We start from the raw sequence: 55,452 nt of genomic DNA on the forward strand, positions 1-55,452 counted from the left end.
TCTCTCCTCCACTTTAATTAAAAGAGCTCTTTGAATCTCTCATTTCTCTCTCTCTCTCTCTCTCTCTCTCTCTCTCTCTCTCTCTCTCTCTCTGTCTCCTCCCCTACCTCTCTCTCATGTGTGGAGAGGCAGAATCAAGTTATTTATCTCACGTTGAACTTAAGCCCTGTCCCATATATTTGTCTGGCGATTGCTATTGCTTTCTCTCTCTCTCTCTCTCTCTCTCTCTCTCTCTCTCTCTCTCTCTCTCTCTCTCTCTCTCTCTCTCTCTCTCTCTCTCTCCCTTTCTTTCTCTCACTCTCTCTCTCAATCTCTCTTTTCTATGTCATTGAGGTGACATAATTCAGGGAAAGAGAGAGATGATGTTTGATAGAATGTCAGACCTTTAGAATAAACATTGGGTGGGATAGCCTATCGGGATGCTATAGAGGTGTGGAGAGCGAGAGGGTGGGGGAGAGGGTTGGGGTGGGATATGGGAGTATTGGGAAAGATGGGAGGAAGGGTCCATACAGAAACAAATGGAAGATGCCCTTTTGAAAGTAGTGTTACCTCACCTGAATGACAGTGTGCAGTAGTTCACGAAAACATTCATAGATGTTTGTAGGTGTTTTCTGTATTTAGCAAAGTATTTAGCGAATTAGAGGTTTGAGTTGAGGTAAAAATGTGCGTGATGATGTTGGGCGTGCTAGTTACTACTGTTCCTGTCGAAGAATGCTTCATGACAGCACTCTAAATCTAAATGCCTCACTGTGTGCATACTGTATTTTTTGCATATATACGTTTTTACGGGGAACAGTAGTCTGGCTACAGCGAGGGGTTGTCTGGTGAGGTTTTGCAGCAAATGACAGAAAAAGTTTATCCAGCTCAATTTAGTGGCCCCTCACCCTACAAAGTCACTCCTCCCCTCATCCCTCCTCTGCCCCTCCTGTGTGCCCCTCTCTAGCCCGAGGGCAGGTAGGGCATCTCGTTGTGGTAGTTGTAGTCCGGGCAGACCTTCTGGACCAGGCGGTAGTCTGTACTGTAGAAGGAGATGTAGATACAGATTACCTTGAAGGGCTTGGAACAGATCCAGGAGACATGGCTCTGTGTCTGCTCCTGGAAGCAGGTCTTGGACGGGTCGTAGTTGCACAGTGACGTGCGCTTGCTGCGGTCCACCTTCTCATAGTCCACGCGGCAGTTGAAGATCTTGGAGTCCTTGGGGTAGACCACGCTCTGGCGCTCCAGGTCGAACTCCACCGCCTTGACCGGCGGCACCAGGCTGACTGAGATGTTGCCCTGGCCCGTGGAGTTGTGGCGGAAGTAGACGCTGAACGTTCCGTTGCCGTGGTCTACGATCTTGCCGGTGATCAGCAGGTTGAGGCGCACCGTCTTGATGTTAGAGTAAAAGTCTCCCCAGCCAAACATCTTCTTGAACTTGCCCGTCTTGACAATGGGCCGGCGTTTGACGCGGGAGGAAGAGGAGGTGTCTGGCTTCATCAGGTCACTACCCAGCATCTCCCAGAACTCCTGCTTGGAGAAGGGAATGGGTGAGCGGTAGGGCAGCTCCAGGGAGGTGGCATTGGCTGCCCGGCTTTTACTCTGGAGCATCCAGCGACTCAGGGGGGAAAGGGGAGTCTGGCTCCCCAGGAGACCCACCGTCTTAGAGGACGACCCGTCTGCTGAGGAGCTCTTGGGGCTTGGAGAGTCATCTTCTTGACCCAGGGCCAGCTGGAGATAAAGAGGGATAGAGAATGGGAGAGAGCGAGAGAGAGAATGAGAGAGAGAAGGAAAGATAGCGAGAGGGGGAGAGGGTGAGAGACAGAGAAAGAGAGATGGAGAGCGAGCGAGCGAGAAAGAGAGGGGGAGAGGGTGTGTGTGAGAGAGAAAGAGAGTAAGAGAGTGAACGAAAGACAGAGGGAGAGAAGAGGGAGGGAGAGAGAGAGAGAGAGAAAAAAGAGAGATGGAAAGAGGAGAAAAAATAGGAAAAGGGAGTTATTAGCAAGGGAGTTAGAAAACAGAAAAGGAATTCAAGATTTAATCGATACTTAATTTAGCTCCTGACACTATAGGTAGCAACTGTGACATTCTATCAATGTTGTAATAATAATAATAATAATATGCCATTTAGCAGACGCTTTTATCCAAAGCGACTTACAGTCACTCGTATAAATGAATGTTTGAGTATGCAGGTATATATACACTGCTCAAAAAAATAAAGGGAACACTTAAACAATACAATGTAACGCCAAGTCAATCACACTTCTGTGAAATCAAACTGTTCACTTAGGAAGCAACACCGATTGACAATACATTTCACATGCTGTTGTGCAAATGGAATAGACAACAGGTGGAAATTATAGGCAATTAGCAAGACACCCCCAATAAAGGACTGGTTTTGCAGTTGGTGACCACAGACCACTTCTCAGTTCCTATGCTTCCTGGCTGATGTTTTGGTCACTTTTGAATGCTGGCAGTGCTTTCACTCTAGTGGTAGCATGAGACGGAGTCTACAACCCACACAAGTGGCTCAGGTAGTGCAGCTCATCCAGGATGGCACATCAATGCGAGCTGTGGCAAGAAGGTTTGCTGTGTCTGTCAGCGTAGTGTCCAGAGCATGGAGGCGCTACCAGGAGACAGGCCAGTACATCAGGAGACGTGGAGGAGGCCGTAGGAGGGCAACAACCCAGCAGCAGGACTGCTACCTCCGCTTTTGTGCAAGGAGGAGCAGGAGGAGCACTGCCAGAGCCCTGCAAAATGACCTCCAGCAGGCCACAAATGTGCATGTGTCTGCTCAAACGGTCAGAAACAGACTCCATGAGGCTTACAGCCCAACACCGTGCAGGACGTTTGGCATTTGCCAGAGAACACCAAGATTGGCAAATTCGCCACTGGCGCCCTGTGCTCTTCACAGATGAAAGCAGGTTCACACTGAGCACGTGACAGACGTGACAGAGTCTGGAGACGCCGTGGAGAACGTTATCCTCCAGCATGACCGGTTTGACGGTGGGTCAGTCATGGTGTGGGGTGGCATTTCTTTGGGGGGCCGCACAGCCCTCCATGTGCTCGCCAGAGGTAGCCTGACTGCCATTAGGTACCGAGATGAGATCCTCAGACCCCTTGTGAGACCATATGCTGGTGCGGTTGGCCCTGGGTTCCTCCTAATGCAAGACAATGCTAGACCTCATGTGGCTGGAGTGTGTCAGCAGTTCCTGCAAGAGGAAGGCATTGATGCTATGGACTGGCCCGCCTGTTCCCCAGACCTGAATCCAATTGAGCACATCTGGGACATCATGTCTCGCTCCATCCACCAACGCCACGTTGCACCACAGACTGTCCAGGAGTTGGAGGATGCTTTAGTCCAGGTCTGGGAGGAGATCCCTCAGGAGACCATCCGCCACCTCATCAGGAGCATGCCCAGGCATTGTAGGGAGGTCATACAGGCACGTGGAGGCCACACACACTACTAAGCCTCATTTTGACTTGTTTTAAGGACATTACATCAAAGTTGGATCAGCCTGTAGTGTGGTTTTCCACTTTAATTTTGAGGGTGACTCCAAATCCAGACCTCCATGGGTTGATACATTTGATTTCCATTGATAATTTTTGCGTGATTTTGTTGTCAGCACATTCAACTATGTAAAGAAAAAAGTATTTCATAAGATTATTTCATTCATTCAGATCTAGGATGTGTTATTTTAGTGTTCCCTTTATTTTTTTGAGCAGTGTATATATATATATATATATATATATATATATATATATATATATATATTTCTGCTGTTACATTCTTGTGTCTATTCAAGTTGAGAGCAGATATACCTTTATGTCTGGTTTTCAGAGAAGCTACAGTGGGGAAAAAAAGTATTTAGTCAGCCACCAATTGTGCAAGTTCTCCCACTTAAAAAGATGAGAGAGGCCTGTAATTTTCATCATAGGTACACGTCAACTATGACAGACAAAAGGAGGAAAAAAAATCCAGAAAATCACATTGTAGGATTTTTTATGAATTTATTTGCAAATTATGGTGGAAAATAAGTATTTCGTCAATAACAAAAGTTTCTCAATACTTTGTTATATACCCTTTGTTGGCAATGACACAGGTCAAACGTTTTCTGTAAGTCTTCACAAGGTTTTCACACACTGTTGCTGGTATTTTGGCCCATTCCTCCATGCAGATCTCCTCTAGAGCAGTGATGTTTTGGGGCTGTCGCTGGGCAACACAGACTTTCAACTCCCTCCAAAGATTTTCTATGGGGTTGAGATCTGGAGACTGGCTAGGCCACTCCAGGACCTTGAAATGCTTCTTACGAAGCCACTCTTTCGTTGCCCGGGCGGTGTGTTTGGGATCATTGTCATGCTGAAAGACCCAGCCACATTTCATCTTCAATGCCCTTGCTGATGGAAGGAGGTTTTCACTCAAAATCTCACGATACATGGCCCCATTCATTCTTTCCTTTACACGGATCAGTCGTCCTGGTCCCTTTGCAGAAAAACAGCCCCAAAGCATGATGTTTCCAGATTCAGTCTTCCCAGCCTGGTGCAGGTCTACAATTTTGTTTCTGGTGTCCTTTGACAGCTCTTTGGTCTTGGCCATAGTGGAGTTTGGAGTGTGACTGTTTGAGGTTGTGGACAGGTGTCTTTTATACTGATAACAAGTTCAAACAGGTGCCATTAATACAGGTAACGAGTGGAGGACAGAGGGTCCTCTTAAAGAAGAAGTTACAGGTCTGTGAGAGCCAGAAATCTTGCTTGTTTGTAGGTGACCAAATACTTATTTTCCACTATAATTTGCAAATAAAATTATAAAAAATCCTACAATGTGATTTTCTGGAGAAAAAAAATCTCAATTTGTCTGTCATAGTTGACGTGTACCTATGATGAAAATTACAGGCCTCTCTCATCTTTTTAAGTGGGAGAACATGCACAATTGGTGGCTGACTAAATACTTTTTTCCCCCACTGTATATTGCTCCCCAAGCAGCAGATGAAATAGAAATAGACTCCTATACCTTCAGCTACTTGAGAGGCCTTGGGGGGATGAAGGTAGAAACAATTATTGCTTTGGTGTGGAGGTGGAGGAGGGGTAGGCGAATAAACCTTGATGTGCAATTAAGGCACACACATCTGTATTGGCACACACACAAAGCTGTCAGATGTTAACAGTGAGTGAGGAGAAAGGAGAAAGGAGAGAGAGATAAGATAGTCGTGCTCGGCTCAGCTATGGCTTTGTGGAGTGTGTCAGTGTGTGTGAGAGCAGGCTGTAATGGGTAATTATTAGATGGTAATGATCTAATAACAGGTAGGTGCTGTCGGAGAGCCCGGAGTGCTCTTCTGTCCTTGTGATCTAACTGTGGAGAGGATGTGAGTCTGTTTGTGTCGCCGTTTCTTTGTTTGTGTTAGTGTCATTATACAATGGATGGTTGCCGAAATGTGTGTGGACAGTACCCTATTAGCGATTGTGTGTGGGTGTGTGTATTTGTGTGTGTGTGTTTGTGTGCATGGTCTCTCTCTCTCTCTCTGCCAGATAGAGCAGGGTTTTTCCCAGTGATCCCACTGTTATACAGTGATACATAATGCATGCTGCTCTGTCTGTGCTCTGATCCATCCACTGTCTTGACTATCAAGGCTTCCTTATACCGGCTTAGTCAGGATTATTAAGTCTTACTCATTCTTACTCCATTTTATACAGATTTCTACAGGCTCACTCAGATTTGTTCTCTTGCATTTCAGACAGTCTTGTAATATTGATTTTCTGTCACTCTAAGACATGTATTTCCCTTCGTAACAACTTGCATCGCATTGTAGCAGTCTGTAGAGGATTCCCACTGATGTGGTTGTGTTGTGGTCTAGCTATGGACTCAGACTCTGGAGCAGATGAGGAGTCTCCAGACCTCAGCCTTTCTGTCTGGTCCCTGTAGGGCTGTTTGAGTTACCTGGGCTGGGCCACAGTCAACACTACACACTCCTGGTCTGGTTACCTGGGCTGGGCCACAGTCAACACTACACACCCCTGGTCTGGTTAGCTGGGCTGGGCCACAGTCAACACTACACACCCCTGGTCTGGTTAGCTGGGCTGGGCCACAGTCAACACTACACACCCCTGGTCTGGTTAGCTGGGCTGGGCCACAGTCAACACTACACACCCCTGGTCTGGTTAGCTGGGCTGGGCCACAGTCAACACTACACACCCCTGGTCTGGTTACCTGGGCTGGGCCACAGTCAACACTACACACCCCTGGTCTGGTTACCTGGGCTGGGCCACAGTCAACACTACACACCCCTGGTCTGGTTACCTGGGCTGGGCCACAGTCAACACTGTCCCCCATGTTTCCCACAGGGACTGGAGCTGACTCTCATTCAGACACAAACACATCAGCCTGACAAGGAACCCTGCCGGCTAAAATGTGATATTATTTGACATTTCTGATAGCGTCCCTGAGAATTCCTCCTTGGCTTCATTAATAATGAATAAAAAACAGGGAGCAGTAGACATATTGATTTTAATCTATTCAGACGCCTTCTCTTGCCTCGAGTGCGTGCCAGGCGCTGTGACTGTGATGACAAATACACTATTCCCCCTTGTCCCTGAATGATGTGCCACTTTGGGTTTGACTCCTTTCCCTTCATGGGATGATGTTTGGTGGGCAAAGAGCAGCACGCTGCCTGCCTGCCTGCCAGGCTCCATAGGTGGCACTGCAGAGTCTCAGTGGTGGCCATCACAGTGCCCTCCAGGGTTGTGTGGAATATACCACTGTATGAATCCTTATGATACTCTATGTCTCATACGTTTACATTGAGCTAATTTCCCAGACACTCAGTGATTCAGTGACTCAGACAGTCAGTGCCGGCAAGGAGAAGAGCTGAACAACAAACACATTGTCCCCTCTATAATACAATCTCACTGAGCCATAACTTGCATGAGATGTGTTCGTTTAAGGAGCTGAATATGTGAACAGAGCATTCAGGGTGAGACAGAACAGGACGTGTGTGTTAGTTAGAGGTTAGGGAAGACATAGTGCTGCTGTGGAACAAACTATTGAAGCCTTTCTAACTGCTGGAGGTGTCAGAGGTGTCATTGAGCTCACAGCATCAGTGTGGGAGACATGTTAGAACGGGCTTAACGGATGATTACTGGGGTAATAAAACAATGAGGATGAGATCCCCTCGCTTTAGAGCAGATGGTTAACGGCTTGAAGGAACACTTCTGTAGAGTGAGTCACCGTGCTGAAGGTTATACACTGGACTGCTTATGTTGACTGATGTCTGAAGTGAAAGATGGAAAATGATATGAGGCTGAATAGTGCTGTATAAGACGGACATAGCATGGCACAGCAGTTTGAAGAAGCTGAATAGACCTGTTAAACAGCAGCTGTATTAGGCTGAGTTGTAATCCGAGGTACAATGTTGGTGTTAGGTTTCAAAGTACTTTATGAAGCTTCATAAAGAGCACTTATCAGCTGATCTGAGCTACATGAAGTTGAAATGCGGGCGAAGGTGCAATCAGGTCAGAGTCTAGGGTTGTTGGCGGGGGGTGATTTTGTTGTCTGTCTGTCATGTGTGCAGCTGTGTGAGTCAGTGAAATGGTTGGAGGGAATGTGGGGGGTCTGCAGGCTCCATCGCTGTGGTAATTGTGACGCATTAAGCGTTAGTGAGTACAGGCCTGGGGCCTTCCTCGCGGCAGGGGGTAGAGGAACGGGAGAGGATGAGAGGGAGGAAATGATCAACAAGAGCCGCCAGCTCCACAGGAAATATTCAGACTGTTAAAGTAACAGGTACACCATTTTACCCTCCCTTTCCCCTGGCGTCACCGGCACACAGTTGCTAAAATACAGAACAGAGATTAGGGAGAAAGTCAGCTCAAATCTCTGAACTAACTGTTCTGTTCTGTCACAGTGCTCAGGTGGTGATGAGAGGCCATAGTGTCAACTAGAGAAATACTGCTACTGAAAATAGATTTTTTGAGAGTTTCACCTATTCAGATGTGTCTTCTCATCAATATCCACATCTACAGAGACGTTGTATATGGTATTTGGTCATATAGAGCCACAAAGCAGGTGCTTATTAAAGCACATCCTTCTCCTGGGCAGCAGATGGCTTCAATAAGCTCTCCATTTTCCTCTGGCTGTTTAGTTGAAATCTTCATCTCCAATATGACATACATTTTTAATTAAAGGCTCGAGCGCCTGCTCAGATTTCCAAAGTGTTCACCGATGCTTTGTGGTTTTTTTTCCCTCCCACCAAACTCCAGACCTAATGTGCTCACTGTAGGAATATTCTCCTTCTGTTACATGATTAAAATCAGAGAGCGTCTGTGCCCTTATAACTAATTATTCCAATGGCTAGCGTGGAGGGGAGGGCCGGGGGAGGGAAAGGTAATTTCACAAGAAACAAGGCGTTTGACTCTTAATTAATAATTTACGTCGGCTTCAAGGGGGTCACCGGAGCTTAGCTCTGCGCTGGGTGGATGAATTCACTACGTTCAGCCTCTTTCTCTCTTTTTTGAGCTCCTTACTCATTTTGGACAAGTTCAGTTCTACCATCCCACTGGACCTGCAGCTTAATTTAGTATGCTGAGGGAGAGACCTTGCTCTGAATTGGCTATCGAATTTTTACATTATAAGATATCGACAAGGCGGCTGAGTGGAGAGCGGTGCTGGAGCAGGATAGCAGGAGGAGAGAGAGAGCAGGGGTTGATGGGATAGAACTGATTAAAGCAGAGTTCTGCTACTGTATATGCCCACCTGTCTGAGAGGACCTGAGAGGGGACTGGACTCTCTCTCTCCCTCTCCCTCTTCCTCTCCCTCTCCCTCGCTCTCTCCCTCCCCCTCGCTCTCTCCCTCTCTCTCCATCTCTAACTCTCTCTCTCTCTGTGGTGATGCACTGTGTAATACTGGGCTTAACTTTCATTCGAGGTCATATCAGTGGACAGAGATCAATCTGGGAGTATTAACTATCTGGCTTTTGTGTCTGGTTATAGTACCAACACAAACATCAACAGTGTGTGGACATCGCCATTGACATTGTCATGGCTCCAACCTACATCTTACATCTCCTTTAAGCTACAGTACAAACTCAGTCTGTTCTAGTACAGTAAACAGAAAACCCTTCCAGAGCAGAGCACTAGCCCTGGAGACATACACTACTCGAGTCCTTCAGATCACTTCAACATCTCGGGACCACACACTGGAGGCCCCTAAGTCAGCTGGTTGATGGAGTGAGTAGATACTTGTTTGTCTTTTCTCCCCCCTACTCTGCACCAAACAGCCCGCCCATCACCCCCTGATGATGTCACCAGGAGCCCCCGTCACAGCCTGGTGGGGTCAGCATGGGACCCATAGCCCACTGCATCATCAGGAGGACATCACTAGTGGTCTCTCTGTAGTAACAGATGGTGACAGATGTCCCCTCTTCAAATAAACCTGCTTATATTTACAGTAAAAAGGAGTTCCGCCTCTGTCCGCTCTCTAAAGCTGTTTGTTCTTGAGATAACTTTTTATTTACATAAATACAAGTCTATTCAGCACAAATAGGAGGAAGCTCTCAAGTGGCTAGCATTCTCAGAGGAATACAATTGTGTGACGCTTCCTTCCTATTACTGGTTGAAATAATCAAAGGTGAAATTACTTCTAATTCTATGGATGCAACACTGACTTACAGCCAATTTATGCTTGATCTGAAAATGTGGTCAGAGGCTTTGTATGGAGGGTGTGACGCAATTGCAGAGCCTCTGGAGGCATGCAGAGGCCAAATCAAGCTCTATACCGCATCGCCATGTACCTCTCAAATGTTGTTACAATGAGGAGGGCTCTGTATAGCTCCGCACTGACATGATTGGTTGACAGTAGGTGGGGGCGGGAGGTCCTGTATAAACACAAACTCACTTCCTTGACAACTTCCTTCACAACAGCTCTGCTCTGCTCTGCCGAAGCGCAAAACGTATGTTTGCTCTGACTTCTGCGGAGGCCGCATCGCATTAAATGCTGTATTGACCATTGCAGAGCCTTTTACAACCTTTGTATATCATTGTTGTGTGGTTCAAACAATTCCTGACAGACACATACTGTAACATATTCTCTAGCACAACAGACCAACATAAATTTATCCAAGGCCCTTTCTTTCTATGTGTCCCAGTGTTTCAGAGGGGAATGCCACAGCTGGGTGGGCAGGATAAAGGTGCACCTCTAGGGTCATCCATGCCACACAATGTCGCCGGAGTGGATGGCTGCCGTTTTACGGGATCCTAACCAATTGTGCTATTTTTTTTTTATTTCTTTTTACCATTGTTTGTAACTTATTTTGTACATAATGTTTCTGCTACAGTCTTTTATCACTGAAAAGAGCTTCTGGATATCAAAACAGCGATTACTCACCTCGAACTGGATGACATTTTTTTCTTTAATGACTCTGACGCAAAGGATATACTGCTGCTTCATTCGCATGAAGAGGAGACAGAGATACAGGGGCAGCAGATCCGGGTGCCTTGTGAGAATTCGTAGGCGAGTGGGTAAGCCGCCTCTACCATCTGTCCTATTGGCCAACGTGCAATCACTGGAGAAAAAACTGGATGAGCTCTGTTCGAGACTATCCTACCAATGGGACATTAAAAACGGTAATATGTTATGTTTCACCGAGTCGTGGCTGAACGACGACATGGATAATATACAGTCGCAAAGACGGAACAGTTACCTCCTGTAAGACGAGCGGTGGTGGTCTGTGTCTATTTGTCAATAACAGCTGGTGCTCAATCTCTAATATTAAGGAATTCTCTAGTTTTTGCTCTCCTGAGGTAGAGTACCTCATGATAAGCTCTACCAAAAGAGTTTTAATCTATATTTTTCGTAGCTGTCTATTTACCACCACAAACCGATGCTGGCACAAAGACCGCACTCAACAAGCTGTATAAGGCCATAAGAAAACAAGAAAATGCTCATCCAGAAGCGGCGCTCCTAGTGGCCGGGGACTTTAATGCAGGAAAACTTAAATCCGTTTTACCTCATTTCTACCAGCATGTCACATGTGCAACCAGAGGAAAAAAAAAACTCTAGACCACCTTTACTCCACACACAAAGATGCGTACAAAGCTCTCCCTCGACCCTAAATTTGGCAAATATGACCATAATTATATCCTCCTGATTCCTGCTTACAAGCAAAAACTAAAGCAGGAAGTACCAGTGACTCGCTCAATACGGAAGTGGTCAGATGACGCGGATGCTAAGCTACAAGACTGTTTCGCTAGCACAGACTGGAATATGTTCCGGGATTCATCCGATGGCATTGAGGAATATACCACCTCAGTCACAGGCTTCATCAATAAGTGCATCGATGATGTCGTCCCCACATTGACCGTATGTACATATCCCAAACAGAAGCCATGGATTACAGGTAACTTCTGCACTGAGCTAAAGGCTAAAGCTGCCGCTTTCAAGGAGCGGGACACTAATCCGGACGCTTATAAGAAATCCCGCTATGCCCTCAGATGAACCATCAAACAGGCAAAGAGTCAATACAGGACTAAGATTGAATCCTACTACACCGGCTCTGATGCTCGTCGGACGTGGCAGGGCTTGCAAACTATTACGGACTACAAAGGGAAACCCAGCCGAGAGCTGGCCAGTGACGCGAGCCTAACAGACAGGCTAAATGTTATGCTCACTTTGAGGCAAGCAACACTGAAGCTTGCATGAGAGCACCAGCAGTTCCGGATGACTGTGTGATCACGCTCTCAGTAGCCGATGTGAGTAAGAACATTAAACAGGTCAACATTCACAAGACTGCGAGGCCAGACGGATTACCAGGACGTGTACTCGGAGCATGCGCGGACCAACTGGCAAGTGTCTTTTTCAACCTCTCCCTGACAGAGTCTGTAATACCTACATGTTTCAAGCAGACCACCATAGTCCCTGTGCCCAAGAACACCAAGGTAACCTGCCTAAATGACTACCGCCCCGTAGCACTCACGTCTGTAGCCATGAAGTGCTTTGAAAGGCTGGTCATTGCTCACATCAACACCATCATCCCAGAAACCCTAGAACACTGGAAACCCTAGACCCAATTCGCATACTGCCCCAACAGATCCACAGATGACGCAATCTCAATTGCACTCCACACTGCCCTTTCCCACCTGGACAAAAGGAACACCTATGTGAGAATGCTGTTCATTGACTACAGCTCAGTGTTCAACACCATAGTGCCCACAAAGTTCATCACTAAGCTAAGGACCCTGGGACTAAACACCTCCCTCTGCAACTGGATCTTGGACTTCCTGACGGGCCGCCCCCAGGTGGTAAGGGTAGGCAACAACACATCTGCCACACTGATCCTCAACACGGGGGCCCCTCAAGGGTGCATGCTTAGTCCCTTCATGTACTCCCTGTTCACCCATGACTGCGTGGCCAAGCATGACTCCAACACCATCATTAAGTTTGCTGACGACACAACAATGATAGGCATGATTACTGACAACGATGAGACAGCCTATAGGGAGGAGGTCAGAGACCTGGCAGTGTGGTGCCAGGACAACAACCTCTCCCTCAACGTGAGCAAGACAAAGGAGCTGATCGTGGATCGAGAGCTTCAAGTTCCTTGGTGTCCACATCACCAACAAACTATCATGGTCCAAACACACCAAGACAGTCGTGAAGAGGGCATGACAACGCCTATTCCCCCTCAAAAGATTTGGCATGGGTCCCCAGATCCTCAAAAAGTTATACAGCTGCACCATCGAGAGCATCCTGACCGGTTGCATCACCGCCTGGTATGGCAACTGCTAGGCATCCGACCGTAAGGCGCTACAGAGGGTAGTGCATACGGCCCAGTACATCACTGGGGCCAAGCTTCCTGCCATCCAGGACCTCTATACTAGGCGGTGTCAGAGGAAGGCCCTAAAAATTGTCAAAGACTCCAGCCACCCAAGTCATAGACTATTCTCTCTGCTACCGCACGGCAAGCGGTACCTGAGAGCCAAGTCTAGGTCCAAAAGGCTCCTTAACAGCTTCTACCCTCAAGCCATAAGACTGCTGAACAATTAATCAAATAGCCTTTTCATTATCTATGCATAGTCACTTTACTTCTACCTACATGTACATAAATTATTACCTCAATTACCTCGACTAACCTGTACCTCCACACATTGACTAGGTACCAGTACCCCCTGTATTGTTATTTTATTGTGTTACTTTTTTAAAAACTTTAGTTTATTTAATCAATATTATTTTCTAAAAACTGCATTGTTGGTTAAGGGCTTGTAAGTAAGCATTTCACGTAAGGTCTACACCTGTTGTATTCGGCACGTGACAAATAAAATGTGATTTGATTTGACAAATTGCGCTATCTTCAGAAAAGTGTTTTCTGTCTGTGGACAGGCAGCTCTGTGGGTCAGTACTATGAACGCCTGCCTGTCTGGTGATGTGTCACAGAACACAATTTCCCTCTACCCATCATGCCTCTCTCTGCTGCTGTATGTCAGGCAGGCAGCAGGGGATACTGAGGGCCTGGGGGGCTGAGAGGGGCCTGAGGCCCAGCGCTGGGGTACTCGCTTGGTGGTCATGAGAAAGGCGCACCTCTAGGGTCATCCATGCCATGCCCGCGCATAACTCAAGTTGTTTTATAACCCGAGCAGGAAGTAACAGCCTGTCCATAATAACACCACTGACCCTTTTCTCTGCCTCTTCTCTAAAGCTCCTCTCATTCACCGTAGTGTGTCTGTCTACCTCTAGACTGTTGGAGGAATTATTGAAGTACAGTAAGAGTCCATTGAGTCAACAGGGAGGTGTTTTAATGTCTGTAACCTCTTGTTACACCATGACCCTGCCTGCCTGCTCTTGTCTTGGACCTGGTCCGTCTTGTAAAAGAGTTTTGATCTCAATGAAACCTGGATAGATAAAGGTTAAACAAAACAATCAATAAAGAAAGTAGGAGACAGAGATATGGCAATACGGGGTACCAGAGTGTTTGTGTCTCAGGTAAAGAGGGTGGAGCTGATCTCCATCACCTAGGACTTGACATAGATTAAATAGATTAATCAAATCTCACATTGTTGTCAATTTTTGCTCAATCTTGCATGCTTTCTCAAACAGCTGTAACTGTTTATGCATTCTTAAATCAGGTCCTTTCTTGAGTTGGGCTCTGAGATTTACATTTTTTTTTTTACATTTTACGTCATTTAGCAGACGCTCTTATCCAGAGCGACTTACAGTTAGTGCATACATTATTCTTTTTTTATTTTCATACTGGCCCCCCGTGGGAATCGAACCCACAACCCTGGCGTTGCAAACGCCATGCTCTACCAACTGAGCTACCTCCCTGCCGGCCATTCCCTCCCCTACCCTGGACGAATTGTGCGCCGCACCATTGGTCTCCCGGTTGCGGCCGGCTACAGCAGAGCCTGGATTCGAACCAGGATCTCTAGTGGCACAGCTAGCACTGCGATGCAGTGCCTTAGACCACTGCGCCACTCGGGAGACTGAGATGTAACAGCCATTGAGCATCTGATCTTATGATTGATTGTGGAGGAAAGGGGTTGAGTGTGTTAGAGTATGTGCGTGTATGTTTATCCCACATCTGTTGCAAGGGGGTAAGGATGCTAGGGAGAATATAGGATGAACCACAATAATTGTTTGCTAAAATAATAATTGCTTGACAAAAATGTAATGTAATACAATGGCAATCCAGGTTATAGGTTAAAATCCTACGCATGAACTGCAGACATTTTACGCATATTAATCAAAAATGATGGAAAATAAGATATGCAAGATATTTTAATGGATATATATTTTTAAATGGCTATATATATATATATATATATATATATATATATATATATATATATATATATATATATATATATATATATATATATATATATTGAGGTGAGAGCATTGGAAATGCTTTTGGCGGTTGACCTGCTTCTGTTTTGTGGGTGGCACTGTGTGCTGTTTTCGATGGATGGGTCCTGGCCTCTCAGGGGCCTAGGGATTCGGGGGGACGGGGGTGGTATGCTGAACACTGGGATGACGGCCCAACTTGGGATGGGGAGGGGCTTTAGCGGGGGAATTAGTGGAGAACAATTGGAGGGTTACTTAGTAGCAATGCAAATATCATGGTACAGCTATATGGACAGTCAATCGCTATGGTATTTTTTATTGGTAAATTTACAAACATATATAATGATAAATAGATTTGAAACTTGTATCCCATTGTGGTATGTGGTGAAATAAGTATAGCCAGTTATAATTGTAATGGCTTAGCAGATAATAACAAAAGAAGAACAATATTTACATGGCTCCAAGAGAAGGAATATAATATATATTGTTTACAGGAAACTCATTCAACAATTCTAGATGAAGTTGCGTGGTAAAAGGAATGTGCAAATTGTCCAAACAGATACGCAAGGTAGATGGATTATTTTAAATATGTTATTGGACCATAAACAGATATGGCTCATTAACCTTTACGGACCAAATAATGATGATCCACACTTCTTTGACAATATATATAATAAATTATCAACTCTGCAAGCAATTCAAGACTCTATTATTATGGTGGGAGATTATAATACCGTTTTAAATAGCTCAATGGACTGTAAAGGAAATCACACTACAAACAATCACCCTCATGCTCTTAAGGAAATCGTGAAAGTCATGCATACATTAGAACTAGTAGATATATGGAGGCTTAAATATCCTGATCTAGTGAGATATACAGTGGGGGAAAAAAGTATTTAGTCAGCCACCAATTGTGCAAGTTCTCCCACTTAAAAAGATAAGAGAGGCCTGTAATTTTCACCATAATTTGCAAATAAATTCATTAAAAATCCTACAATGTGATTTTCTGGATTTTTTTTCTCATTTTGTCTATCATAGTTGACGTGTACCTATGATGAAAATTACAGGCCTCTCTCATCTTTTTAAGTGGGAGAACTTGCACAATTGGTGGCTGACTAAATACTTTTTTTCCCCACTGTACATGACGGAGACTCAATCAAGCTAGTCGTCTTGACTTCTTTCTTATGTCATTTTCGTTGGCACCACAAGTTAAAAAAGTGTTGATAGGGGACAGAATGCGGTCGGACCATCATATAATTGGCATATACAGTGGGGAGAACAAGTATTTGATACACTGCCGATTTTGCAGGTTTTCCTACTTACAAACCATGTAGAGGTCTGTAATTTTTATCATAGGTACACTTCAACTGTGAGAGACGGAATCTAAAACAAAAATCCAGAAAATCACATTGTATGATTTTTAAGTAATTAATTTGCATTTTATTGCTTGACATAAGTATTTGATCAGAAAAGCAGAACTTAATATTTGGTACAGAAACCTTTGTTTGCAATTACAGAGATCATACGTTTCCTGTAGGTCTTGACCAGGTTTGCACACACTGCAGCAGGGATTTTGGCCCACTCCTCCATACAGGCCTTCTCCAGATCCTTCAGGTTTCGGGGCTGTCGCTGGGCAATACGGACTTTCAGCTCCCTCCAAAGATTTTCTATTGGGTTCAGGTCTGGAGACTGGCTAGGCCACTCCAGGACCTTGAGATGCTTCTTACGGAGCCACTCCTTAGTTGCCCTGGCTGTGTGTTTCGGGTCGTTGTCATGCTGGAAGACCCAGCCACGACCCATCTTCAATGCTCTTACTGAGGGAAGGAGGTTGTTGGCCAAGATCTCGCGATACATGGCCCCATCCATCCTCCCCTCAATACGGTGCAGTCGTCCTGTCCCCTTTGCAGAAAAGCATCCCCAAAGAATGATGTTTCCACCTCCATGCTTCACGGTTGGGATGGTGTTCTTAGGGTTGTACTCATCCTTCTTCTTCCTCCAAACACGGCGAGTGGAGTTTAGACCAAAAAGCTATATTTTTGTCTCATCAGACCACATGACCTTCTCCCATTCCTCCTCTGGATCATCCAGATGGTCATTGGCAAACTTCAGATGGGCCTGGACATGCGCTGGCTTGAGCAGAGGGACCTTGCGTGCGCTGCAGGATTTTAATCCTTGACGGCGTAGTGTGTTACTAATACTTTTCTTTGAGACTGTGGTCCCAGCTCTCTTCAGGTCATTGACCAGGTCCTGCCGTGTAGTTCTGGGCTGATCCCTCACCTTCCTCATGATCATTGATGCCCCACGAGGTGAGATCTTGCATGGAGCCCCAGACCAAGGGTGATTGACCGTCATCTTGAACTTCTTCCATTTTCTAATAATTGCGCCAACAGTTGTTGCCTTCTCACCAAGCTGCTTACCTATTGTCCTGTAGCCCATCCCAGCCTTGTGCAGGTCTACAATTGTATCCCTGATGTCCTTACACAGCTCTCTGGTCTTGGCCATTGTGGAGAGGTTGGAGTCTGTTTGATTGAGTGTGTGGACAGGTGTCTTTTATACAGGTAACGAGTTCAAACAGGTGCAGTTAATACAGGTAATGAGTGGAGAACAGGAGGGCTTCTTAAAGAAAAACTAACAGGTCTGTGAGAGCCGGAATTCTTACTGGTTGGTAGGTGATCAAATACTTATGTCATGCAATAAAATGCAAATTAATTACTTAAAAATCATACAATGTGATTTTCTGGATTTTTGTTTTAGATTCCGTCTCTCACAGTTGAAGTGTACCTAGGATAAAAATTACAGACCTCTACATGCTTTGTAAGTAGGAAAACCTGCAAAATCGGCAGTGTATCAAATACTTGTTCTCCCCACTGTACATTACTCTTACTGAATTTCCACGTGGGCAAGGATATTGGAAATGTAATCAAAGCCTATTGGATGATAACTTGTTTTTAACCAGGACAGAGGAATTTATAACTGATTTTTTTCCGACATAACATAGGTACAGCAAATCCCCTTTTTGTATGGGACACCTTTAAATGTGCCTTTAGAGGCCATGCAATTCAGTGCTAATCTCGAAAACAAAAGCAATTTAGGTCAGGAGTCCACACTAACAAAGGAAATAGAAGGTTTAACAGAACAGATAGATAGCAATAAAAACTGTAACATAGAGGCTCAGAATAAATTAGAGGAAAAACAAAAAGAAATGGAGAATCTTATTCAAGAAAGATCAAGTGTAATACATTATAAAAATAAAGAAAACTGGATGGAATATGGGGAAAAATGCACCAAATAATTTTTTTTATCTTCAACATAGGAATGCTACCAAAAATAATTTATTGAAACTGGTTACAAATGACGGAGTCACCCATGATTCACCAAATAATATTTTGAAGGAGGAAACAAAGTACTTTAAGCATATGTTTTTGTTTCAGTCGCCTCCATCTCCTCTAACTGAAGCAAATTGTACACTACATTACCATGTAGTTTACCAATACAATGGTCTGATGGTGATGTGGATATACTCTGAATACATATCCCAAATGAAATAAATGATCTCACTCCAATAAATTTTAATTGAAAGTTTGCAAAAATCGATAAGATCTTGCTACCATGGAAAGGTAAATACCTGTCAATTTGTGGAAAAATCACCCTGATTAACTCTTTAGTATTATCCCAGTTTACCTATTTGCTTATGGTCTTGCCTACACCTAGCGAACAGTTTTTTAGATTATATGAGAAAAAAATATTCCATTTTATTTGGAACGGCAAGCCAGACAAAATTAAACAGGCCTATTTACAGTGAGGGAAAAAAGTATTTGATCCCCTGCTGATTTTGTACGTTTGCCCACTGACAAAGAAATGATCAGTCTATAATTTTAATGGTAGGTATATTTGAACAGTGAGAGACAGAATAACAACAAAATAATCCAGAAAAACGCATGTAAAAAATTTTATAAATTGATTTGCATTTTAATGAGGGAAATAAGTATTTGACCTCCTCTCAATCAGAAAGATTTCTGGCTCCCAGGTGTCTTTTATACAGATAACGAGCTGAGATTAGGAGCATACTCTTAAAGGGAGTGTTCCTAATCTCATCTTGTTACCTGTATAAAAGACACCTGTCCACAGAAGCAATCAATCAATCAGATTCCAAACTCTCCACCATGGCCAAGACCAAAGAGCTCTCCAAGGATGTCAGGGACAAGATTGTAGACCTACACAAGGCTGGAATGGGCTACAAGACCATCGCCAAGCAGCTTGGTGAGAAGGTGACAACAGTTGGTGCGATTATTCGCAAATGGAAGAAACACAAAAGACCTGTCAATCTCCCTTGGCCTGGGGCTCCATGCAAGATCTCACCTCGTGGAGTTGCAATGATCATGAGAACGGTGAGGAATCAGCCCAGAACTACACAGGAGGATCTTGTCAATGATCTCAAGGCAGCTGGGACCATAGTCACCAAGAAAACAATTGGTAACACACTACACCGTGAAGGACTGAAATCCTGCAGCGCCCGCAAGGTCCCCCTGCTCAAGAAAGCACATATACAGGCCCGTCTGAAGTTTGCCAATGAACATCTGAATGATTCAGAGGAGAACTGGGTGAAAGTGTTGTGGTCAGATGAGACCAAAATGGAGCTCTTTGGCATCAACTCAACTCGCCGTGTTTGGAGGAGGAGGAATGATGCCTATGACCCCAAGAACACCATCCCCACCGTCAAACATGGAGGTGGAAACATTATGCTTTGGGGGTGTTTTTCTGCTAAGGGGACAGGACAACTTCACCGCTACAAAGGGACGATGGACGGGGCCATGTACCGTGAAATCTTGGGTGAGAACCTCCTTCCCTCAGCCAGGGCATTGAAAATGGGTCGTGGATGGGTATTCCAGCATGACAATGACCCAAAACACACGGCCAAGGCAACAAAGGAGTGGCTCAAGAAGGAGCACATTAAGGTCCTGGAGTGGCCTAGCCAGTCTCCAGACCTTAATCCCATAGAAAATCTGTGGAGGGAGCTGAAGGTTCGAGTTGCCAAACGTCAGCCTCGAAACCTTAATGACTTGGAGAAGATCTGCAAAGAGGAGTGGGACAAAATCCCTCCTGAGATGTGTGCAAACCTGGTGGCCAACTACAAGAAACGTCTGACCTCTGTGATTGCCAACAAGGGTTTTGCCACCAAGTACTAAGTCATGTTTTGCAGAGGGGTCAAATACTTATTTCCCTCATAAAAATGCAAATCAATTTATAACATTTTTGACATGTGTTTTTCTGGATTTTTTTGTTGTTATTCTGTCTCTCACTGTTCAAATAAATAAACCATTACAATTATAGACTGATCATGTCTTTGTCAGTGGGCAAACGTACAAGATCAGCAGGGGATCAAATACTTTTTTCCCTCACTGTACAGTATTGTCTTAGCTCTACCAGTACAGTTCACTTCTTATCACTGACATTGTAGAATGATGGCGCCGGAGAAGATGGCTGCCGTTTTACAGCCCTCTAACCAATTGTACTATTATGTGTGTTTTTCCGCGTTATTTGTAATTTATTTTGTACATAATGTTTCTGCCATCGTCTCTAATAACCAAAAAGAGCTTCTGGATATCAGGACAGCGATTACTCACCTCGTATTGGACGAAGATTTTTTCTTCAACGAGGCGGCCGCGAAGGATATCCTACAGACACCCGACAAGGCCCAAATCCCTGTCATTCGCATGAGGAAGAGACAGAGATATCGTGGACGTAGGTCGGGGTGCCTTGTAAGGATCCGACGGCGAGCGAGTAAACTGCCGCTCCCATCAATCCTATTAGCCAATCTTCAATCATTGGAGAATAAATTGGATGACCTAAGATTACGGTTATCCTACCAACGGGACATTAAAAACTGTAATATCTTATGTTTCACCGAGTCGTGGCTGAACGACGACATGGATAACATACAGCTAGCGGGCTATACGCTACATCGGCAGGATGGAACGGCTGACGTGGGTAAGACAAGGGGTGGCGGTCTGTGTATATTTGTAAACAACAGCTGGTGCACAAAATCAAATACTAAGGCTGTCTCAAGGTTTTGCTCGCCTGAGTATCTTATGATAAGCTGTAGACCACACTATTTACCAAGAGAGTTTTAATCTATATTTTTCATAGCTATCTATTTACCACCACAAACCAATGCTGGCATTAAGATTGCACTGAATGAGCTGTATAAGGCCATAAGTCAACAGGAAAACGCTCATCCAGAGGCAGCGCTCCTAGTGGCCGGGGACTTTAATGCAGGGAAACTTAAATCCGTTCTACCAAATTTCTACCAGCATGTTAAATGTGCAACCAGAGGAAAAAAACTCTAGACCACCTTTACTCCACACACAGAGACGCATACAAAGCTCTCCTTCGCCCTCCATTTGGCAAATCTGACCATAACTCTATCCTCCTGATTCCTGCTTATAAGCAAAAACTAAAGCAGGAAGCACCAGTGACTCGGTTATAGAAAAGTGGTCAGATGACGCAGATGCTAAGCTACAGGACTGTTTTGCTAGCACAGACTGGAACATGTTCCGGGATTCTTCAGATAGCATTGAGGAGTACACGACATCAGTCACTGGCTTCATCAATAAGTGCATTGATGATGTCGTCCCCACAGTGACCGTACGTACATACCCAAACCAGAAGCCGTGGATTACAGGAAACATCCGCAATGAGCTAAAGGGTAGAGCTGCCGCTTTCAAGGAGCGGGACTCTAACCCGGACGCTTATAAGAAATCCCGCTATGCCCTCCGACGAACCATCAAACAGGCAAAGAGTCAATACAGGATTAAGATTGAATCGTACTACACCGGCTCTGACGCTAGTCGGATGTGGCAGGGCTTGAAAACTATTACAGACTACAAAGGGTAGCACAGCCGCGAGCTGCCCAGTGACACAAGACTTCCAGACAAGCTAAACCACTTCTATGCTCGCTTCGAGGCAAGCAACACTGAAGCATGCATGAGAGCACCAGCTGTTCCGGATGACTATGTGATCACGCTCTCTGTAGCCGATGTGAGTAAGACTTTTAAGCAGGTCAACATTCACAAGGACGCAGGGCCAGATGGATTACCAGGACGTGTACTCTGAGCATGTGCTGACCAACTGGCAAGTGTCTTCACTGACATTTTCAACATGTCCCTGACTGAGTCTGTAATACCAACATGTTTCAAGCAGACCACCATTGTCCCCGTGCCCAAGGACTCTAAGATAACCTGCCTAAATGACTACCGACCCGTAGCACTGACGTCTGTAGCCATGAAGTGCTTTGAAAGGCTGGTCATGGCTCCCATCAACACCATTATCCCAGAAACCCTAAACCCACTCCAATTTGCATATTGCTCCTAAACAGATCCACAGATGATGCAATCTCTATTGCACTCCACACTGCCCTTTCCCACCTGGACAAGAGGAACATCTACGTGAGAATGCTATTCATTGACTACAGCTCAGCATTCAACACCATAGTGCCCTCAAAGCTCATCACTAAGCTAAGGATCCTGGGACTAAACACCTCCCTCTGCAACTGGATCCTGGACTTCCTGACGGGCCGCCCCCAGGTGGTAAGGATAGGTAACAACACATCTGCCACACTGATCCTCAACACGGGGGCCCCTCAGGGGTGCGTGCTCAGTCCCCTCCTGTACTCCCTGTTCACCCATGACTGCATGGCCAGGCACGACTCCAACACCATCATTAAGTTTGCCGACGACACAACAGTGGTAGGCCTGATCACCGACAACGATGAGACAGCCTATAGGGAGGAGGTCAGAGACCTGGCCGTGTGGTGCCAGGATAACAACCTCTCCCTCAACGTGACCAAGACAAAGGAGATGATTTTGGACTACAGGGAAAAAAAGAGGACTGAGCACGCCCCCATTCTCATCGACGGTGCTGTAGTGAAACAGGTTGAGAGCTTCAAGTTCCTTGGTGTCCACATCACCAACAAACTATTATGGTCCAAACACACCAAGACAGTCATGAAGAGGGCACGACAAAGCCTATTCCCCCTCAGGAGACTGAAAAGATTTGGCATGGATCCTCAGATCCTCAAAAAATTCTACAGCTGCACCATCGAGAGCATCCTGACTGGTTGCATCACCGCCTGGTATGGCAACTGCTTGGCCTCCGACCGCAAGGCACTACAGAGGGTAGTGCGTACGGCCAGTACATCACTGGGGCCAAGCTTCCTGCCATCCAGGACCTCTATACTAGGCGGTGTCAGAGGAAGGCCCTCAAAATTGTCAAAGACTCCAGCCACCCTAGTCATAGACTGTTCTCTCTGCTACCGCACGGCAAGTGGTACCGGAGTGCCAAGTCTAGGTCCAAAATACTTCTCAACAGCTTCTACCCCCAAGCCATAAGACTCTTTTTACGCTGCTGCTACTCTGTTAATTACTCACTTTAACTCTACCCACATGTACATATTACTTCAACTACCTCAACTAGCCGGTGCCCCCGCACATTGACTCTGCACCGGTACCCCCCTGTATATAGCGCCTCCCTACTGTTATTTTATTTTACTTCTGCTCTTTTTTTCTCAACACTTTTTTGTTGTTTTATTCTACTTTTTTATTAAAAATAAATGCACTGTTGGTTAAGGGCTGTAAGTAAGCATTTCACTGTAATGTCTGCACCTGTTGTATTCGGCGCATGTGGCCAATACAATTTGATTTGATTTGATTATATTGCACCGAAACCCTCATCCATGCCTTCACTGTCCTCACTGGTATCCCCACCAAACTCACCAACAGATTCCAGCTGGTCCAGAACTATGCTGCCAGAATCCTCACCTGCAGCAGATCAACTGAACACATCATACTATTCCTCATCAATCTACACTGTCTCCCTTTGCAATCCTGTACTAACTTTAAGCCTCCCGAGTGGCGCAGTGGTCTAAGGCACTGCATCGCAGTGCTAGCTGTGCCACTAGAGATCCTGGCTCTGTCGTAGCCGGCCGCGACCGGGAGACCCATGGGGCGGCGCACAATTGGCCCAGCGTCGTCCAGGGTAGGGGAGGGAATGGCCGGCAGGGATGTAGCTCAGTTGGTAGAGCATGGCGTTTGCAACGCCAGGGTTGTGGGTTCGATTCCCATGGGGGGCCAGTATGAAAAAATAAATAATAATGTATGCACTCTGGATAAGAGTGTCTGCTAAATGACTAAAATGTAAGACACTCCTCTTCACCTACCTCCTGGCATCCACCTACCTCTCTGACCTTTTCCCAGTCTATGCCCCCTCCCATTCCCTCCGCTCCTGCTCTGCTGGTCTCCTTGTCAACCCCTCATTCTGCCTCTCCACCATGGGTGCCCGGGCCTTCAGCTGCTCGGCACCCAGGCTCTGGAATGCTCTCCGCCCACACATGCAACATGCAGCCACAGTCATCTCATTCAAAAACCTCCTCAAAACACACCTCTTCATAGGAAGCCTATAACCTGTAGCCTGTGGTCTATGATTGACTCTGTCCTACCTCTCCCTTCTGTGTCTTCTCAGTATCCCCCAAACCCTAACCCTTACCCTTCCCTTTCCCTATTCCCAACCCTACCCCCTAAACCCTTACCCTAAACTGGGACTGTATCCTCTACCCAACCCCTCCCTCCCTCTTTTTATTTGTCCTGTTTCGTCTAGTCCTTTGATTTTAAATTGCACTTTGATTGTTACACTTGATTTTATGATTTTATGTCCTGCACTTGATTTTATGTAGACCTACTGTTAATGGAAGATGTCCTTGAGTGTCCTGAAAGGCGTCCGACAAATAAAATGTATTATTATTATTATTACTACTGTTACTCCTCCATCTATTCTACGCTCTATCCATTCCAATCCCTCTCTCCTTCCCTCCATATGTCTCTCCCCCACCTCTTTCATTTCATTCTGTCTCTCTCCATCCTCTCTGTTCTCATTGTATACTGTTCTACACATTTCTCTCCTTGTCTTTTTCTATCCTATTTACATTAGGCTGTCCCTCACCCTGTAGTTGACTGCTAACTCTCCCTTTCTGCACTCTCTTCCTTATTCAGCCCTTTTGTAACCCCGGTCATTATGACCATGGGCACACAGTACACAGTGGATATGCTAGGAGCCAGACTCCCCTCACCTGTCTCTCTCTCTCTGTCTTTCTCTTTCTCTCTCTCGATCTCTCTGTGTGTGTGTGTGTGTGTGTGTGTGTGTGTGTGTGTATGTGTGTGTGTGTGTGTGTGTGTGTGTGTGTGTGTGTGTGTGTGTGTGTGTGTGTGTGTTTGTGTTTGTGTGTGTGTGTGTGAACCTGTAGAAAGTAGAAAGTATGATTTTATTTCTCACCACAATAACCCCTGACATTGTCTGTCTAACTGTAAGGACCTAATGATATTGCTATAAGACTAGTGATGGATTAATAGCCCTAATATAAACATTTAACAAACAAATTAGTTGTAATAGGCTCTTGACTGTATGACACTGAATGCTCAAGCCATTTAGTCCATTAAAAACAAATGAATCCAATCTCTGAGCTGCATGTCATAGAATGAAAAATTGCTAAACCCTCGCCAAAAACGTACTATAATTTCTTAGCATAGCAGTCAATTACAAAGCACTCTGACTGAGACTGTTTATATTATTCATCTCAACCAATGCATGGCATATTAATTAACATTTGAGACGCTAAATCCATCACATTATTGTTGCTTTCTTCGTGTTGATAGTGTTTTAATAACCTTATTTCCATCCAGACAGAGTGGGTTTATACACCCTAGAGAGTAAAGCTACACACTAATATTGAGTGGGGCGGTACAATAGGAAATCAGCTGAATTTGAATATAAATGCATGGTCTATGATTATTAATCCCAGCTCTATTGTGTAATAAATTGGATAATTTATTAATTGCTCTATAATTTATCAATGTCATGCTGCTAATGAATTACCCACGATTCCCTGCTGAGAGACGTAGTGCGCCATGGTTTTTAGATAAGCAACATGGTAGAATATTGATAGAAAGCGCAATCCTGCTGCGTTTGAGAGTATGTGGCAAGCATGTGTGAACATACACCTTGAAGTGTAAACATGCTCTCCGACTCCAAAAATCTCTCTCTTAGATTAGAGGAAATGGAAGGGGAACATTTATTCAATTTGTCAAGTAATAGGGCCAATGTCATACAACCTAAATCCTTTGTAAGACCTGCAAATGTTCAATCAATGAAGAAAAATAGTTTTAAGACGGTGGTACATTTGGCCTAATGATGACACCTGACTGGTCAATGTTATTATTCTGAGTTATTTTGAATTATCCATAACCTCATTTTTATTTCACGTAGGCTAAACAGTGGCCTATGACTTTATTTAAAATAGGTTACCTACTTTAAGATGCACTCTCAAACGTTTGTATAATTTCAGCCAGTAGTTTTGAAAGTGGTGCTCAAGAGCCAAAAGTTGTCCCCGTTTTTTGTGTACTATGTCATCAAATTGTGTACCAAGTCATCCATTTCGTATAATATGTTACATCAAAGACAGTACAGTATGAAGATAGGCAGAAACTGCTTCTCCGATAGAAATCCCTAATCACACTTATAGGCGATGTCATGGTGATGTTGGCTAGTTAAGCTCATTTGCTGAATCAAGTCACTGGGCCTAATGGGAATGGCCATATGCTGGCAGTCAAATCAAAGGCACTCCTTCAATGTAAAGCTGTTTTTGACTAAAAATTAAAACGTGTCAGTTTGTCACTTTCACGAGGTTGGAGTAATAACGTTCAACTACTTAAGACGTTGGCTCGAATTTAGGTTGTGCCTTTAGACTTCAAGAAAATTAACAACTAAGGAAAATAATGTAACTTGTCTCATTGACTTCTCAAACCCCAAACCCCCAGCCTGATCTGCTTGAACTTGTGATGTTGCACCTCTGGGTTTAGAAACTCTGTGGTTACATCCTGCAATTATTATTTTTTATTTTTTGCAATTCTTATATGTTAAAAATCAAATTCTTACTATTTTTTTATGATTTTGCTGTGCTTACGATCCTGGAGTGCATCTTTAATTAGGCCTAGGCAACTACCCACTGGGCAAAAACTGGTTTAATCATCTTGTTTCCAAGCCATTTCAATGAAATAAATCTATGTGATGACATTGAAACGTGGAAAACTGATTGGGTTTGAAAAAAGTATTCAACATAAGGGGATTTCGTCTTTTTTCACCAAACTTTTAACCTAAATTGTTGTTGATTTCACGTTGAATTTACATTAGTTGTCAACTCAACCATTAGTGCCCAGTGGGTAATAACTCTTTGAATACTTTATTATAGCCTACAATTCACATGTACGCTACAGTCTTTGTTCAGTTAGAAGCGCCCAAGGTTATTTACAGTGTGCGTGCCTTTACAAAGCCACAAGGTCGGCGGCTCTGACACAAAGGTGTCACAACAGAACAGAACACAACACATCAAAGAAGCAACCTTCCGACAACACTTGAATTTAGCCTACCTCATTCCGTTTTTGTTCTTGACGCTATAATTTGCTCTACATATAGATCTAAATGTAAAGCATGATGACGTAATGTTGTTTAGAGAATTAAAGTTTAGGCTAAAATAGTGCACACAACATGGTCAATAAACATGCCCAATAAGGCACTTAGTTTCATGTTGATGTTAGTCATGTTTATCTCATTAAAAACGTGTAATTTACCAGGACTCATGTGGTTATTGAAGATCATTAATCACAACATCATTTTGATTGAGTACATCAGGTTTAACAGTGTGGTACCTGAAATGCCATAGGCTATAGTGCACGAACATCGAATTGTGTAGCCTGCGAAAGAGGCTATGATATAGGCCTATAATAATCAGATAGTGGTCAATATAAAAATCTAAATTCTTTTTTTTTTTACTCAATGTTGCACAATGAAACATTAAAACATTGACCAGACATGAGCACCTGTATGGGGGACACGTTGCGCTGTGTCTCATGCCAGGTAGCCTATTCTTCTCACCTTTGTACAGTTATTAAGTTATCTTTCAATTGTTTCAAAATAACATATAGTAATGATCGGTCAAGGAGAGTCTCCTTTCGTTGTTCATCAACACATAACTTCAGCAATGGATAGAATACGCTTCAACCGTGGAACTCCAATATGGAGATTCGAGGCACACTTAATGCAAGGGACCGTCGTCCGTGGCGCAGCATGCTATCCATGGCAACCGCTCACAGCATACTCACTCACGAGGGTCTCTGCCCTGGGAGAGGGAACCTTGTCGGGTCTGGTAGCTCGTGCGACACAGTATGCACGGTTATTTCCCTTCACTTTTCGCCAAACAAATGAGTGGCACATGTCTGAATGAAGAGATAGCCTAGTAACGACGGGGGTGAATGCTATGGAGACAGACACACATATGACTGGTGTAACTTTTTTACACTGCTGGGCACTGCCGCCCCTTCTTGCTTACCAAGCACGCTGTTCCGTTTAGGAGAAGCAAGATAAAGCCGTGGTTGGAATGCATTTTTCTGGCGCCCCCCGTGTCTCAGCTTCCCGCTTCAGCCCGAAGTCAGCTTTCCTTCAGGAAGACGCTATTCCTTCGGCACTGTATCCCCAAAAGCTAAGATACCGTCCCATGTCCAACGCAGGCTCAACTGCTACACCTGGGCACCTTCAACACCCGCCTGTCCCTTTACCTTTCCCGGGTTTGAGTCCAATCGCTAGAACATTGGAAATCCATAGATGGGTTCATGAGAATGTACCGCATTACCATCCACGAAAAAGAGTGTATGAAATTCCTGCTCAACCTGCAACAGTGTGAGTGAGAATGAAGTAGATCATATCTGGTCGGCTGTATCAGTGTATATCCACCGGGATGAAGCCTAGTTGATGAATGGAATTCTTGGCGTTGCTCATGTCAGCGCGTGTAGCAAGGAATCATATACTTGCATTGACGTTTAAACTCTCTCTCTCTCTCTCTCTCTCTCTCTCTCTCTCTCTCTCTCTCTCCCTCTCTCTCTCTCCCTCTCTCGCTCTCCCCCTCTCTTTTGCTCTCCCTCATGCGTGTACCCCCAACTATCTCTCTCATCCCCTCACACTATTTCTCAGCAGCAGTCAAGCAGAATAGAGTCAAATCCACTGTGGTTCTACTAAAGTAATTGACTGGTTTGCACTTTTGCACACATTATATCAGTGGAACCAAGCATGTCATTATGTATGATAATGATGTTTGTTGTTTGGAAACCCATTTAATCCATTTAGGGAATTAAGCTATTGATGCAAATTATTGGAATCAACTTTTCTAGCATCTTCTGTAGACTAACAGACTGTCCCTGACCAGTGTGGTTCACCTGCTGTGTGCAACAGGTGGTGATCATGACTATGTCACAGTCACATTTCAGTGTTAACCAATGACAACACACATGGGGCATACATAACGTTTTCCTCGTTGACATCTGAAGGACAGGAACTTTCCTTTTTGGTTTGGGCCGGTTCTGACTTTGTGATGCCAGTGCCACATATTTTGTACCAAAGCTGAATTGATCCCTTTTCATTCTGATCGACACATGAACGCTGTGAGCAGCTTGTTTGGCCCTGATGGAGTTTCCCGCAGGGTGTCTAGTCAATCTACAGCCTTGTTTAAGCTTATTGATGTACACAGTGAGCCTGGAGAGCACACATGCGTCACCCCGGCGCTGTGTGATTAATAAAAACATTTCCTATAACACAGTTCATTAGGAGCAGGCTAATGGGCCGGACTACTGGATATCTGGCCACTTCAGCATGTACTGCTGCTGCTCACTGCTCAGCTCTATTTCCACTTCATTAGATAGAAAGATAAAGTTCTGTCTGTCTGTCTGGTTCAGTCGGTCCGGTTCAGTCTGTCTGTCTGTCTGTCTGTCTATCCGTCTACCTTTTAAAAAATCCGATAGATGATAGATTTTCCTCAGCTTCCGGTTCTCCTCTGGATCTCTAATGCTAGTTTACCCTTTGACCTTCGTGAACTTTGGGGTTATCTGTATCTGCTAATACAGCTTGTTTGGCTATCTATTAAGGCGATGTTACGGGGTTAATTGATCTCAGTTCAGGGGTTAATTAGCTATACATTGTGTGATGGCCAGAGACTCTACCCTCGTACAACACTGAGGTCAGAGGTGAGAGGTCACTGGAGGATAAGGCCTCTGTGGAGTGTGTCGATCAGCCATATGACTGAGACATCAAACGGAAGGAGGTCTCTGACATGTGCTCTCCTCTATCCATCTGACACACATCTGACACACACACACACACACACACACACACACACACACACACACACACACACACACACACACACACACACACACAATAGTCCCCCTTTCTATTCTCATAATGCATCACTAAATGCTGATGAAGGTTAAGAATGAGATCCCAGGTTCAGGAGGGCTCTAGATGTCTGTTAGATTATTTTAGACTCTATAAACGTCCCTCTTTTTAATTGTATTCTGCCTCAGAGGCAGCTCTGTGTACCAAAGAGGGTCATGGAAGAAGCAACAACCCGTCTATAAAGGGAGATCAGCTCCCCAATCCACTATCTAGTGGAACACCAGCCATAATAAAGTGTCTTTAAATCAGCACTGTTTCATTTATACACATGCATTCACCAGCACACATTATTATAGGCTCATAACTCACAGTATGTCATCTCAAGGGAGGAGCCAACCAAGCAGTTTCTTTACTCACTCAAGATAAGCAGAGGCTGAATGCTAAAATAAGTAATCATGCTACACCAGGGAATAGCATGTGTAAGAATATATTCTCCCAGTCTAGTTTTATTCAAGACTTGAATCAGAATGCCAGACAGGAATGTGTGTTTGTGTAATATGTACTGAGTCTACTTTTCTGCCAGACTCCAACAATAGTGCTCTATCATGTAATCCTATTTTACTGTATAATTCAATTTGAATGAGGCGCTGCAGGCGACAGCCAGGCAGAGAGAGGAGCATGGTGAGAGCTGTCTGGGGACTACTGGTGTGATCAGTGAGGTGTGGGCGCCCTCTAGTGTCCAGGTCTGGACACACCCTGCTGACATAGTGGCTTAACGGTCAAACTCAAGCTCTCAGATGCATTTTTTATCAATGGAGCAAGAACCTAGAATAGAAGATAAATTGTTCAATACTAATGTTTTGGTTGATACTATATACTGAAACATTTATCATTTTAACTGAATGTTCTCCTTACTAAGTAAATTAGTGTCTTAGTTTAGTCCAGTCCACACTCTCTAGAAAATAGTTGCCATTTGATCAATTGACACTAGGGGGAGCTATTGTAGCATGTGAATCTATCAGGCATTGAACGGCAGTGAGGCTGAGGTAGGTACATGTAACTGCCAAAATAATGGAAACACTTGAGTAAATGAGGGACACAAAGTATATTGAAAGCAGGTGCTTCCACACAAGTGTCGTTCCTGAGTTAATTAAGCAATTAACATCCCATCATGCTTAGGGTCATGTATAAAAATGTATGCACTCACTAACTGTAAGTCGCTCTGGATAAGAGCGTCTGCTAAATGACTAAAATGTAAAATGTAAATGTAAAAATGTTGGGCAAGCCATTATTTTGGCTACCATGCCTATGCCCCCATAGGATGACAATACCCCCATTCACAGGGCATGAGTGGTCACTGAATGATTTGATGAGTATGAAAATGATGTAAACCATATGCCATGGCCGTCTCAGTCACCAGATCTCAACCCAATTGAACACTTATGGGAGATTCTGGAGCGGTGCCGGAGACAGCGTTTTCAACCACCATCAACAAAACACCAAATTATGGAATTTATTGTGGAAGAATGGTGTTGCATCCCTCCAATATAATTCTAGACACTTGTAGAATCTATGCCATGGTGAATTGAAGCTGTTCTGGTTCATGGTGGCCCAACGCCCTATTAAGACACTTTATGTTGGTGTTTCTTTGGTTTGGCACTTACTTGTATGGAAGTATAGTGTGTATGTGCAGTGTGTATCTGACATGGGATAATTTAATCTGTTACATGAACAAGGTAATACGTCTGTGTATGTTCTGTCTAACAGTATCTCCTGCTGTGAGAAACACATAAATTGAAATAGTAGGAGAGCATTTCTTTTTGGCTGGGCCTTGGGTCGTTGGTTGGGATGTATCAAACTTCAAGAGTCCCTGCCAAATCTTCCAGCTAAGTGCTTCCCTCACCGAGAGTCTGTTTCATCTGCCTTCTTCAATCTACAAGTCGATTTTTTTATGAAAGGAAAATGCTGAGGAGAAACAGAATATAGCGGCAGTAGAGCGGAAGGTGGTCTAGTTGTCATCAGCAGCAGTAGCAGAGTTACACCTGGGTCTCTCTCTCTTTATCTCTATCTCTCGTTCTCTCCCTTACTTCCAGTCTCTGACAATCTCCTGGGATTTCACAACTATATAATCCACTTTAAGTACATCACTGACAATGAGTTCTTATGAGTTGTTCTGTAATAACACAGTAGTTCATCCTGCCCTGTGTTATTCCACGTGTGTCTGACTTTAAAGGAGAGGACAAGGGCGGCAGGTAGCCTGGCGGTTAAGAGCATTGGGCCAGTTACTGAAAGGTCGCTGGTTCGATTCCCTGAGCCGACTAGATGAAAATCTGTCAATGTGCCCTTGAGCAAGGCACTTCACCCTAATTGCTCCTCCTGTAAGTTGTTCTGGATAAGAGCATCTGCGAAATGACTAAAATAGAAATGTAAAAGCGGGGAAAAAGAAGAGTGGGGAGATGGAATTTAGAGGATGGAAGGAGGTCTAAATCTCCAGCTCTGTTGAGGCTCAGGCTCCATTAATCCTGATAGATCCCTCCTTTATTTATGTTCCGTTTCCTCCTCTCTTCCTCTGAGAGAACAAGGGAAAGGAAACCCACCAGCCGTGGTTCCGCCTTTACTCTCTCTTTCACTTTCCCATAACCACCGCTGGTCCCTGCTCTGACAGCCTTCCGTCTTTCTATGTGGTTTATGAGCGATTGTGTCTGTGCATTGAGTGCCTGTGTGTGTTTTCTTTGTGTTTCCCTCAGAGGTCTATTTTTCCGAAGCTGTCCCATGTTGAGTATCAGCCCCCTGTCTCCCCTTTGCTCTGCCTGCAGATCTAATCGAAAATTGATGTTGGGTAAGTGGACCATGGTGGGTTAATTGAGTCTAATAGAAGGTTCATGTTGGGTAAGTGGACCACGGTGGGTTAATTGAGTCTAATAGAAAGTTAATGTTGGGTAAGTGGACCACGGTGGGTTAATTGAGTCTAATAGAAAGTTAATGTTGGGTAAGTGGACCACGGAGGGTTAATTTAATCTAATAAAAAGTTAATGTTGGGTAAGTGGACCTCAGTAGGTTAATTGAGTCTAATAGAAAGTTAATGTTGGGTAAGTGGACCACGGTGGGTTAATTGAGTCTAATAGAAAGTTAATGTTGGGTAAGTGGACCACGGTGGGTTAATTGAGTCTAATAGAAGGTTCATGTTGGGTAAGTGGACCACGGTGGGTTAATTGAGTCTAATAGAAAGTTAATGTTGGGTAAGTGGACCACGGTGGGTTAATTGAGTCTAATAGAAAGTTAATGTTGGGTAAGTGGACCACGCAGGGTTAATTGAGTCTAATAGAAAGTTAATGTTGGGTAAGTGGACCACGGGGGGTTAATTGAGTCACAACAGGGAGGACAGAGGATTTTGGGGGATTGTCAGCTTTTTTTCCTCTCATTTTGTCTTAGGAGTGGATTACTTCCATTCACACTGACACAGTCCGACCCAGTGCACTGTGTGAAATGGCTCCTTTAATTTAATACAGTTTTAGTTTTCTCTTGTTCTATGAAATCTATAGTCCAGATAGAGCTGTTACTGTGTGTGGCGGAGCGAGAAGAAGTGAAAGGGAGGCATATAGAGAGAAAGATGGAGAGACAGAGAAGAAGTTAATACTCTCATCCCCATGTGCTTCTGATCAACACCCTGTCCTTGCTCATAATACCTCAGTCTGGTGTTTAGCGTCTGGTTTTAGTGTCTGGTGTTAGTATCTCATAGCGTCTCAGCGTCGCGTTGGTGTTTGTTTGGGTTTACACACTATGGGAGAGAGAGGGGCTCAGTCTTAACACTAGAGGGTTATTTTTATTCCACCTCTGCACAGCCTAAACCATTTAACCTCCCTCTAATACCAACAACAAACATCTACTGGAGGAGAGCTAGCTTTCCATTTGCCCCTGAGGGTTTGCTGCTGAGGTTCATTCAAACTCCGTTATGTCTCTATTGAGTGACACGGCTTAAACCAATCTAGCATTTTCACGACCTTTAACCCTAAACATGGGAACTACTCGGCTCACAAGCATTTCCTGGTTGGTTACTAAGACCATGCATCACAGTGGTGCCACTCAGGGGCGTATACTCAGTCCATTTGTATTTTTGTCACAGGCTCTTCTATGGGAAATCCATTTGACTGGGTAGCATGCTAATCAACGTGACTGATTTTCCTCGTAAGTAATTAAGGATAATTCAGTCCCATGCCCTTCTCTCAGATAATAACTATGTGTGACAAGGTTGCAATGCTAGTTTTCTAGTCCCTGTGGTGATTTTGAGTGGTAATAACCCCTCTCTATTTAAAAGAGATAGAATTACAGTCTGTTCATAATAGAGATCTGTCAGCATCACCCCTCTCCTTGTGGAGGATCATCCTCACTCAGCCCTTCCCTCACCACATCCCTCTGACATGCACAATCATAAACCACAGAACAGGTGAACCCTTGTTCTAATGGCCTAGTCATTGTGCTTCGGGCTTTTGTCAACACCTGATATCCATTAAAAAGCCATGGTCTACAAAATGTCTTATGCTGTTTGGTCAAGTTCATTCCATGATCCATATGCTCATCTTATCTAAGTTAGTGCTCAGTTCTATGGCATCAATGAAGTTACCATAGTTCCCATCAGTTCAAAGTATGGCCCTGCTCAGCTGGGTTGCTCTGTGCCTCACAGACAGTGAAGGTCTTAGGGACCATGGTGTGGAGGTGTCAGACTTCAAGGTCTGTCTGAGCGCTCTGTGTCACCTGGCATTGTGGTCCAGACAGGGGGGCTGGAGAGGGGAATGGAGGGAGATGCAGCAGGGTGTCCTCAGGGGGTGGACTGGCACCCTTTGAAGAGGGTTGGTTTGAGATGCTGTGGCTGTATGGCCTCCATAGAACCGCTACCCTGCTTCCAAATTTGATCCCAGAGTAACATGAGAGGTTGTGTAGCAGCCAGTCAACGACGGACAGACTCGCCTGATTGGTCGGAACAGGAAGCAACCGTGAACCAGGGGTCAGACACAGAACACTTTTCTTAGAGCGGTGACTATTGGATTAGTGTTTTATGTAGACCAGAAAGCCAGAGGAGCGTAGATAAACAAACACACAGTCAGCACGCACGCACGCACGCACGCACGCACGCACGCACGCACACACACACACACACACACACACACACACACACACACACACACACACACACACACACACACACACACACACACACAGTTTTCTCCCCCTGCTGTGCCTGTGAAGTTTACTCTCAGCTTGCTCTCATACACGGTCACAGGTTAATGCAACTTAATGCAACACATAAAATATGGCAGTGACATTTTCATGTTTATTTCATGGTCAGGGCATATGCGTATAAATGAAAATGGAAATGTGAAGTACACTTATCGCTCGTTGAGTCACACTGTCGACCATATTGCCCTTTCTATATTTCGATGCATTTATTTTTTGGGACTTTTTTTTGTGCACAGTCTACCAAAGCGAGACGTATCCACCTTAGAGGGAGATGCATAGAAACATCTGGGTTTATTGCGCTCTGTCTCTTTACCTCTCTCCCCCCTCACTCTATCTTTCCACAGATGAGCGTCCAGCTCACATGGAGCAGGTCAATGTCACTGCAGGTTTTTTGCCATCAAGTCAAAGCAGGACAGTCTGTGTGTGTGTCCATGTGCGTGTGCTTGTCCATGTGCACGTACGCATGCATGCCGTCTGGCCCCAGGAGCAGCGGCGAGAGCATCCACTAACATCAGTCAGGGCAGAGCAGAGCGGAGCAGAGAGCCAGCACAGCTCTAATGGCTGCCATAATTAAAAAAGCTTTTAGAGCAGGGTGTGCCTCTGGGAGAGGAGGCAGGCTGCAGGGTGGGGGGGCTGAGTGATCAAAGCAGGACAATTTCAGATAAAAAACACAGACTCATCTATGGACAGGACGGGAGGGGTAGAGGAGAACTAGAGGATAGCTTCAGACTTGGTCTAAGTGACTTGATCTGTTTTTATACAGATATTGGCGTGGGGTCATAGTGATGTCTCTAATAATGTCCACCACTAGAGGGAGTACTAGTCTCTGCCCCATGAGAACACTGCAGTTGCTTCATTCCGTAACATACAGTATCAATCCCATGACGTAATCACTAGCATGTTGATTATAGGCCCAGACCCATTGCCACCGGGGCCCCAATCAAACCCTTCATGTTTGCATGTCCAAAAAACATTTATTTTGCTGGCAAGCCACTGTAAATATTGTGTGATGAGCTTAGACATGGTTCCTCAGCCTTTGAAGTTGTCTCCAGCCAATGATAACGGCACCACAGTCTAATGCAAACATGGTCAATAAATATGAATCAGGACCAGAAGAGAAAAGACGCTGTGCTAGACAGTGTGGAAATGGATTTCTGAATGAGGTACAGTATGTTTGTATGAGGTTGGTAGGTACTAGCTATGAGTCATGATGGGGAAATATGTATTAGACTGCAAGCCTGTGGTGCATATACACACCGGTATATGAATGCATGATCATATTGGCACTGGATGGGAATGTGCATTTGAATGAATCAAATTCCATTTTATCAACCTCTTTTGAGTTGTGAACTGGATCAGAATGGTTTTATAATGATGTGATCTGTTTGATTGTAGTTTGAGATAGTGAGTGTGTCTCTGCGTTAGTCTGTCAGATTAGACTTGGCCTTGTGGTTGTGATTAGTGGGTTATAAACTCTAACTCTCACAGGCTGGAAAAACATTTGAAAACACTTTTAATTTCCTCAGGTTGAAAGGAAAGCATCTTCACATGCACACACACACACACACACACACACACACTGTCCAAAAGTTTCCTGAAGACCCCTAAGACACCTCAGTGACTTGCCCCCAGGGTCACACGTGAGGTCATATGGCTAAACATCATAGAACCCGGTTGGTGTATACAGTATCCAATCGTCTCTCCAGTGGACCTCCACTATCCAATATCACCATAGCAAAACATCTCCCTCTGTTTACTGTTACTGGGGGGCTGGTGTGAGTTTTAGGTCTGGGTTTGGAGTGAGCTTAGGGTCAGAAACTATAGGTTGCTCTATATCTCCTCTGCGCCGTAGTATCAGCCCCGGTCGATGAAACTGCCTCAACTCTATTTGACATATTGGGGTTTTGATGCAAGCTCCATGGGATGGATGTGGCAGTAGACCCCCTGCCTGGATCCAGGAACAGGAGAGGAGTAGGGGACAGGGAGAGGTGTTAAATCTAGGCTCTCCTTTCCTCCGGCACGGGGTGTGGTGACCCCACTCTGCTGCAGGACTCCATGGCTGGTCCTCATGTTCAGGAAGAGAGGGGGGTGGGGTACAGGATCTGAGCAATTACACTATTTGGGTTCCAGGGGAGCTATTTATTTGTGCGTTTTGACATGTTTCTGTCGTCTGGGGGGTCAGAGCGGCACGGAAAACCGATATCACTGAAGTGTATTTATTTGCACTGGAGGCAAGGCAACCAAACAGAACAAGCTTAGGGAGAGGAGGTGGAAGTGAGAGAGAGAGTGAGAGAAATAAAGGAGAGAGAGCGAGAGAGAGAGAGAGAGAGAGAGAGAGAGAGAGAGAGAGAGAGAGAGAGAGAGAGAGAGAGAGAGAGAGAGAGAGAGAGAGAGAGAGAGAGAGAGAGAGAGAGAGAGAGAGAGAGAGAGAGAGAGAGAGGGAGAGTGAGGGTATGGGAGGTAGTGAATGTGTCTGAAGGGTATATCTTATCCTTAATGTTGCTCCTGTAAATAGATGTGATCCTCCTCCTCTAACTGATCTTGTCCCAGCATGCAGTGCTCCTGTGGTGGTGCTGATGGGAGTGATGACCGATCTGTCCATCTGTCTGTCTGTCTGTCAGCTATGACCCTCAGAGACAGCCTGACTCTTAGACCTGGCCCCAGACCAAAGGACAGGAAGGGCACCACTGACTCATGGGCCAGCACAAATGGAGGACAGTATCACTCTTTTTCATCTGTCCAACTAACATTCTCTACACTCCTCCCATCCCCGTTCCTACTCCCTCTCTCGCCCCCTCTCTCTGTATTCCCCCCTCTCTGCCTCTCTGATAGTGCTAATGTTGTCCATGTGTATCCATCCACCAGTTATTTTAAACCTCAAACCTTTTCTCTCAAACAGTACTCAGACCAGACCTTTATAAACACAGCTAATCCAATACAGCAATGAATACAGATACTGAAGAGGAGAGTGGGGGAACGTGACTAGTGCCTGCACTACAGATGTAGGATCTTAATTTGAGCAAGTTTGCTACAGCAAGAAAAGAATCCTGCAACAACAGGAAATGTGAATTATTATGTGGATTATAATTAATGGACATTTTTGTAAGAGTTGATAGACTTTTCATAAGGGAAAATCAAGTCTGAAATTTTAAAGTAGAAATTACAAACTTCAGAAGCCTTTTTAATTCTCAAATACACTACAAGTTTGTATGTCCCTGCATTGCAGGAAAGTTCTCCTGCAACAGGGTGATCAAATTTGAAAATAATGTGTTATTTTGTTAGATCCTAAATGCATTAACAGACTGACAAAAAACTGACAAAAAGCCCAGGGCACATTTCCTTATGAGAATTAGTTATTTCTCATTGGCGCAGTGGTCTGGTCTTGGTGAGTGAGAGGCATGAAACTGGTTTGGAGGATAAATCAGACCGTGATGGTCGACCACATGAAGATCCCAGTTATCCTGTCAGAGATGCCCTGAAGATGCCTCCCAGAGCTAGATTACCTGTAGATTACCTGCAGATTACGTGCAGATTACAAGTGGATTACTGCAGAGCACCACCAAAAAAAACAGGATATGAAACGCTTTGCTCTGTTCTGCCCATAATATACTCACACACACCATACATACACTCAGTCATTCCAGGAATAGTTTCCATTTATATACAGTCACTTTCTCCGTGTTTATGAAAATGTCTGTTTATTGGGAGAAAAGTGACTTTGAGGAGGAACAGAGCAGACTGACATAGTCCCTCTCTGTGGTCCTTCTGGTCTCTCTGAGCTGCTGTGTGTACATACAGGCCTGTGGTGCTGCTGATTAGACCAGGACAGCATAGTGACTGACTGATACCAGGGAGGGAGGGAGTGAGGGAGAGAGTTGGTCAGTCTGATTGATGGGAGTTAGAGTAGGTTGTGGTAGTGCTCTGTCTAATTCTGATTTTTTTGACCTACAACAGAAACAAAATACATGACAAACAAGAGGGCGAGACGGAGGATGTTAAGAAATAGGACCCGGCAGCCTATTTAGTTGGTTGTGGAACAACAACTGTTGAGACAGTCAGAGGTTCAGGTGCAAAAATAGATGGTATTTATTTACAATGCAGGCAGTGATGAAGAAGACTGGATCCAGAATTGAGAGTTCTGTTTACAAAATGTACAGATGGCAAAAATGATTAAAATAGTTGATAAACTTACTTGGCCAAGGCAAAAACGCCCTAGAATTGACAGTGTCAATAGCAAACGCCCACAGCTGAGTAATAGCAAAGCTTCTAGCAACATGTGGAGAGATTGGGCATCCTTAAAGGATCTGCCCTAACTTGGCATAAACCATTCACACCTTTAAACAGGTAGACTACATTTTTTATGAACAGTAATAATACACTTTAATGGCAATACTATTGGACACTTAACATTACAATGGTCAATAACTAACTCCTTAATGAAAACAAAGGCATACTTTGCATAAACATTCAAGTTTCTAAGAAACTATGAAAACACCCCTTAAACGTAAGAAACCGAAATAACGAGAGAGGTGCAACCTGTGGCTAACGGTACCTCTTAATGGAACACGATAGGGGGCGATGAAACATCGGAAGCCATTCGCTTTCAAGGAAGGGAAGCGAAGTGGCAGGGGGACTGTTGGGCGATGCGAGCATGGGCGAGGAAGCATGAACAGGGCAGGACCAAAGTAGGGAAAGCTGAACTTTATGCAAATACTCTGCGACATCGCGGCGCTATTGACCAATCGAAGCTCACTATAGCTTCCAGCCTCTACTGGATTGGCTGTTGATACCTAGCGCTACCTAGTATGCTTGCTACTGTAGCACCCACATGAGGGCGAAGATATCGTGGTTATCCACATTTTTGCTGAAAGTTAACATGAACTGTAATGCTGTGAACTAGATCAGCTTGCGCTCATCTAGGAAGCCTGGGCCTAGTACAGGCTAGTGATACCAAACAACAATGCTTAACATTTTGTGAATAATGGTAAACAAACGCTGGCGTTTTCTGTTCACTATATATAAAGCACAATGTTTGATGTGACTAGCGATAGCGCAGTTAATTTAGCAAGCAATGTTTGTACCAAAAAATCAGTAGGCCTACGTTTGTGTTGGGAGAATTGGAGGGAAATGTCCCACTTCATGTGACACATCAGCAGGGTTGTACATGTAATCAGTTACGTTACCAGCAAAAATATTGTAATCAGATTGCAGATACCTTTGAAAAACTAGATGATTACTTCTTGGATTACTTTTAAATTCAGAAAGAATGTTTGCGAAAAAAAACACGAAAAACTGTTTGTTCCACCTGAGCGAGTCTGACCACAAGTCAGAGACCACTTTGATGACACACCGAATGTGTTTGATGGATCCTTTTTGTCTTCCTCTAATGCCTCTTAAGGTGAAAGTCATCCACAAGTAATGGAAAGTAATCAGATTATGTTACTGAGTTTGGTAATCCAAAAATTACTTTACTGATTACAATTTTGGCCAGGTAACTAGTAACTGTAATGGATTACATTTAGAATGTAACCTACCCAACCATGCGCATCGCCACAAAGAGTGATGTACAAAAACTGTTGAGGAATTGGAAGGTCAAAGGGCCTTAGTTCAGACCTCAGACCATTTGTTAAGTGATCATTCAGCTCTGATAGTATAAGGATCAGATGTCCCTGATTACACCAACCTTCTGTCAACACATTCCAGAGATGACTCCCTCACATCCACTCTGTCCCCCCCACCCAGACTCACCCACTCGGACTCATGTCCAACCACCCTTCAGGCATCCATCTCTTATGGGGGGACAGCCTAGGGGTATGAAGGAACCCTGGCTCTGAGGCCCACACGACAGACAGGTCAGACCCATGCTGCTGCTGCTTACAATAACCAACTGGAGGAGGTGGTGACACCATTAACCCAGTCAGCTAGTTGGCCAGGCAGCCACTGACTGATGAGCTGAGTGACTGACTGAGTAGGTGAGAGAACGTTTGGTCGGTGGAGGTTTATTTCCAGAGTGGAGCGAGCAGCTCCTTTTGTTTTTTACCATGTTATAGTTGAGCACATTCATCACTGTGATTAATACTCCTTCAGAGAGGGAGAGGAGGGGGGTTATGAGTCTCTCCACCTGGTCTTTGAACTCACTCCTGGACCTGTGGTCACGGAGGGCCAGGGAGGGCTAGAGACTCTGCCCTGCTCTGCCAGCCTCTGTCCTGTCCAATGATGGATAGTGGTGGTGCTCTGGTTTGTAATGCAGTAGCACACAGCCTTGTAATGCAGCACCACGCAGCCTGATCCTGTCTCTACCTGGGAAGAGAGAAAGCTCCTGTTCCTCTGGCGCCAGCGGTTCTTTCCGTTGCGGTGCTATAATGCTGTACATTAGCCCTGCTCTTTGATATCCATAGGCAAGGTGTAATGTGAACTGGCATTACTTGCAATACTTTAATTATTTCATGTTTAAACCTAGAATGATTAATGGCTGTGAGCGTTGAGAGTTTCATGACGAAGCATGAAATGCTGCCAGAACATCAAGCAAACACATCAAACCAGTGTTCTGACAAGGCAAGTAATGTCTCCTCCGGCCATTTATTTTCACACCCCCAAACGTTGTCGGCCATCGTGTGTTTTTCCATCACTTCAAATGGCCTTGACTGCACCATGTTGGCCTAATCACTGCCCATGTAGCAGACAGAATAAAAGGGAGAGAGAGAGAGAGAGACTGATCTGTGCATGGTGGAACCCGGGTGGGCGAGAATAAAGATGAAGAACATGAGGACTTTGTGTTTACAAAGGGGGGAGAGAGTTAATGTTGCTATAGTGAAGCACAGAGGCTAATTTGTCTGGTTAATGCTCTAATCTCGCTCTTGGTGCTGGTCTGGGATGTGTCTCCTCCTGCCTCCTGTAATGCCTTCCAGGCGACTGTCAGAATGAAGGGGTATTATTTTAATTAATGTGTTTATAAAGGCAGAGGAGGCACCGCTAGAAAAGATAGCAATCTGACTGAATGATGATCAGTGAGAGACAATGGGGTTAGGACACACATCATCCATCTCTCTCGCTCTCTCTCTCTGTCTCTGTCTCTGTCTCTGTCTCTCTCTCTCTCTCTCTCTCTCTCTCTCTCTCTCTCTCTCTCTCTCTCTCTCTCTCTCTCCAGTACCTATCTCATGGATGCATACACAGACACACACATGCAGATGTGGCAAATTCCTCATATCAACACTCGATCATAAATCGTCATTTGAGACGTGAATGAAATTATTCTCCCTAGTGGAAAAATACTTTGGATTAGTTCCATGTCATCCCATTGTTTAGGAAAAATACTCAGCTTGTGTTATGACCGCCTGTTTCTATTTAAGTATTGTTCTGAACGCGCTCCAAGACCCAGCAGATCAGATGGCATACAAGCTGGCAGCTCCATTTGTATTTATTCAACTTTATGAAAACGTAACTCTGTGTATTTTTCCTTCCTGGTAATCCCTCATGTTATAAACCTATATTAGACAATGTTATAACTTCACACCTGCTGCAGCATAAGGCCAGTATGCCTTTGACCTCTGTAAAGCTTTTCTAAGAGTTCCTGCCTTTGAACCTCATCTCAGGGTTGAGCTTGTTGAAGTACTGGTCTGTGTTCAGTTGGAAATAAGGTTGACACTGTTATGGCTGGGTTGGTTTATTGACTGGGCCAGAATAAGAAACTGGGCTGGAATAACCGTGACTGTGTCTATCAGTCTATTGGCCTGGTGTAATAGTGAAGGGACTGTTTTCAGTCTGTGTACATTGAAATGATAAGAATATGTATTTCATTTGCTCTGCGACCTCCACGCTTCCGCTCCCTCCTTCACTTCTGCTTTAACTCTTGCTCACAGGATGAGATTTACTGCCAAACACATTCCAACAGCCCTCCCTGAATTCAGACTAATCTGTCCCAACAGTCTATTCTTGTATTTCTCTCTCTCTCTCTCTCTCTCTCTCTCTCTCTCTCTCTCTCTCTCTCTCTCTCTCTCTCTCTCTCTCTCTCCCTCCCACAAAGCGCAAACCAGATGGGATGGCGTATCGCTGCAGAATGCTGTGGTAGCCATGCTGGTTAAGTGTGCCTTGAATTCTAAATAAATCACTGTCAGTGTCACCAGCAAAGCACCCCCATAACATCACACCTCCTCCTCCGTGCTTCATGGTGGGAACCGCACATGCGGAGATCATCCGTTCACCTACTCTGCGTCTCACAAAGACTCTGCGGTTGTAACCAAAAATCTCAAATTTGGACTCATCAGACCAAAGGACAGACTTCCACCGGTCTAATGTCCATTGCTCGTGTTTCTTGGCCCAAGAAAGTCTCTTCTTCTTATTGGTGTCCTTTAGTAGTGGTTTATTTGCAGCAATTCGACCATGAAGGCCTGATTCAAGCAGTCTCCTCTGAACAGTTGATGTTGAGATGTGCCTGTTACTTGAACTCTGTGAAGCATTTATTTGGGCTGCAATCTGAGGTGCAGTTAACTCTAATGAACTTATCCTCTGCAGCAGAGGTAACTCTGAGTCTTCCTTTCCTGTGGCGGTCCTCATGAGAGCCAGTTTCATCATAGCGCTTGATGGTTTTTGCGACTGCACTTGAAGAAACTTTCAAAGTTCTTGACATTTTCCGGATTGACTGACCTTCATGTCTTAAAGTAAGGATGGACTGTCATTTCTCTTTGCTTATATGAGCTGTTCTTGCCATAATATGGACTTGGTCTTTTACCAAATAGGATTATCTTTTGAATACCCCCTCTATCTTGTCACAACACAACTGATTGGCTCAAACGCATTAAGAAGGAAAGAAATTCCACTTTTAACAAGGCATACCTGTTAATAGAAATGTATAAAATATATTTTGATTTGTTTAACACTTTTTTGGTTACTACATGATTCCATATGTGTTATTTAATAGTTTTGATGTCTTAACTATTATTATACAATGTAGAAAATAGTAAAAACAAAGAAAAACCCTTGAATGAGTAGGTGTGTCCAAACTTTTGACTGGTACTGTATAGGCTGCGGGTCATTAACATATGGCAGATATGCACTGTAGACTAGACATAAGCTATGTACACCATACCATATGCATCTTACATGGGGCACTCTGACTACGTACACAGCCATTTCCATTTACACATGTGGACTGTCACAACAGCCAATCCTCCAGCCTGAACACATGTGGATCATACAGTATGGTGGCGGGTGGTCGTGTGGGCGGGTATGTAAACAGTTGTCACACCCAGTTTTAACTGATCTCCCACAACCCCCATGGCTGCTGATGTGAAAGTTGCACACAGGAATGCCAAACCACAGTGCATGGATACACTTGACTTCAGCTCACTACACTACAGTACGCATGGCCTGGTTTGTTCTGTATTGGTGGTCTAGTTGGGTCCTTTTGTCACACCCTGACTCTGGGGACTGGTATTTGTTGAGTCAGGGTGTGTATTTTCTGTGTGGTATGTTCTATGTTGTATTTTCTAGGTTTAGATCTAGATCGTCTAGATCTATGTTGGCCGGTTTGGTTCCCAATCAGAGGCAGCTGTCGCTCGTTGTCTCTGATTGGGGACCATACTTAGGTAGGCTATTGGCACTAGTGGGTTGTGGGATCTTGTTCCGTGTGAGGTATGTTGTTTGTCTACCTTGGACTTCACGTTTCGTTTCATTTGTTGTTTTGTCGGTTGTTTATTCATATAAATAAACATGTATGCATATCACGCTGCGCCTTGGTCTGACCCGTCCATGAACCAACATGACACCTTTGTTAATTTAGCACTTTGCAGTCGCTTGTGGTTGATTGGCAGGACCTGTCTGGGTATACTACTGTACACACAACATGCATAAACTTACACTGTGTGATGGTGGTCCATATGACTTTATAATCACACGCAGCCCACCAACATCCAGCATCCAAGGCATTTATACTGTGATTGGTGAAGGGGAACAGAGAAGACTGGACACTTATACAAGGGTCCACTGCTGATTGGTTTGAGCTGATGGCCGTTTGATTGTGCCATGTAGTACAGTGTGTTGTAGGTTTAAGGGTGTTGAGCTGATTTCATAGGGCTTCGTGAGGTGGAAATGGAGGTAATGATCTTGCTCCACTGCCTCTCAGTGTGTGCGTGTGGTGCTGCTGGAGCGTGACCTTTGTGTGTACGTGTGTGTGTGTGTGTGTGTGTGCCAACCCTCACCTGTGGGTTTATTGCCCAGCATGGGGCACAGTGTAGAGTAATGCAGAGCAGGAGCTAATGTGAGAAGCTACGTTAGCACCAGAGGTTCAAGAGAAAACACTGGAAACTTCAAAACTCATTAACATGAAGTATGTGAGTGTTATGTTGTTGGTTTGTGTGTGTGTGTGTGTGTGTGTGTGTGTGTGTGTGTGTGTGTGTGTGTGTGTGTGTGTGTGTGTGTGTGTGTGTGTGTGTGTGTGTGTGTGTGTGTGTGTGTGTGTGTGTGTGTGTGTGCGCGCGCGCGTGTATGTGTGTAGAGCCCCTTGTCTGGGTTGTAGACAGCATCATTATTGTTGGTGCCTGTTTTTCCCAGATTCTGTTTTATATCATCTTAATGTCTTTAATGTATTTTCTTGCTGATACAGTTGAAGTCTGAAGTTTACATACACTTAGGTTGGAGTCATTAAAACTCGTTTTTCAACCACTCCACAAATGTCTTGTTAACAAACTATAGTTTTGGCAAGTCGGTTAGGACATCTACTTTTTGCGTGACACAAGTAATCTTTCCAACAATTGTTTAGACACATTATTTCACTTATAATTCACTGTATCACAATTCCAGTGGGTCAGAAGTTTACATACACTAAGTTGACTGTGCCTTTAAACAGCTTGGAAAATTCCAGAAAATGATGTCATGGCTTTAGAAACTTCTGATAGGCTAATTGACATAATTTGAGTCAATTGGTGGTGTACCTGTGGATGTATTTCAAGGCCTACCTTTGCTTGACATCATGGGAAAATCAAAAGAAATCAGCGAAGATCTCAGAAATGTTTTTGTAGACCTCTACATGTCTGGTTCATCCTTGGGAGCAATTTCCAAACGCCTGAAGGTACCACGTTCATCTGTACAAACAATAGTACGCAAGTATAAACACCATGGGACCACGCAGCCGTCATACCGCTCAGGAAGGAGACGCGTTCTGTCTCCTAGAGATTAATGTACTTTGGTGCGAAAAGTGCAAATCAATCCCAGAACAACAGCAAAGGACCTTGTGAAGATGCTGGAGGAAACAGGTACAAAAGTATCTATATCCACAGTAAAACAAGTCCTATATCGACATAACCTGAAAGGCCGCTCAGCAAGCAAGAAGCCACTGCTCCAAAACCTCCATAAAAAAGCCAGACTACAGTTTGCAACTGCACATGGGGACAAAGATCGTACTTTTTGGGGAAATGTCCTCTGGTCTGATGAAACAAAAATAGAACTGTTTGGCCATAATGACCATTGTTATGTTTGGAGGAAAAGGGGGGGACTTGCAAGCCGAAGAACACCATCCCAACCGTGAAGCATGGGGGAGGCACCATCATGCTGTGGGGGTGCTTTGCTGCAGGAAGGACTGGTGCACTTCACAAAATAGATGGCATCATGAGGAAGGAAAATTATGTGGATATATTGAAGCAACATCTCAAGACATCAGTCAGGAAGTTAAAGCTTGGTCGCGAATGGGTCTTCCAAATGGACAATGACCCCAAGCATACTTCCAAAGTTGTGGCAAAATGGCTTAAGGACAACGAAGTCAAGGTATTGGAGTGGCCATCACAATTCCCTGACCTATATCCTATAGAACATTTGTGGGCAGAACTGAGAAAGCATGTGCGAGCAAGGAGGCCTACAAACCTGACTCAGTTACACCAGCTCTGTCAGGAGGAATGGGCCAAAATTCACACAACTTGTTGTGGGAAGCTTGTGGAAGACTACCCGAAACGTTTTACCAAAGTTAAACAATTTAAAGGCAATCCTACCAAATACTAATTGAGTGTATGTAAACTTCTGACCCACTGGGAATGTGATGAAAGAAATAAAAGCTGACATTTTTTTTTATTCTGACATTTCACATTCTTAAAATAAAGTGGTGATCCTAACTGACCTAAAACAGGGAATTTTTACTAGGATTAAATATCAGGAATTGTGAAAAACTGAGTTTAAGTGTATTTGGCTAAGGTGTATGTAAACTTCCGACTTCAACTGTATATGGAATTCCACTGAGAGGGAAAAACAGGTTGTGTGTGTATTACAGTATATGTGTTTCTGGACAGTTGAATCAAAGTCCAAAGTCCTAATGACATGTGTGGCATGTTACAACTCATTTGGACAATAGAACTTGGGTTGGTACAATAATTGAATGTTGTCATAGTAAGAACATGACTGAAAAGCTGTTCAATCCATCAATTTCTCTTTCTCTCTCTCTCTCTCTCTCTCTCTCTCTCTCTCTCTCTCTCTCTCGCTCTCTCTCTCTCTCTCTCTCTCTCTCTCTCTCTCTCTCTCTCTCTCTCTCCTCTCTCCTCTCTCTCTCTCTCTCTCTCTCCTCTCTCTCTCTCTCTCTCCTCCTCTCTCTCTCTCTCTCCTCTCCTCTCTCTCTCTCTCTCTCCTCTCTCTCATCTCTCTCTCTCTCTTCTCTCAATTCAATTTCAATTTAAGGCTTTATAGACATGGGAAACGTATGTTAACATTGCCAAAAGCAAGTGAAGTAGATAGTAAACAAAAGTGAAATAAACAATATATATTAACAGTAAACATTACACTCAGAAGTTCCAAAAGAATAAAGAAATGTCAAATGTCATATTATTTATATATACAGTGTTGTAACAATGTGCAAATAGTTAAAGTACAAATGGAAAATAAATAAACATAAATATGGGTTGTATTTACAATGGTGTTTGTTCTTCACTGGTTGCCCTTTTCTTGTGGCAACAGGTCACAAATCTTGCTACTGTGATGGCACACTGTGGTTTTTCACCCAGTAGATAAGGGAGTTTATCAAATTGGTTTGTTTTTGAATTATTTGTGGGTCTGTGTAATCTGAGGGAAATATGTGTCTCTAATATGGTCATACATTTGGCAGGAGGTTAGGAAGTGCAGCTCAGTTTCCACCTCATTTTGTGGGCAGTGTGCACATAGCCTGTCTTCTCTTGAGAGCCAGGTCTGCCTACGGCGGCCTTTCTCAATAGCAAGGCTATGCTCACTGAGTCTGTACATAGTCAAAGCTTTCCTTAAGTTGGTCAGTCACAGTGGTCAGGTATTCTGCCACTGTGTACTCTCTGTTTAGGGCCAAATAGCATTCTAGTTTGCTCTGTTTTTTTTGTTAATTCTTTCCAATGTGTCAAGTAATTCTCTTATGTTTTCTCATGATTTGGTTGGGTCTAATTGTGTTGTTGTTGTTGTTGTCCTGGGGCTCTGTGGGGTCTGTTTGTGTTTGTGAACAGAGCCCATGACCAGCTTACTTAGGGACTCTTCTCCAAGTTCATCTCTCTGTAGGTCATGGCTTTGTTATGGAAGGTTTGGGAATCGCTTCATTTTAAGTGGTTATAGAATTTAACGGCTCTTTTCTGGATTTTGATCATTAGCGGTATGAGCCTAATTCTGATCTGCATGCATTATTTGATGTTTTTCGTTGTACAACGTAGGATATTTTTGCAGAATTCTGCATGCAGAGTCTCTCTCTCTCTCTCTCTCTTTCTCCTGTCTCTCTTCTCTCTCTGTGTTGGCAGTGAGTGAGTCATTGCTATCTCTCATGATCATCATTTAGAGTCTCCAATAGGGTGATGCTCCATTGTGTGGAATAGAAACCTTGGGGTTGGCAGGGGACAAAGAACCAGTGAGAGACAGACAGAGCAGTGTTTCTGCTCTCTCTCCTCCATTCTTCTCTTATTTTTCATCAATCCCTTCTTTATTTTCCCCAGGGAGGTGACAAATGTGCCCATTCCACTTTTCTTTAGGCGCGGTATAGCAGGGTTTTGTCATTCTAAGTCAGATGAAACACAATAATCTCTAATGATGATTACTTTAATTACTGCTCAATTTGTCTGCCTCCACAACCCTGCCCGTGACCCCATCTCCCTCTCTCTCCCCTCTCTCCTCCCTTTACTTCTCCCAGTCAATCAACCTTTCCTGAAGTTTTCTCATACAATCAGGGGGTGCAGTTTATTATTATTGGTTGCCAAGGTGGGTTGCTAAAAGGAATAGATGTGGAATAAGTATTGTTTATTGATGTTAGAAATCCCAGGGTTCCTCTGAGAACGAGTATAATCTGTGTGTCGTGTCTGCTCCCAAGGATGTCAGAGTTCACCTTTGACCCCATGTTATGTTCCCCAACGGCCTCTCTGGATAACATACCTGTGATTCAGTGTTGTGGTCTTACTGCACCGACACAGTGGCTGTAGTCCTCCCAGTGAGTTGGGTTCCCCCCACCATCCCATTCTCCCATGATCTTCAGCGTATTCCCAGATCTCACCGAGCCCACGAAGGCATCTGATATGACTTTCAACCATTGTGGTGTATTCTATGTTAGAGCATGTATTTTAGTCTCTCTCTCTCTCTCTCTCTCTCTCTCTCTCTCTCTCTCTCTCTCTCTCTCTGCCGCCCACAGACATTCTCACACACACACAGAGAGAGAGAGAGAGAGCGCATTGGGGGGAATGAAGAAGAAGGCAGATTAAGACAAGCTAAGACAGACGGGAGGTTGGTTGGCTGTGGTGTGATGCTCCAGGGGGGTTAAAATGGCCGCCATAACTGCCACATGCTTGGCTGCCAAACACCAGCTCATACCCCCCTCTCGCTCCCTCCACCTTTCACCGCTTTAGATTTCCTAGGTTCCAGACGACCTTTAGTGTAATTGCCCTAACTGCCTCCCTCTGTCTTATTAGTGTCCCGTGGTTAAGCCATAAACAGCTGCTGAGCTCACCCACCGCTGGTACACCCAGACCTGCTTCCTCCCTCCCTCTCCCCCTGGAACCTGGAACCTGCTCCCGCCCACGTCAGGACTGTCAACCTCAATACCATCAGTCTCAGATACACCAGATTCATCATCAGGTATACTGCTGTTAGCTAACCATCAGCCTCACCATCAGGTATACTGTTGTTAGCTAACCATCAGCTTCAACATCAAGTATACTGCTGTTAGCTAACCATTAGCCTCACCCTCAGGTATACTGCTGTTAGCTAACCATCAGCCTCACAAACAGGTATACTGCTGTTAGCTAACCATCAGCCTCAACATCAAGTATACTGCTGTTAGCTAACCATCAGCCTCACCCTCAGGTATACTGCTGTTAGCTAACCATCAGCCTCACAAACAGGTATACTGCTGTTAGCTCCCAGCCCACATCACCCTCAGTACTATATCACCATTGTTGAAAGCAAGTCAGTGATTTAAGATGCAGGGCCGTCCGTATCAATACTTCAATGAGGTTTATTATTCAGTGATGCCAGCTTCATTACCATTGTAGACAGAAGCCTTCATATCTTTGTTTACTCGGCCTCCAACCAGTTTCCCTTGATGTCAATGCTTTTCCTGCATATTGACATTATAGTATTATGACATCATGTTGAGTCATATACAGCCCCAAAGACTCTGTCTACAGCAGGGGTGTCAAACTCATTTTAGCTCAGGGGCCACATGGAGGAAAATCTATTCCCAAGTGGGCCGGACCGGAAAAATCATGGTATATATAACTTAAAAACAACAACTTCAGATTGTTTTCTTTGTTTTAATACGATCAACATACAACATAAAGCTGGAGCCTGAGGACAGTGTGTCCAAAATAGTACAAGCACAACATCACTATTAATCATAAAACACCTCAAGTTATTTGAAAGTTCTGAGGACAAAGAACACACAAACACACAATGCCTCAGTGATTCACAGAAGTATATCACAGATCACAGAACTATATCAGGGTGTCATTTCTCAGGCAGAAATGTAGATAAAAATAATGAAATCCTGTTCCCCAAACAAGTGCAAGAACCACAGAGTCAAGAATAGGTTAAATATACAAATAAAATAAAATCAATTAAAAACAATAGCACATCAACATAAAAACATATAAACATAAATCTGAAAGCGTTGCTCAAACTCCCGTAACAGTCCAGTTATTTTATCTTTGAACCGCTTCATGTCTGCCACATGTTGGGTCGCGCACACATTTTTCAGACAGGGGAAGTGAGCTGCATCACCACCGGCAAGTTGCGTCTCCACAATGACAGCTTCAACTTGAAAGAACGTATGCTGTCATAATACTGCGTGACAACTTTGTTGCGCCCTTGCAGCTGTTTGTTCAAGTTATTCAGGTGCTCTGTAACATCCACCATAAATGCAAGGTCCGGCATCCATTCTGCGGAATGAAATTCTAACACTGGTTTGCCCTTTTCTTCCATGAACTGTTCAATTTCTTCTCGTAAATCAAAGAAACGCCTCAGCACAGCACCTCGGCTTAACCATCTTACCTCAGTGTGGTATGGCAGGCCATAGATGTGGTCTTTCTCTCTGAGAAGGCTGTCAAACTGACGGTGATTCAGGCTTCTGGATCAGATGAAATTAACAGTTTAGATGACCACCTTCATGACGTTATCCATCTTTAATGACTTGCAACACAAAGCCTCCTGGTGCAAAATACAGTGAAAAGTCAAAAAATCACGTCCTCCATTTGCAGATTGCACTTTCTCTCTGAACTTTGTCACAACGCCTGCTTTTTTCCCGATCATTGAGGGCGCACCATCTGTAGCCAGGCTGACAGCGCGGGACCAGTCCACTCCGACCCTGTCCAGCGCGCTGACGAGTGCGGTAAAAATATCAGCTGCTGTCGTTGTATCTGTCATCGGCACCAACTCCACGAACTCCTCGGTGACGGTCAATGTGTCATCAACTCCGCGGATGAAAAAATTGCCAGTTGTGCAACATCTGTAATGTCCGTGCTTTCATCAATTGCAACCGAAAACGCAATAAATGACTTTACTTTTTGCTTCAACTGGCTGTCCAAATCCACTGAAAGATCGGAAATCCTGTCTGCAACTGTGTTTCTTGTCAGGCTGATATTTGCAAAAGCCTGCCGCTTTTCAGGGCACACAATCTCCGCTGCCTTCATCATGCATGCATTTTACAACTTCACCCTCACTAAATGGTTTTGAAGCCACTGCGATTTCATTAGCAATGAGGTAGCTAGCTTTCACTGCAGCGTCACTGATGTCTCGGCTGTGAGTAAACACAGACTGCTGTTTCTTCAGACCCGCCAACAGTTCATTCACCTTCTCTCATCTCCGCTGTCCTTGAAAGTTGTCATATTTGTCGGCATGAAGACTCACATAGTGGCGACGAAGGTTATATTCTTTCAGCACTGCAACATGCTCTGAACACACCAAACATACAGCTTTCCCATTCAATTCCGTGATTAAATAGGATGACCATTTTTCTTGGAACACTCTGCACTCTGCGTCCACTTTTCTCTTTTTTGACAGAGACATATTGGGGCAATGAGGGTGCCAAAGCACATAATGTTAAAAGTAGAAGCCGTAATAAATATCGCGGGCAAAACAAAGTAGCTCATTGGCTGCACGTGCTTGACCTACTTGCTCTGCCCCGGTATAAACAGTTTGCTTGCTTAACACAATTGCTATTGCGCCATCCAGTGGACGCAATTGGAACAGCAGTTTATTTTATTGAAAAATTGCAGCGCATTTTTATACTTTAAAAAAAATAATATATATATATATATTTTTTTTCTTTTTTTTCTAAATCATCTCGCGGGCCGGATTAAACCCGTTTGCGGGCCTGATCCGGCCCGCGGGCCGTACGTTTGACACCCCTGGTCTACAGGGAGATTAGGAGAAGAGCAGAGGTATGGTTTCTCTATGTTGTGACTTTGATGTATGGCTTATTAACCCTGCATGGTCTCTGTGTGTGTTGGTTCTCCAGCTTGTGCTGCTGGGCGACCTGCCATCTCACAGCTGTCTGGCTCTGGCTACGCTGGGTTCTGGTTGGTTACCGTGGACGCATGCCTTCATTTTCATAGTCATTAGAAATGCATTATTTTGGAGGAGCTGCATTTACCATAAGCACAATAGACGGAATCCATAAAAAGAAAAGTTAATGAACTCCGTTCAATACATCTAGCTAAACACACAAGTACAATCAACAATATCGTCCGTATTCAGCGTCCTGCCAGTATGTGACTCCCGGGGGGATGCTGTTTTTGCTGCGCGGTGTTCAAACTCTAATGCAATTATGATCAGAATAGTTCCTGAGTGTGAGGGACCAAGAGGGGCGAGGCGGGGCACTAATCTGGGAATGACCCCTGCCACTCTTTGATTGATTGGGTGTGTCGGAGCAATTCCTAGCCAAATGACTCAATTTGGGCCTGTATATTGAAGCGCATCGAGCCTGGGACCCCATTATTAACTTAACCAGGCAGAGGGCACCGTAAATAGCCTGGAGTGGAGCCTCATTGGGGGATACTGCAGAAATAAAGAGGGGAAAAGCAGCCCTGCTAAACTCAATTTGTAATCTAATACTGGGCGCTGCCATCGATCGAGATGCTCTCCTGCCCCGGCGGCCAGGGCACGGCTCAGACTCCATCTCTCTTTATCACCCTCTCTCCTTTTCTCTCTCTCCTCTTAGAGATGGTCATGATACTGTCCGTCTTAGCTGGACACGTACTTACTCTCTCTGTCTCACTTTCTCTCTCTGCGTCTTCTCTCCTCCCCTCTCTTTCTTTCTCTATATCTCCCTTCCTCTCTCTCTCTCTCTTTCTCTTTTTCTCACCCCCTTCCCACATACACACTGCAGAGATGGTTACTCAACAGATTCAGCCCCTACACTGCAGACATAGCCATACAGCACATTGTTACCCTGCAGACTGCCTCTACTATACAGGCCTGCTGGCCGGGTCTCAGGTGAGTCCATTCAGAACGCCTCTATCATCACCCAGTGTCCATGTGGCTAGTGTCCATCCCTGTCTCTGTCTGTGTCTGACCCCCGGGGTCATTGTCTCCCTCCAGGCCTTGAGGAGCAGAAAATAACTGTGGTCCTTTTGTAGCCAGGAGAATGCAGCGCCAGGATGGGGAAGCTCTCCATTCTCTCCCTCTATGTTTGATCTGGGCTCGATCAGCTCTGCCTGACAGGTAATACCTGTGTTAACTACCATCTGTCAGCTGAACACTGTCTGAGTCCAGGGGCTCCGCGGAGCCAGAGAGGGGGTTTGCATGTCTTGGATGAAGTGCCACGCCTGTGCTTGATTCCACAATCCCTCTCCGTAACTTTGGGCATGGTCTCTATAGCTAAGTGAATGTACTGTTTCACTGTGTGAGGTGGGTTTGATTGAGAAGTGTCCTAGTCTTGTCAACAGGGTGGGCCCTGAGCAATGCCTCTGTTCTCACCCTCCTCTCTGATCTCAGTCCAACAGCACTGATACTGTACACACCATTCGTGATAAGAGAAAACTCAGAGTGTCAATGTAAGCATGGCAAGGTAAACTATACACTGGTGTAATTAGGCTACCCAAACACAGCTCTGTTAAGCTGTTTGCCATATGCAGCTATAAAGAGCTTTTATATACAATGTTCTATAAAGGCTACAAGGCCAAGAGGAATAAGGAGGTAAAATCATGGCACTTTTTCAGTGAGGTAATGTAAAGAATACAGTCAAAATCATTTGTATTAGATATCTTTATTTTTTGCACAAAACCTCATATAATGGTAAGAGTATGTTCTCCGTTTTACGGCCTAACCTCTTCTTCAACTGCTAAGGGCTTTTTTCATCCCCATAAATCCAGTGCCCTTTTAAGAGGTTGACATTTTATTGGCTGACCTCTGTGAGGAAGGTGACACGTTCTCGGCTGGAGGTGGCGTGGTATTGGTTGACCCACCTGACGGCTTACCCCGCGAAGCCCCGACATCTTTATGTCCCATGGTGCTTGAAAAGAGAATATATGATTGTTGGTGGTGAAGATATGTGAACTATAATTCCTCAAGATGTACAGTAATATATTTATATATATATATCCATGTAGTCTATGTATTCTGTATGGTGATACTGTATGACTCCCAGGCTTTTATTGTTTCCATGTGTCCCATGCAGGCTTGTCTTGGGGAATAGGAGGGAATTGAAAGAAACAGCCTGCTTCAACTCTTCACATCGGGTTAGC

At 44.5% G+C, this 55,452-nt stretch overlaps 1 protein-coding gene across 1 annotated transcript; it reads right to left on the reverse strand.

The window, feature by feature from the left end:
- Positions 1-939: 939 nt before the first annotated feature.
- Positions 940-28,286, reverse strand: LOC311115919 (neurexophilin-1-like; the record flags this gene model as incomplete). Its single annotated transcript, XM_084191043.1, has 2 exons — positions 940-1,707; positions 28,233-28,286. The coding sequence occupies 2 exons, from the start codon at positions 28,284-28,286 to the stop codon at positions 940-942; spliced, it is 822 nt and encodes a 273-aa protein (XP_084047169.1).
- Between the last annotated feature and the right edge of the window lie 27,166 nt (positions 28,287-55,452).

This window comes from Coregonus lavaretus (assembly GCF_964263955.1).
Source record: "Coregonus lavaretus genome assembly, contig: HAP1_SCAFFOLD_1048, whole genome shotgun sequence".
NCBI classification, from domain to species: Eukaryota; Metazoa; Chordata; class Actinopteri; order Salmoniformes; family Salmonidae; genus Coregonus; species Coregonus lavaretus.